General features: G+C 38.7%; 1 protein-coding gene, 1 non-coding gene and 1 pseudogene across 2 annotated transcripts; all 3 read right to left on the reverse strand.

Annotated features, from left to right (window-relative positions):
• Window positions 1–16,203: 16,203 nt before the first annotated feature.
• TRNAG-CCC (transfer RNA glycine (anticodon CCC)) lies at window positions 16,204–16,274 on the reverse strand. The gene has a single exon. It is a non-coding gene; the product is annotated as a tRNA-Gly (tRNA).
• Window positions 16,275–37,699: 21,425 nt separating this feature from the next.
• LOC145068977 (kinetochore protein NUF2 homolog) lies at window positions 37,700–39,634 on the reverse strand. Its single transcript, XM_079015944.1, has 8 exons — window positions 39,498–39,634; window positions 39,195–39,413; window positions 38,834–38,924; window positions 38,579–38,758; window positions 38,422–38,511; window positions 38,237–38,344; window positions 38,061–38,129; window positions 37,700–37,977 (listed from the first exon to the last, which is right to left on the reverse strand). The coding sequence occupies exons 2-8, from the start codon at window positions 39,335–39,337 to the stop codon at window positions 37,903–37,905; spliced, it is 756 nt and encodes a 251-aa protein (XP_078872070.1). The 5' UTR covers window positions 39,338–39,413; window positions 39,498–39,634; the 3' UTR covers window positions 37,700–37,902.
• Window positions 39,635–62,300: 22,666 nt separating this feature from the next.
• LOC145067363 (putative E3 ubiquitin-protein ligase BAH1-like) lies at window positions 62,301–63,849 on the reverse strand (annotated as a pseudogene).
• Window positions 63,850–72,089: the final 8,240 nt, after the last annotated feature.

The raw sequence follows: 72,089 nt of genomic DNA on the forward strand, positions 1-72,089 counted from the left end.
TGAATAACACGTAAAGTTTCCAACTTTACGTGTAGATACTCACTAATGAGGGTTTTAGGGCTCAAAATGCACCAAAAAGGGTAGATCTAGGGTGTACATGCAACATGGGTCCATAAAGGCAATAGATCCAAGCTCCTGGAGCTCGATCTCACCTAGATCTAGGAGTTACCCAACTTATTACGATTCCACAAGCGTACATAAGCTTGGAAATGGATCAAAAAAGGCTTTAATGGAGTTATAAGGAACAATAAGCATGAAAACAGAGGGGGGAATCGAGTTTTACCTCAAGGGAAACTCCGAGATTGCTCAAAGATGTCTGACCTCCTCTTCTTCTTCTTGATCCACTCTTCTCCCTTCTCCAAAACTTCAAAACACACTAGGAATGCTTAAAATCTCAAGGAATAAAGCTTTGAACGAGGGTTAGGACTCTGAGGGTGAATGGGGCGGAGTTGGGGCGCAAAAGGGTCGTTTAAATAGGGTGCAAACCCTTGCAAATTAGGGTTTCATCAGACAGCACGGACTCGCCGAGTCACCAACTTAACCGCGTCCCAAGTCTCGCCTCTACTCGGCGAGTTGGGCCTCCAACTCGCCGTGTCCAAGGCCAAAATACAAAATACTCAGAGATATCTTACATACCAGGAACCAGGTGCTACAAATCTCCCCCACTTATTTTAGACTTCGTCCTCAAAGTCTGCTGCTCGAACCTGAAACAGCTCGGGGTAATGCTCCATCATCTCTTCCACCGGCTCCCAAGTCCACTCCGATCCCTTCCGGTGCTGCCATTGCACCTTCACGAGTTCCACTCGCTTGTTCCTCAAATCCTTCGACTTCCTGTCGAGGATTGCGACTGGGCGCTCAATGTAATTCAGGCTGTCATCAACCTGTATATCCTCTATCGGCACTACTGCTGAATCATCCACTAGGCACTTCCGCAGCTGAGAAACATGGAAAGTGCTGTTGATCTGGATGAGCTCGACTGGAAGATCCAGCCTATACGCCACCTTGCCCACCCGGGCTACAACCCTGAATGGTCCGATAAATCTCGGGCCCAACTTGCCCCGCTTCCTGAATCGAATGATGCCTTTCCAAGGCGACACCTTCAGGAGAACCATATCCCCGACTTGGAACTCCAAGTCGGATCGACGTTTGTCGGCGTAACTTTTCTGTCGACTCTGAGCAGTTTGAAGCCTGCTCCGAACCTGCTGGATCCTCTTGGTCGTCTTGAGCACCACCTCGGTGCTCCCCATGACTCTCTGGCCAACTTCACCCCAGCATATCGGGGTCCTGCACCTCCGACCGTACAACATCTCGAATGGGGGACAGTCAATACTCGCATGGTAGCTGTTGTTGTATGAGAACTCAGCTAAGGGAAGATAAGTATCCCATCTACCACCGAAGTCTAGCACGCACGCCCGCAACATATCCTCCAGAGTCTGGATGGTCCGCTCGCTCTGACCATCTGTCTGCGGGTGAAAGGCGGTGCTAAAATGCAAACGAGTGCCCAACTCGTCATGAAACCTCTTCCAAAACCTGGAAGTAAAACGCACATCCCTGTCCGAGATAACCAATACTGGCACCCCGTGTCGCGCCATAATCTCCCTAACATAGATGTCGGCCAATTTCTCGGCCGATATGCTCTCCTGAATCGGAATAAAATGAGCACTCTTGGTCAATCGATCCACGATGACCCAAATCGAATCTACTCCACGTGCGGTCTTGGGAAGTTTCGTGATAAAATCCATCGTGATATCTTCCCATTTCCACAACGGGATGTCCAATGGCTGCATCTTGCCATGCGGTCTCTGATGTTCGACCTTGACCTTCCTGCAGGTCTAGCACCGCTTGACGTACCAAGCCACATCCCGCTTCATGCAGGGCCACCAATAATCTAGACGAAGATCCCTATACATCTTCGTCGCCCCTGGATGAATAGAGAATCAGGATTTATGCGCCTCCTCCATCAAGATCTGGTGCACGCCTCCGTGATAAGGCACCCACACCCTATGGTGTAGTGTCAATAGTCCTCAGCTATCATAATTGAAAGAGGTGACTTGACCCACTATTCGCTCACTCTTCTGATGCTCCTCCTTTATAACCTCCTGTTGAGCCTCCCGGATCTGCTCCAACAGGGGAGTCACCACAGTCATCCTCATACAAATATCCCTGATCGGTGCCGCCTTGCGGCTAAGCGCACCGGCCACCACATTGGCCTTCTCCGGGTGGTAGAGGATCTCGCAATCATAATCCTTCACCACGTCCAACCACCGACGCTGCCTCATGTTCAGATTCGGCTGATCCATGAGGTACCTCAAACTCTTGTGGTCCGTGTAGATGGTACATCGAACCTCGTAGAGGTAATTTCGCCAAATCTTGAGGGCAAAAACCATCGCCCCCAACTCCAAATCATGCGTCGGGTAGTTCGCCTCGTGAGGCTTGAGCTGCCTCGAAGCGTAGACAATGACATGCCCCCTCTGCATTAGTACTGCGCCCAACCCTAAAATGGACGCGTCACAGTAAACCACAAAATCCTCTACGCCCTCTGCCAGGGCTAAGATTGGCGCCTCGCACAATCTCTGTCTTAGTGTGTCAAACGTAGCCTGCTGCTCGGGTCCCCACCGAAAGACCACGACTTTCTTCGTCAGCCGCGTCAGGGGTACGACTATCTTGGAGAAATCCTGAATGAATCTCTGATAGTAGCCTGCCAATCCTAGGAAACTCCGAATCTCAGATGGAGACTTCGGAACCTCCCACATCATCACGGCCTCGACCTTGGCCGGATCTACCAGAATCCCGTTCTGGTTGACAAGGTGTCTGAGAAATTGCACCTCGCGTAACCAAAACTCACACTTGGAGGACTTGGCATACAAGCTCTCCCTCCTCAGGGTCTCCAATACCTCTCTCAGATGCTCCTCATGCTCCTCCTGTGTCTTGGAATAAACCAAGATGTCGTCAATGAAAACTATCACAGACCGATCCAGCATCGGTCTGCACACGTGGTTCATGAGGTCCATAAACGCGACAGGAGCATTGGTGAGCCCAAACGGCATCACCACGAACTCATAATGGCCATAGCGCGTCCGAAACGCGGTCTTCTGCGTATCCTCCTCCCTGACCCTCATGTGATGATAACCCGAACGCAAGTCAATCTTGGAGAACCAAGATGCTCCCTGAAGCTGGTCAAAGAGATCATCAATCCTCGGGAGTGGGTATCGGTTCTTCACCGTTACCTTGTTCAGCTCCCGGTAATCTATACACATCCTATGCGACCCGTCCTTCTTTTTCACGAACAGAATCGGGGCTCCCCAGGGTGAACTGCTCGGTCGAATGAATCCCTTGTCTAACAGCTCCTGCAGCTGTGTAGACAACTCCTGCATCTCAGGAGGAGCCAACCGATATGGTGTCTTGGCTATCGGAGCCGCACCTGGAACGAGGTCAATCCTGAACTCAACCTGTCGCTCCGGAGGTATTCCAGGAAGCTCCTCTGGAAATACATCTGCGGGATCTCGCACCACCGGAACCTCGCTAACGGTCGCCTTACCCGCCTCCTGGGTATCCATCACATACACAATATACCCTGCGCATCCCTGCTGAAGGTATCGTCTAGCCCTCGCTGCCGAATAGACTGTGGGTCCACACTGTGGCCTCTCTTGATGTATCACTGACTCTCCCCCACCTGGGGTCCTGACCCGTACTAGCTGTTGTGCGCAATCTATCACTGCCCCATTAGGGCTCAACCAATCCATGCCTATAATCACTTTGTTCCCACGTAACGGAATGGGAAACAAATCCACCAAAAAGCGCTCCTCGAATAACCTCAAAACACAATCCCTGAACACTGATGACGCTCGCACCGATCGTTCGTCAGCAATCTCTACCTCCAAAGGGCAATCCAACATGCCCGAAGTCTCAGTGAACTTCTTGCTAAGCGCAAGAGAAACAAACGATCGGGTAGCACCCGAGTCAAACAACACCTGAACTGGGATACCGTTCACATGGAACGATCCTAACACACACACACACACACACACACATATATATATATATATATATATATATATATATATATATATATACTGAGCACATATCAACATCATAACATCATAAAAAGAAAATAGAGGGAAAGAATCATACCCATCACCACATCGGGTGCGGCGCGCGCCTCCTCGGTAGTCAGCTGAAATGCCCAACTCCTCACCACTGGAGCCTCTGCCTTGCCCTGCCGGCCATCAGTAATCCGCAGGGTCACTGGTGCTGGCGCCTTCACTGACGTTGTAGCTGTCAGCTGGGGACAATTGGCCTTCTTGTGGCCTCTCTGGTTGCAGTGGAAACACAGCAACTCCGATGTCTGTAACACAGGTGCAGGGGCAGTACAATCCCTACTAAAATGCCCCGTCTTGCCGTACTTATAGCAGCCTAACGATCCCAGTCTACATGCCCCCTCATGAGGCCTGCCGCATTTCCTGCAGTGGCTCGGTCCTGACTGGCCTTTCGGCCTACTATCTGATCCCTTAGGCTTCTTCCCCGAAGCCCCTCCTGTCTGTCCCTCCTCTGATTTCCGTTTCCGGATATGCTCCAAATCTATCTCCCTCTCCCTCGCCCTGGCAATCATGGAGTCCAAGGTAGGGTAAGCTGAAAAACTAACGTGCTCCCGGATATCAGCCCGGAGCATGTCATGATAGGGGGTCCTCCTCATGTCCTCATCGCCCGTATATTGGGGCACCAATAGTGCCCTCTCCCGGAACTTGGCGGTGATCTCCGCCATAGTCTCCATCGTCTATCTCATGTCCAAAAACTCCCTGGCCAGCTGCTGAAGCTCGACAGCCGGCGCAAACTCTGCCCTGAACCTGGTCATAAAGTCCGACCACGTCATAGCCTCGATAGTTGAGGCTCCTAACGAGTCACCCACTGACTCCCACCAATCTCGGGCTCGGTCTCGTAAACACCCTGCTGCATACCTCACCTTCGACCCCTCGGGGCAGAAGCTAGTCAACTGTGCAGACTCGATGTCCGCAATCCATCGCCTGGCAGCAATGGGGTCTTTCACCCCGTGGAAATCTGGCGCACCACTGCCCCTGAAGTCCTTAAAGGACAGCGTGTGAGATCCCGACTTGCCAGATGCCATGTCACTCCTGAACGCCCTGAGGCGATCCTCCATCAACTCGATGATCCCTTCCTTGATCGACCCGAAGATAATGGGGTCGACTCAAGGATACCCCTGGTGATCTCTGAACCAATGAACTCGCGTAGTCCCTCATCTACCGGCTCGGAACCTGATCCCGAACCTGACCCCTCTCCTGAACCGCCATCTATCGGCCTCGATCGAAGTACCACCATTTTGCAATACATAAATAACAATTATTAGCGATACTAACACTTCTTGAGGGATCACATCTACTACAAGTTCCCTGGTCTCAACTTGGCCTCCCTTGGTTCAGGTACGGATCCTCTGCTTTCAGTAGTACGGGCCCATACTACCTTCCACATCTATCCGTACCTTCTTCAAGGACCGCCTCGACTCCGCCAGATCCCTTTCACTATTGTTGTCCTCCACTATACTCATCCTAGGCTTGCCCTAGGGAAATCTCTGACTCTACTCCATCCAGTCCTCAACTGCTGCAGGCCTCCTTGTAATTCCAATTAGCCATTACCTGAATACCATCATATGTGATGAGGCTCAGATAATCCTTCGAGTAATAGACTCGTCCCTACAACGGTTGGACTCAAACAAGAGCTGCGCAATAGGATCAAATCCAGCACTTTAACATTATTCAACCCTGATCACATGTGACGTGACGTATTCACCTAATGGCTAACTCCTATTATTCAAAGTCCCACAAAGCACGAAGCAAGCAGCATTCAGACAAGCGTAACAATCTCAATCAGCTCTATCTGCTTACAGGAACATTGTACTACCATACAATGCTTAGTTCATACTATCAGGCATAACCTAATCAGGCTATCCTACTTGCTGTCTACTCAACACTAGCATGCAATTTCTCATACAGATGAAACATATAAAGCAGGCACATAAGTCATCACTCCTAGATCCTTAGTCCTATTCTAGCATGTTGTTCTACAAAAGCTAATAAACATAGCATAAACTTGTATAGGTACTTTGCGGAATACTTACTTGAGCTCGGCCGGTTGCGCACATCACACACTTCGTTCTTTCTCAAAACCCTTTTCTCAATCTTTAGAAAACATTTTCTTTTTTGGAAAATCTTTTAATCCCTCGATTTGAGTTCAGACACCCCCGAAGGTGTGTCCGAATCCCTTAAACCCGGGCTCTGATACCAACTTGTAACGACCCAATTTTCACGTCCAAAAATTTCGTTATTAAAACATTACTTTAGAAAACATTAATAATTAAGAACATTGTTTGATCAAACCACATCACAACGTAAGCCATGTCTAAAAGCCAAATCATACAACCAATCGAAATATCAGAGTATAAATCCCAGAGAAATCTCGTAAATGCGGAAACCAGTGTGTGTGCACGATGTGCCGCTACCGCGCCAACTCCTTCCCCTTTGATGAAGAGGTACCTAAAACCAAAACTGTAAACTGTAAACACAAAGCTTAGTGAGTTCCCCCATCGTACCACGTACCATACAAACACATAACATACATACTGCCAGGCTATTCTGGGGTGCCTGACTACCCGGTACGGCCATTTTGGGGTACCGACTACCCTTGCGGCCATTATGGGGTGCCGTCCTACCCGTGTAAAACCATTCTGGGGTGCTGACTACCCGTGTCAAACTATTCTGGGGTGCTGACTACCCATCGGTCCTAACAACCGATCCTCGGGGACTATTTCACCCCTACTGCTACTTACACATATATCATACATAAAGTATTATCAGACATATCTGGGGTGTCTGGGCTACCCTTCAGTCCTAACAATCGAACTCGGGGACTGGTCCCCTCCTACTACCTCTATCGCATATAACATAACAAGCTAGCATGCAAACATATCATCACGTACTGTCAGACATTACTGGGGTGTCTGCACTACCCTTCGGTCCTAACAACCGCTCTCTACTTCTATCACATATAACATATCATGCTAGCATATAACATATCAGGTAGTAGCAAACCTAGATGATATCACAAAGACAATCATCTAACATACGACTCCTACTGGTGAGCCGACATTGTGGCTGTAGACCCACCGCTACTGGAAGGTAACTCACCTCGAAGTAGCTGCTGATCTGATCGGGAACTGGCTGCCTACTGCTGCTGCTGCTGCTCCGGAAATCCTTCGGCTGTAATTCCCACAACATACTCAATCAAACACTGCTAACTGTCCCTTGGGTAAAATGACCATTTTACCCCTGATCATGCCCCAAGTCAAAGTCAGAGTCAACTTTCAGTTGACCCGACTCGCCGAGTTGGCTCGCCAACTCACCGAGTCCCTGTCCAATCGACTGACCTGGATCCCGTCTTTACTCGTCGAGTTAGGCGTTGACTCGACGAGTTCTCCTTCCAAACTGATGTTCAAGTCCTTCATGCTACTCGCCGAGTTGTATGAACAACTCGCCGAGTTCATCTTCATCCGATGAACACTTATGTTGCGACTCGCCGAGTTGTATGAACAACTCGCCGAGTCTGATCTTGATCCAAGGAGATTGACTTGAACTCATCGAATCAGAGCAATGACTCGTCGAGTTCCTTCATGGATGAGTTCGGCTTCCAACTCACTGAGTCACACCCTGTGACTCACTACTCTACTTGACACAACGAAAAGGGGACAAACTCGGAGACTCACAAGCAGACTCGCCGAGTCAGATGAACGACTCGCCGAGTCGCTACCATGCAGTCTCTAAATGGTCGATTTTGGTTGAATCCAGCTTATGCTATCCACAGATCTGGGTTCCTAGAGCATGAATAACACGTAAAGTTTCCAGCTTTACGTGTAGATACTCACTAATGAGGGTTTTAGGGCTCAAAATGCACCAAAAAGGGTAGATCTAGGGTGTCCATGCAACATGGGTCCATAAAGGCAGTAGATCCAAGCTCCTGGAGCTCGATCTCACCTAGATCTAGGAGTTACCCAACTTATTACGAGTCCACAAGCATACATAAGCTTGGAAATGGATCAAAAAGGGCTTTAATGGAGTTATAAGGAACAACAAGCATGAAAACAGAGGGGGAAATCGAGTTTTACCTCAAGGGAAACTTTGAGATTGCTCAAAGATGGCTGGCCTCCTCTTCTTCTTCTTGATCCACTCTTCTCCCTTCTCCAAAACTTCAAAACACATTAGGAATGCTTCAAACTCTCAAGGAATAAAGCTTTGAACGAGGGTTAGGACTCTGAGGGTGAATGGGGCGGCGTTGGGGCGCAAAAGGGTCGTTTAAATAGGGTGCAAACCCTTGGAAATTAAGGTTTCATCAGACAGCGCAGACTCGCCGAGTCCATAATATGGACTCGCCGAGTCGCCAACTTAACCGCATCCCAAGTCTCGCCTCTACTCGGCGAGTTGGGCCTCCAACTTGCCGAGTCCAAGGCCAAAATACAAAATACTCAGAGATATCTTACATACCAGGAACCAGGTGCTACATGTTTATTGCTTAATCGTGTGATTTAAATGAATTAAGGATAAAAATAAGCAATAAAGTAAAATATTAGATAAACCCTATATCTATGAAGGAAGTTGTAGTGGTCGTGACAAGGGTTCTAGATATATAAAGAATGCTGAAATCCGAGTTATAACGAAGACGTTATGACCTGTCGAAGTTTCGCGACAGAACCGGTACGACACTGTGTGGCGTAAATAATGAATTTATGATAGAGCAATATTTAGCCTTATTGATCTAAACGGATTTCGTAGAATACGTTAAACCGAGAATATGCATAAAAAGAACGTCTAAATCTGACTTCATATGAGGAAGTTATGATTTTTTGAAGTTTCAACTTAGCAGTATGCAGCCTAAAGTTCGAATATGAGATCGAGTGATTTCTAGCCGAAACAATCTAAACAAGAATTGAAGATCTCGTCGATAGTAGTCCAACGGTAAAAAGACAGACGAATACGGACATCAGATGAAGAAGTTATGAATTTCTAACGGAGTTTTCCTGTCCTAGCCTACTAAAATAATATAATAAAAGTTAAAGTCAAAATTAGCCAACGGAGTCTAAACAAGAGTTGTAGAGCATAATCTCACCTACCCGTGCATATAAAGAACGTCAAAAATAGAGCTCGTATGAAAAAGATATGAATTTATGAAGTTCGGGGCACGAACTTTAACCCTTGTGTCAGAGCTCACGACGTGACCACTTGTGGCTCACGACGTGAGCAGGTGATGGACGTCTTCCAGGGCAAGTGGCCTGATGACGAACGCCATGACATCGAGCTCACGACATGATCACTTTTGGCTTACGACGTGAGCATAGAATTTCAGCCTCCTATAAATAGAAAGCGAGGCCCGCCAAGTTTTGTTGCTCAATTTCTTTCCTCTCACCCATATTACCTCGTTTTATGTGCAAGTTATACCTTCGAAGCCCCGGTATCATCCTGACCCCGAAGCAAGTCCCGAAGCTCCAAAGATCCCGAGAAGAAAAGAGTTTCCGAGCTGAAGCTCTGCCTACGAGAAGCCCGGTGTGTGAAGAGATCACAGTTTCACCGAAGAATACTGCTTTTAGACCCGTAGTGCTGTCCGATAATCTTCTTATCAAGTGAGGGCATAGTCCCTTTCATATACACGATTTTAATACGAGTATTGTTGTATGTATTAAGTATATGTTTTGAGTGAGGGTATATTCACCTTTCTTATAACACATAAATATGAAGTATCTCATATAGAATATGTGCCATATATATATATATATATATATATATATATATATATATATGTGATCTGTTTATCTGGAATGAGTATTGAATGTATATCTTATCAAGTTTATAAGTTGAATCTGAATGAATATGCATGTTGCTATCTACAGAAATGTTGGGTAGAACTAGGTAGATAGTTGACGTGTGATAAACTGATGAGAGGTCTCGATGTTATTGTGATCCAGTCATCTAGAGGAGTTTAGATGACGACCACAGACTTTTCTAGACAGTCTAGTGGAACGCTGACAGGCTCGTCATTTGTAGGTGTTAATCAACTTCGGTGTTTATTTGTTGTACTCCATCCCCCACATGGTTGCCTTTTTTACATATATTGCTGAGGAAACCCCGAAGCATGTGATGTCACCCCGACGAAAAATCCTTAGACTAGGTCACTTGTGATAGTTGTTTTAGGAACGTAAAGTGAGGATAACGGGAATGAGTAATTGGATTATTGTTGGTTGATGAAATTAATATAAATATTTATTGTGGGTTGAAATCCATATATGCTCACCAAGCTCCCAAGCTGACCCACTCAGTTTTCTTTTTATTAAAAGTAGTGGCGCGAGAGCATAAGTTGGACGACTTATCAAGATATTTTGATTATAGGTCTGTAGTGTATATAACTGTTGTAAGGCTTATAATGTGCCGTTTATGCTTTTGTCTGTATCGGAACATGACATCCCGAGTTTTGTTATATAATGAAAATACATTTCTTTAAGAAATGCTTTGGTAAATCTTATTTTATCATATTTCGTTTTGGGAACAAATTCCGCAACTCTTTTAATCAAATGATTACTCTGAAATTATTTTAAAAGCATAAATTAAACTGGTCTTTTCTGGCCGTGATTTTGGGGATGTCACAGGAGGAAACCCTAATCCTTTTACTTTGTGACCAAGCAGCCCACAAGCTTCCATGCAAGAGCCTTTGGACAAAAAATCTAGGCCCTTACTAGATGATTTCGTCCAAGCTCTCACAAGGAGGTTCTAGAGCATTTTCCTCAACTATCAATAAATTTTCAAACAACCCCTACACTATAGATTAATCCATTTAATTCCAAAATTAATTCCAATTAATTTCTGATTAATTATTAATCAAATATTATAATTTCTAATTAATATATTATTCTCATAATATATTAAAAAAATTATATATTTTAATTTATTAATCAAATAATAAATCATTCTCTCTCTCTCTCTCTCTCTCTTTCTCTCCATAATAATCATGTCTAATTTCTAGCTTTGAGTGCAACCCAAAAAGATTGTGCTACTATCAATTCAAGTTTATATAGATTATAGTTATGAGATTAGACACCTAATCCAACACCTTATTAGGTCAAAATGAGGGTTTTTGACCTAAAGATCCATGCATGGAATCAAGGCTCACTAATACTTCAAATCCAAGGTACCATATGTTGTAAATGGCATGGAGATTCATAAAGTTGCAAATTTTATGAGATCTCAACACCAAATAATCAATATTAAGGTACATCATAGCTAGATCTAATCACATAAAGCATAAAGGTTCACTTTTTGAAATCTTACAAGAGTCCAGGTGGTTGCTACAACAAGAATGATAGCTTACTTGCAGATTCTAAGCTCACTTCTCCTTCTTCCTTTCTTCAATGTCTTTAAAAATCACCAAAACAAGGTTCAAACAAATGATGAAAGGATTAGAGTTTTCAAATCTCAAATGGGGCTGCTGGAGGCAGAGGGTGAGCAAACCCTAACCTCCTCATTCATTTAAATAGAGAGCAAAACCCAAAAATAGAGTTTGTCATTTGCCAGTTGCCACACCGTGGCCATATATTGCCACGGTGAGGCCATATATTGCCACGTCTTGGCGGCCTTAAATGAGTCTGTGATTTTCTTGAAGTGCCACGTCGTGCTGCCTCCCCTAACGTCGTGGCGACCGTAAATTCTTAAATTACTGATTTACCTCGGGATATGGGAGTTACAAGTTATGAAATTTATAAGTTGACCCATATTTGAAATTATATCATTAATCCTAAAAGATTCGCTCCCCCCACTTGGAATCAAATACGCTCAAACAACTTCATTACCATTCGAATTTCCTAGCCAGCCCAAAAACATCCTCTGATTGGTTCTTGCCACCCACACTTGCCCTTTCTTGGTCATAAGAGGATCTGAATTCCTCAAACAAATTCTACTATATGACTATAATCTATAAAGACAAAACCCCAAGGTTTCCAGTTTGTGATCACAACCCATATCAACGAGCAACCCAGCCATAAACCTTCTCAACTTAGAATAATATCTCAATCTTAAATAACCGAACAGATCCTTCATAAGCACAACTTATCTACAAAACTCCCTAAAATGAATAACGTTGTTCCAACACCCTAAGTCTCAGTTCAAATGTCTGATACTCCAAACTTGTCGAAAGATCGATGTACCTACTACATCGTCAACCGATACAACTCGAACGATCTCAACAACTAAACAAATCCATATGAAATGCATCACCTACACCCAAAAGTTGACGTATCACAACAGTTCTTACCCTACTAACGATAGCGATACGTTCAACAAGCTAACAAACCCATCAACTGACATTCAACATGAGTGGAACAAGCACCTCTGAACTTTATATTCACTGATCTAGAAGGGACATCGAGCTACAATGAGATCTTTTCCTAGAAGCTTCCGATACGAGGGCCACCCATACATCCATGAAAGTGTGAATCTGATAGTAACTCGCCCGACACTTGCATTCCGCCTGATCCCTTATACCTCTCAACCATGAAAGATCTCAACCATATTGAATTCCAAAAATCCAATGAATTTACACAACAACTTCCTCCGACCCATGGCGCTAAAACCATCAAAATCAATCTGGCTACCAACCTTCCAAGCAGATATAAGTCAAGCCATGCAAATTCCCGCCAAAACTATTGGTCATATCATGATGATGTCATAAGTTGGTTATGTCTTAATAACCAACAATTTTTGCGCCAAAAAGCATGCAACTTCCGTTTAGCTACTTTCCTCTTGTATAAAAGCGTTTACTGGTTCCATAAAATGAGTTGGAAAACATATACATGAAAATCATACATTTGAATTGATCTATCTCTCAAGAACACAAAAAAACAAGGTATTTTATGTGTTTCTAATTTAGAAGTAGTCTGTCCTCTAAATTGAAATTTTTTGGATTATCCCAAATCTAATTTCGTGACCCCCCAGGCTATAGGGTCGAAATCACAGATTTTGAAAAATGATTGCAATCACGATCTAATAAATATCCAAATAAAGTGATATTCTTAAGACCCCAAATTCTAACATTTAATTGACTCCATAATCCTACTTCTGCTACTTTTTGATGTAATTGTTTTTTTCTAGCTCCTTGATAGTTTTAATAAAATCACCGATGTTTAAAAAAATGATAATAAAATGTAAAAATTAACCTAAGTGGCAAAGTAAAAGTTTTACATGAAATATTGACCAAAACATTATAAAAACTTCGAAAAATAACTAAATCCGCATATTATTATTATTATTATTTTCTTTGACCAAATCCAAAAATGACCTAAACACGAGAAAGAAACATGTAATTTTGTCGATATATATAATTATTGAAAAAAAAACCTTGTAATTATATTCACCATTATATTTTTCTTGGATCAGTATACCTAGTTCTTGAAATCATCAAATAGTTCTTAAAATTACCAACGCTACTATTGTGGTTTTCTTTCAATCATAAGGCTACTTTATTTTTTTATAACACTAGTTTTAAAAGATACAAGCAAAGGAGCTCCTTCTGGTCAACACTTTCAAACCAACAATCATAACTCATAAGAGCTCCTAGCTCGGTTGGTTCCAAATTGGTATTTTAGAGTGGTGGGTGTGGGCAACGCCCCACACGCGTTACTAGGAGAAAAAGAAGGAAAATACGTTAAGAGATGTTATGGTGGTAACGGGAAACAACGGGGATGCCTTTAACATGGAATAACATGGGAGAGGGGCGGTGTTCATTGGTGTTATTATGTGTTATTAGGCATAATAACGGGAGTGGGCGTTGCCCACTCCGAGTAGCCTTAGGGTTTAGATAAAGAATGCATACTCCTGTATGAGTCCAAACAATTGTGGTGCAAACTTTTATATAATACTCCTAAGATGGGCTGTTAATGTAAAAGGTCATCTGCCAAAATAAAAATGGACCTCTAAAATTTCGGATTAGTGACAGATAGTAATAACATTGCGACAACTAGTGATGAAGTAGCGACAAATTAAAGTTTCAGACCCCCAAACAAGATAAGTCATGTGTGGTCGCATATATTACATGTGCTCAAGGCCGGCCTTGCTCCCAGGGAAATTAGGTGATATGGCCTAATTAGGGTCAAGAATCAACCTTTTGATGTTTGGTTGAAAAGCTAATTTTGTAGGATGGATTACAAACTTCAGGCCTGATATTATAGCTAGTGGTGGAGTCAGAAATTTTGATATGACGATATATATTTTATGTAATTATCTTATCTTAGACATTAAAAAACATGATACAATCCTTTTAACATAGAATATATTTACAAATAACTTTTTTTTTATATAAAACAATTTTTTTGGGATGTTGTAGTATCCTCACCGCCCAATGTAGCTCCGCCACTGCTTGTAGAGTTTGTGATCGGGTATGCTTATGAGTTATGACATAATGTAATTGATTACCTAAAAAATAAAGGGAAAAGGATGTTCGTATTTCCAAAGTTTAGTAACAATAGTATCGTTTTGCGATAGTTTAGGTAAAATAGTAACAATATAAGTGTTGTCGAAGGATCATTATTGTAACTATTCCAATTTGGAGCACAAAAGTCCACCCCTACACTGATTGGACGATCTAGATCTATAATCGCGAAAGTGAAACACCGCCCCATGTGAAATTTGAGACACCATCAAATACTCTGTTTTTGGATAAATGATTTAATCGGAATCATGATTCCAAGAGAACATGACACTTTGATTGCACAAATCTTTGTCCAATTATGTGCCAAGATTTTACAATTTCATTTTCTCCCTTTTAGTGACTATAACGTTCAAAAGTAATGTTTCATTATTATGAGTAACTTCTTTTAACAACTTTTTATAGACAAGTAGTAAAAACATTTTGTATTTAGATTTCTACAAGTAACCCAATCATTAGATGTGGAGAATTATATCAAGTATCATTTACTCAAGTGATTAAAGAATAGAAGATTACTTATGGCAATCGGAATTGACGTTATAGTTTGTTGTGTATAATTTGATGATCTAGCAATAAAAAGATAATTGATTTAGCTATATGGTTATTTAAAATAGAATTGCAATTCTCTTTGCTGTTGGTAGTTTAAATAGTTTTGACAAAAATAAAATAAAAATGATCCAACCAGATTAATTTTGAAGGGGTCGATTATCCAAAGAGCATGTTTGCATCGAATATTTGAGAGCTTTTAGTTTTTATTTTTTGCTTTAAACAAAAAACCTCAAATCTAAAAACTATTCCATGTAGCGTTTAAGCGAAAAAAATATTGAGTTTTTTTAATCAATTTATAGAATTGCTTTTAAAATTTTATTTTTATATTTATCTTTATTAAACAATTATTCTTTATGTAGTTTTTCATATTTCAAAAATAATTTCCAACTACCTTCTGAAACACTTGTGACAATAAAACCTATAGTACTAATTATCCGTTTAGAAAAAAATATATATTTTTTGTTTGTTATTATAAAAGAAATGCAATGACGTTACTTGGAAGGGAAGACAAGCGGCAACATGTATAAAGCTTAGTAGAACTCATACTTATCACTTGCCATAAATCTTAAACGACACTCAAAAAAGTATAAAGATTTTTGTAAAGTTAAAGGGGGATAAATATTGAAGTTTTTTATATATAATATTGGGTAACCCGATCCAAGTATATTTATAGTGAACCGTGTTTACTCGTTTTTCATTTGATGAAATGGAAGTTTCTGTAACATATCACATCATCCTTTACACTTTTTTTTCCCTTAAAAGACACAACATTTTGATTTTTTTTAAAAAAATAGAGGGGGGTGGCTTGAGAATGAATTCAGACCCTTGATATTTTTTTCACATGCAACATGTTTTACCACTAAACTAAGGCATTAGGATGATATTCTCTTTGTGACTTTGTTCAACCCGATTTGTGTCAAACCTTTTTTTCCAAGCATTTTTAACATGCTTGCTTTATAAAAACGTTTTTAAAGAAAACGTCTTCAAATAGGATTTAATTTTTTTTTTTTTTTTTTAAGAAAAGAGGTTGTTCCAAATCTTTAGTTGTATCAACCACCATGAGGCATCATCCTTTTGTCCTCTTTTGTCGAGGCTCATTTTGAGCTTTCAAAAAGCTAACATTAAAAATGCGCATCCGGGGAATCGAACCCCGGTCAGTACCGTGGGAGGGTACTATGATACCACTACACTAGATGCGCTTTGTTTCGTTTTCTATTTTGAATATATTTAAAGCGATCATAAGTATCAAGATGATCAGAATCAACCAGTTTTTTTTTTTATTTTTTTTTTCACGAAACGGACATTATAATATGCAACTACAGGAAAAAAAAAACATTTTCTTAATTGGATTCAACTGTAGAAGATAATCCACTAATTTTTCACTAAATTATATATAAAAAACATGTTTTTGTTCGGTTGGAATGAACTTTAACTATTATTATTTAAAGTTAAATGTTTAAACATAAACACCTAAAGAAATGATAATACATCGTTCATTGGTTAATTAAATTTATAATAGCTGACCAAGTTCTTAGGTTTATAGAAGATTCGGGGATCACACGTGTTTCAACTTTCAAACAAAGCCCGTTCTTGTTTGTGGTCATTAGAATTTATTGAACAAACCAATTTCAAACATTTTGGGTGTTCTTGGTGGTGAAGGAAGACTCTTGAAGTTGTGGTGTCTCACTCAAGCCTTTGGATCCAACAAGCACTATCCCTTGTGCACCTCCCCAACCTTGATGTATATTCCTTTAGATCTTGTTCAAGCTTAGATTTATACCTCTTTTGTCCCAATTTTTGATCATTGTGAGTATGGAATACTACAGGGCCTTTAAGTTATCCTTTCAGTCGTTTTGGGGTGTTTAGTGTCATAAAAATGCAAGCTTGGACTTTGTTTTCATCTATGCAAGTGCTAGGTAAGTTTAGTTGATAATTTAAGTTAGGGTTGTGTTTTTAGCTTCATTGTGCCATGCAAATGCATAAAGCTTACAACTTTATAAATTCACACGTTTAATGGATGTTAGATCTGAAGTTTAGACGTAAGGTCTTAAGGCATTGAGACATTAATAGAGTTTTTGGGATTTGTCTAGTACGTTGGGCATAATCCAGGGTATGTTGGGCATACCTGGTTGCGACCTTGTAAGCCTTCCAAGGACGACCTTGATGGGTTTTGGTCCTAAGAACATCCTATGTGCTCATACAAACCCTAATGCTTGGATCTAGGTTTCTCTATTGTATATGCAAGTTATCCAAGACTATAAACCCTAATTCTAGCATTCAAATAATCATATTAACATGAGAATAGGTTTATAATGTTACCTTGATTGTTATGTAGTAATAACAATCCCAATTCCTCCTTGAATTGACTTTGGAAGGCTTAGAGTCACAAGTGTCACTCCTCTAATGGCTTACAAACACCAAGAGCAAATGGAGAAGGTATAAGGAGAGAGGAGAGGTATAAGATTTCGTCCCTAAGAAGCCTTAGGGAAGATCTGGCCGAATTCATGAGTCAAGGGGTGTTTATATAGGTGTAGAGATAGGGTTTCAGTCATTATCCTTATCTAGTTGCTTGTCCACCAAGCAACCCATAAGATAATCCTTGAATCCTTATCATAGTCGAATTCTAAGGCCTTATCACCTTAAATTCGTCCAACCTATTAATAAGATAATCCTTACCTTATTTTGTAACTATCACATAATTACAATTCAGCCCCTCAAGTTTAATTAATTACATTTGATCACAAAATTAATTCTTAACTAATTATTGACCAATATTAATTAAACAAATATGATTTCTCCTTTAATATATTATTCTTATAACATATTAATAAATCATAATAACCTCTCTCTCTAGTTATTTCTCCAATCAAGTTGCTTTGGTGAAGGCAACCCAAAAGGACCATGCACCATCGGGTCAAGTACATACCAAAATAGTTATGGGCTTAGACACTAATCCAACAGTCTCCCACTTGGATAAGTCTAACAACTATTCTGCGTATGACTTCAGATCCTGATCTGTAATCGTAGCTTTCCAAAGCTGCTGTTAACTCTGATCCTATCAGATACGCGTGTCCTTAGATAAGGGATCATATATTCCTCCATTCTAGATATCGTATGAGACATGATTTCTAATCATTCTCTTTGTACTATATCTCGATTCCCGATTTATGACGACTGACTAATTGAACAAATCAAATTAGCCGTAGCCCGGCCGATCATTTACGTTTGTCATCACTAAATCTTTGAAGGGCCCAAAAGATATCGCTTTTATCCTACCTTGGATAAAAGGAACGGATAAACTTTGATACAATGCTTGCTTGCACTCACTAACCAAATCACACACAACAAAATCTTTGAATGTGCAACCGATTCGCAAGATACAACTGACACATCTCGGTTTCAAGAATATAAGATGTTATCATCTCACCAATCACCCGTGATACAATTCATGGAGTGATCCAAGTGAGCATGGATTTGATCCAATGCTCAAATTCATATTCATAAGCACTCATCAACTCTACAGCAAACTTGTGCTATGTCTAAACACTTCGGACAATCTACAGACAGATTCATGACAATCTTCCTTCATACTTACTCCCTACGTATGACCGACTGTGGATGTTTGAATAACCTAGTTATTCTGGAAGTCAAAACATGCAAATTGAAACATAAGAATAATACTTAATTCTATATGGCCTCAAACTTGTGAGAGTAAATAAAACACTTCTATTTAACCACCATATTGATTACTCATTATTATCGTTTACTGTTTCAGAAAATCAACTTATTACTCGAATTACAACAATAGTTATCCCATGCATAAAGCATGCACACTATGTTTCCTATGGTCCTTACTTTGTGAAATAGATCAATTGAAAAACCTTTTTAATGATGCTAATTTCACAATTCCCAATCCTTATCATTAGTGTAAGAACACAAGGTTCTTGCCACTACTAGAATATGCTAGATTCTAACATCTTACGCAACGATCCTTTCGTAAAGTCATAGCACAAAAGTCACCAAGACTTGACCAATGAAATTACAAAGTACTTTATCGGGAATTGTTACAAGACAATTCTATAGACGTGAAGTCTCACATTCAAAGTACAATCCTTTGAACATCCTTCTTGCATAAAAGTTTCTAATCTAGACATAGATTCTTAATGTGCAACTCCCAATATGGAAACATTTCCACATTTGCCATATGACAACTCATTCTTAATAGAATCTTATCTATTCATAATAATGTCGATATGGTCCATTCAATACCATACTTCCAACTACTCACAAGCGACCAATCCTTAGTGAACTTTGGATCGTCCTTTGATAGTTGTTTAATTATTTTAGTCAAAACCCATTCTAGTCCTTTTTCCCTCTTAATGCGCTAGACATTTGAAAATTTTTAGAATGGTAAATTATTATAGCATTTGCAATCGATCCTATACCCGAAGTGTATGGGACACGATGCATAATGTCTCACATAAAGATATGATACTTTACTAATCTTTTGTCATAATATTTTATGTGTCATGTTCTCATAATTCGAACTATGAAGAGGGATGCCGTAATCATAATTGAATTTTAAGAACACACAATGTACCCTTTGACTGAAAATATTAAAATTTCTTAATCTAAGCTTTAGATTTTGAAACGAAGTATAATATTCTCTCCCTTAATTATAGCAAAACAACTTTTCAACCCATGCAACTTTGCAAATTTGAATCTTTGTTTTTCTATAATTAATATTGCTAACTTGCAATACTCGCCATAATAATCATACAATCATAACACTTATGCTCCCACTATCATGATGATTACTATCATATAAGCATAACACTTATGCTCCCACTAGCTTTGACATGTATTCAGAGAACAAATGAAGTTTCAGAAAACAATGCCTATTGAATATCTGAAATTGATATTTCTAATACCAAATGCTTCGATAAGCCTACACCTTTGCCTTAGATAGCTCATATGTGTGTTTAAACAATTTATAATTTATGTTACTAAGTTCCAAATGTTCAAACTAATTGCCAAATCTCACAATTCGAACTATGGAAAGGGATGCCGTAACCATAATCGAATGTGAGAATAGAATTTTCACAATCACTATCTTCTTAAAACCTCTCTTAGTGGAAGTATTTCCTCACAGTCATTTTCATGAAGGAGGGAATCTTATGACACTTAGATTTTATGGTGTATGAGTTCCTATCCACGTGAATTTGCCAAAACCGAAGTTTGTGACAAATCCAAACTCATATGGATTGAACTTTTTTTAATCTTGATTTCTTGCCTTATGGTAACACGAGTGCCCACCATGTCTTCCAAGTAGTTTAGTAATTTGTCCTTACATATCAATGTACTTTCCATCGACTAAGGCTCTAGTATGCATTCAAATGAGAATTCATAGAACTCACATACACAATTAACTCAATTGGAATGGCATAAAAACAAAATAATGTCAGCACGATAGGTTGTAAACCTCAAGTCGTGTGCTAGTGATGATCGATAAGGTTTATTCTTGATTTGTTCTTGAAACCTTTCAAGACCATTAAGACTCCCACTGACTCTTTGACATATAAGATTCTCTTGTCAAGAAACATTTCTTGAAAAAGCAAATATTCAAGAGTTAGTGTAGTTCTTATCAAGACAAAACACTTCACATAATTGGTCATAGTTGGTCTTTGTCTTATCCAACACAACTTACCAGTTTCAAATGTGCAAGAATAAGAAAACTTTTCCAAGTTCCACATTTGATGAGTGTTATAAACCTACTTAAGACTTTTCACTCAATGTCACAATCTTGACTTTAAGACTTGATATTGGAACGAAGTATGATTGACTTATTGATTTAACCATTTCTACAATTCTTGATTCCTCTTCTTAGACATGCAAATGCACTAAGACTCACTTAGAGGATCAATTGAGATATGGTTCTTAATCATTAAGACTTCATCATAAAACACAATAAAAGGTACTCTCCCTTCTTCTTAGAATGGAGAAACTTTTATCTTTCTACCTTCTTGATTCTTCTCATTCGTTCTGCTATTGATTGAAACTATTTCAGTTAACTCAGAATTATACTTAATCTTATAAGTATAACCATATTTACTAAACTTTAGTAAATCATGACGAATATCTTTGTCACTCTTGTGGTAGACTTGATCAACGTACGACCTAGTGTACTCGATCTCCTAGTCCTTCAATTGACACTTTGCCAAAGAATTAGTCTAAGTTTCCCAAATGTGAAAGTTTTTCATTCATCATGCAATACACATTGCATGATTCCAAGTTCCTGTCCACTTGAAACTTGGGTGATGAGAGACACTCCCTATTTGGTAAACTTTTGACATTTCCACAAATAACATAATTAAGAATCAAATCCATTTTGCTAATAATAGAAGTACACAAACATCAATTTTTCATATATTTCATTGCAAGGATAAACAAATAAGATAAAAACCAAAATTTATTTTATTCATAAAACAGCGGAAAACATGTCCTTACAATGCAAAATTCAAATGAAAAAACTATGTAATCATATACTCCTAACAAATCTATCATAACTTCCTAAGCTCAAAATCTGATCTTCGAATTCATGCGATCGAAATCCATTTCTTCGTGATCAGACTCATCTTGCTCTTCCATCAAACTTCCTCTCTTTTCTCTAATCCTGCAAAACATGCAAATGTAATCTTATCACATTATGAATAAAGAATAGGAATTTAAATGGAGTTAGATAGTGGATTTTATACCTGAAGTAGAGCCATACTTATCGACTCTCCCATCTCTTAGATTCTTCAGGTCCTTCGGGCAGCTTCGTATCCATTTCCCCTTTCCTTGGCAGCAGGAACAGGTGGATTCTCCTAGATTGTCCACGGAAGCATGGTTGGTTGACTTATTGGACAAATATGCTCCATTACTTTGCCAAATCATTTCTGATTCAGCAGCAATAAGCATATAAGTCAAGTCAATGAGGGTTGCGTCAAGTTTCATCATATGATACTCTCTAATGAACTTATCATATGATTCAGGGAGTGACTGAAGAACCCAGTCCACAGCCAACTTATTTGAGATAGACGCACCCAACATGATCAACCTATCAATGTGTGATTTCATCCCTAGGATGTGAGCACACATGGGTTTGCCATCTTGATGTTCCATTTCCAATAGGGATTCGGTGATCTTGAACCTTTCAAGTCTTCGATCATTAGGGCTAGGGAGAACAACGGGAGGAAGAGGAGGAAGTGAAATTAAGCGAGTCCACATTGATCTCTCACTTTGAATCAAGCTTTCACTTTCATTAGGAACACTTTTTCCTTGGGATTCGGGAATACAACGGTTAGACATCTACAAAACGGGAGAAATTCAAGTTAAGTTGATTGAGTCCTTAATAAAACACCCAAATGAGTTATTAAGGCTAGGATCCAACACAATATTCTACAACCTAGAAAAGGGATGCCGTAATCTAGTTGCAAAATATTTGAAGGTAGGTAAATGACGATTTACCAATTTCCACCATGAAAAACAAAAAGAAAGTTTAAGTTTTAAATGAATTGAAACTCCTAGATCTTTTGAGATTCATTGAACATTTCAATGGCATGTTTAATCTCGATTATGCCCTACTATTTGTGACTGGGATGCCGAGGATCACAAATAAGGTGTGAATAACCATACGAATCACGTGGTGCACCCAATGCTACAATCACCTAATCAATGTGCCGGTTAGCCACACACGCTCCATTGATCTATGACAAACATCGAGTCACCCTTCGCTACCAATGTCATCCCCAAATTAGTGTGCCGGTTAACCACACACGCTCCACTAACGTTTGACAAGGGTACGAAGTGTAATTCCATGGGTTAGCATACAATTTCACATTTTTCCTAAAGTAACTATGATTTGGGAATTTGAAAAAGCATTTAGTTACTTTGTACTTCATTATACTTATAATGGAAGGTTTCTGTCCTATCCTACCCGTTCGGCTAACGACCCTCCACTAGTCAAGAGTGCGGTGGGTAAGAGTGGATACCCATTCAATCGCCATTTTATAGGCAATTTCCTTAAACACCCCTTATAGACCAGCTTCGTGAATGAGGCCTACTAACGGTAAGACTGACTGTTTACTCATACATATATAATACTAAACTTTTAATGTTATATATAGTATAGGGTGTATTTTACACTTTTAAAATACTAGGTGGTTTAATTTAGTAAAATTATGCTTTTAATTTAATTAAATGTAAACCAAAAACTTTATGGGTTTATTAAATCACTTTTAATTATACACTTTAATTAATTAATAAAACTATAAGGGTGAGATTAGAACCTTTTCAAATTACTAGGGTTTTAGAATTTAACATTTCAAAAATTAACCTTTTAATCAAATTTTAAATTCCAAAACTTAAGGGCAAGTTTTGAAACATTTCAAAACATTAGGGATCAAACAACAAATAATTCAAATTAAACAATTAATTTCATAATTATCTATATTTGACCTAATCTTATTTTAGTCATTAGATAATTACCAAATAATTTGAAATAATCCATATTTATCATATAAACAAACTATTATTTAAAAGATTTGAAATTATCTATTGTTTTGGCAAGGATAATCACTAATTTAAGATAAAAATCGGATTTTAACTTCAAAAAACGAATTAGGTATCAAATCCAAGTCAAAACAGCAGCAGAAACCCGGAATTCCCTCTGTCTGACCCCTGGACTCGCCGAGTCAGGGACTGGACTCGCCGAGTCAGGGACAGACTCGCCGAGTTCTCCACTGACTCGCCGAGTCAGGTCGGGCAGAGGCCAAAAATCAATTTTCCAGAAAATAAAGCAGTTAAGCATCACATACAACTGAAACCAATCAAGTCTCTGATACCACTGATGGGTTTTAGGCATAAGAACAATCCTATGTGCTCATACAAACCCTAATGCTTGGATCTAGGTTTCTCTATTGTACATGCTTTGAATCCAAGACTAACAAACTTAGATCTAACATATTATAAACTGAATTAGGGTATATAGAATTACCTTTAATTGTTATATAGTAATAACAATCAATTCCTTGCTTGGATTGGCCTTAGAAAGCTTAGTGCCTCAAATACTACACCTCTAATGGAGTCACAAACACCTTATGCAACTTGGATGAAGAGGAGAAGAGAGGGGAGGCACCAAAAACGGCTGGAAACCCTAATGGAAGTGTTGTCCACGTTTTTGGAGCCTAAGGGGTCCTTTATATACTTGTGTAGGCTGATAGGGTTTCAGTCAAAACCCTAATGGACAACTTAAACTCTAAGCAGCCCATGGAATCTTCTCGATAAGGCTATGGACGAAAATATGATGGGCTTCCATCATAATTTCGTTCACTCCTTGATCCTTTAGCATTCCTTAGCCCAATAACTCAATTATCCAATAATTGCAGTCCAGTCCCCTAAGTTTAATTAATCTCTTTTAGCCACAAAATTAATTAACAATTAATTCTTGACTAGTATTAATTAAACAATATGATTTCTCCTTTAATATCTTATTCTTATAATATATTAATAAATCATATTTAAACCTCTTTCTCCTTAATTCATCCTACATATTGCAATGGTGAAGGCAACCCAAAAGGACCATGCTCATAATCGGGTCAAGTACATACCAAAATAGTTATGGACTTAGACACTAATCCAACAGTTATATCCCAAAAATCGTCCAAGAAGGCAAGGAGTAAGGAGTTTACGGCCCAGGAACACTCTAGGGCTGTAAACCCCTAAAATGATGCCAAACTTGCCTTTAAACTCACCCTTAAGCTTGGAAACTAATTGGGGATCTAGCCTAGGAGTGTTTAAACATCAAAACACAATAATTTAGGGCATACAAGTGAGTTTACGGCCCAAGCACATGCTTAGGCCGTAAACCCCTCAAGACCTTGTCAAAATGCCTCCAAAACCCTCCCAAACCACACTAGGGCTTAACACATAAATTAGGGGCTTATTCTCTTGGGTTTAGATCACTTAAACATTAAGAATTGGAGGATTAATAGGAGTTTATGGCCCAAACATGTGTCAAGGCCGTAAACTCCCCAAACCAAGCCAAAATGTTGGTTTTTGTCCCCCAAATGGCCTTAGACATTTACCATAAAATACTAGGATTGAAACAAGGACTTAAACACATGAAATGGAGGGGTAAAAAGGAGTTTACGGCCCAAGCAAGTGTCTAGGCCGTAAACTCCCTAAAACACATCCAAATGATAGATTTAATTCCCCAAAATGGCATCACACTTCATTAGAAATTGCTAGAAAGGGAATAGGGGCTTAAAACTTCACTTAACTCAAAGATTGAGAGTTTACGGCCGTAAACTCCCATAGGAGTGTCCCTAGGCCGTAAAATCCTATAAAGTGCCCTTAGAAGCCTCAAACCCACTCATGCCTTTTATGAAAAGTGCTTAGAAAAATTCCATGAACAAGCTAGAAGCCTTAAACACCCTAGAACTCATCACCATGAGTTTACGGCCGTAAAATCATGGTGAGATGTCCCTGGTCCATAAACTCAACATTGGGAGTGTACTCTTGGATAGTAAGCTCCATTCCTTAGCCATTGACACCCTTAAACGCTACCCGGGACACCCAAACACTTAACCAAAGTGTTTTCCGCTCCTGTGAGCGCGTATATTTGATTTATTAGTATTAAATATGCTAATTGTATGTGAACATATGTTATCATATGTTAAATAGGTCATTGTGTGTGTTCGAGTCCTTGCGTGACACCGAACGCCCAAACGGCACCTTCGTCGGACCTACTTACACCAGGTGAGTTCATACCCCTGAATGAACCTTTTAAATGTTTTTACATGTTTTATAGGGGGGAATACAAGTTAAACATGCCAGTTATCAAATCAATCACATGTGATTGATAACCTGCATGCACCAGATTTTACCACACTGTACACTGTTTTACCGAGTAGGACACTATAAATGGCTTTCTAAGAGATTTTCACTTGTTCAAGTTCTTACTTTTACTTCTTTATCAAAGTTCCATTTTCAAACTGATTTATGAAAGGTTCCAAAGATTTCTAAAGGTTTTCACACTTATTTTACCAAAGAATACAAAATGAGATTTTCCTGAGTATAAAGGTTTTTCCAAGGTTTTCATATGTACTTTTACTTATTAGTTACTGCTGCTTCACTTTTACTTATTTTAAACTCCTACTCGATAACGCTTTCACTTCGCGATACGTTTATACCGGATTTTGTCTCTATACCGCTTATACTTGTAGCCTCTTATACTTGATAGACGCTCTTACTTCACTTATTGTCGTCTTTACTTCGTGATACACTTGTACTTGGTACACTTATATTTCACGATTCGATTATCCCACTCTAAACGCTTATACTTCACGACTCAGATATTTCACTGTACGCTTATACTTCACGACTCAGATATTTCACTGTACACTTATACTTCACTGTATGATTCCACTTAATACACACTCAAGCGTAGTTAGATGTATGTCTGTGCTTGTATAGATGCATATAAATAATGATTGAAGGACTTAGGATGGTTTGTCCGCCCTATTTCCTTTTCTTCGTTGAGATGTGGTCTGGTGGGATCGGATGTCCATCCGAAGGTCGTTTGAATCATTAGTTATATACTATGTATACAAGCTTAGACATACGGGTTACTTTAGTCAATTCAGTTAAGAGTCTCGACCTCTAGTCTACACTTACATTAGAAACCCACTATTGGGAAGTATCTACCTCTAGTTCAACACTTTCATTAGAAACCCACTATTTGGAAGTCTCTACCCACTATTTGGGATGCATCTTCAGGACACGGCCATCTCCGTCGTCTAGTTGGTAACCAGAGTCTCCTATAGGGAGAGCGGACATTGTGTGTATAGATCTATACGGGATTGACAACCCCGCACCCAGACTGCTAGCTACAGTCCCGACCTACCAAGCCAACGGGTGACAAATGTCACATTTTAGACGCTTGTAGGGCGTCTGGTACTCTAGTCAGTATGGTTATGAGTATCCCGGATTACCTTATAATTCATGGCTTTAAGGTGACGGTATTTCGCCAGTAATTTACACTGTATGCTGGTAACTCATTTTCAGAGTCACACTGTTTTGACCTTACAAGACATATCTTTCATTTGATACTGTCTGGGGTCTGTCTCCTCTGTTTTGACCTTACAAGACGTATCTTTCATTTGATGCTGTCTGGGGTCTGTATCCACTATATTCACAGAATCCACTGTATTCACTGTGTTCACTGCGTTCACTGTTTTAGACCTCGCTAGACGTATCTTTCATTTGATATTGTTTGCGGTCTGTATTCACTGTTTTAGACCTTACTATTGGTACCTTTCATTTGGTACCTTCTGGGGTCTGTGTCTCCACTTGTTAACTGAACCAGGCATATCGTTCGGTTGATACTTTCCTGGAGTCTATGGTTCCTTGCCTTAGTCAGCAGTCCTCACTACTGAGGCATATGATACTCCCTGATGTCGTTTGCTTTCCTCAATAATCAATTCAGTATTTTGATAATGATAGCAACTTAGGGAAAACTACTTTTTACCACACATCACTGACCAGTCTTGGTAGAAGGCTGCTATTATTAAAGAAAATATAGGATTTTCTGGAAAGGACTCTAATACACTGAAATCTCTTAAACTACTACTTTCATTAAAGTTATTTGAATGAAAATGTCACTAAATGCTTATGAACTCACCAGCATTTGTAAAAATGCTGATACTCACTTTTCAAATAACTTGTATTCTCAGGTTAGCATTAGATAGGTACATCCCAGGAGCAGTTGACGAAGATGGCTTATTACCTTGTTGTACTTATTATATTTGTCTGTATTACTTTGATGTATTGTAATGTAACCATGTAAAAATTATTACTATTAATGCAATGTTTTGTTATACTTCGATTACTATATGCATGTGTTGTGATACTTGACATGACGTCATCCACCCCAGAACGTTTCCGCCGTTCCAGTTTTGGGGTGTGACACACAAAGACTATTGCCAATGATATTACAAAGTCTTTTATCGGAAATTGTTACAAGACAATTCCTTAGATATGATGTTTCTCACTCAAAGTACATTCCTTCGAACATCCTTTTGCATAAAGGTTTCTAATCTAGTCATAGATTTTTCAATATTCAATTCCCAATATGGACACGCTTCCATATTTTCCATATGACAACAGATTCTTAATAGAATCTTATCTATTCGTAATGATGTCGATATGGTCCATCCAATATGGAAACATTTCCATATTTTCCAATACTATACTTCCAACTACTCACAAGCAACCAATACTCGTCGAACTTTGGATTGCCCTTTGATAGTTGTTTAATCATTTTAGTCAAAACCGATTCTAGTCCTTTTTCCCTCTAAATGCGCTAGACATTTGGAAATTTTAGAATGGTCAAACATTAAAGCATTTGCAATCGATCCTATACCCGAAGCGTATGGGACACGACGCATAATGTTTTATTTGCTATGTTCTCAAAATTCGAATTGTGAAGTGGAATGCCGTAATCATAATCGAAATTTTAAGAACACACTATGTACCCTTGACTAAATTTATTAACATTTCTCAACCTAAACCTTTAGATTTGAAATGAAGCATAATGTTCTCTCCCTTAATTATAGCAAAACAACTATTCCATCCTTACAACTTTGCAAAGAATGACTCTTGTTTTCTATAATTAATATTGCCAACTTGCAATACTTTCCTTAATAATCATATAATCATAACAATTATGCTCCCACTATCATGATGATTACTATAAAACATAAGACTTATGCTCCCACTAGCTTCGACATGTATTCATAATCATCTTAACTAAAAAAAATCAATACTTATTGAATTTCTTAAGTTCATGTTTCTAATACTTAATGCTTTGATAATCTTTTATCAAGGCTTCTTGAACTTATACACCTTTGCCTTCGATAGTTCATATGTGTGTCTAAACACTTAAGACTAATTGCCAAACCTCACAATTCAAATTATGGAAAGGGATACCGTAACCATAATCGAATTCAAGAATGCAATTTTACAATCACTATCTTCTTAAAATCTCTCTTAGTGAAAGCATTTCCTCACAATCATTTTCATGAAGGAGGAAATCTTATGACACTTAGATTTAAACGGTGTAGGTGTTCCTATCCATGTGAATTTGTTAAAACCAAAGTTTACGACAAATTCAAACTCATATGGACCGAACTTTCTTAATCTTGATTTCTTGCCTTATGGTAGCACAGCTGCCCACCATGTCTTCCAAGTAGTTAAGCAGCTCACCCTTTCCTATCAATGTACCTTTCATTGATTAAGGTGCTTTGCCTTTTATGCGTTCAAAATGAGAACTCATAGAACTCACATGCATAATTAACTCAATTGGATTGGCACAGAAACAAAATAATGTCATCACGATAGGTTGTAAACCTCAACTCGTGTGCTAGTGATGATCGATAAGGTTTATTTGATTTGTTCTTGAAACCTTTCAAGACCATTAAGACTCCTACTGACTCCTTGACATATAAGATTCTCTTTTCAATAACCATTTCTTGACAAACAAATATTCAAGAGTTAGTGTAGCTTTTATCAAAACACTTCATAAATTGGTCCTAGTTGGTCTTTGTCTTATCCAAGACATCATAACTTTCCACATTTAATGAATGTTATACACCTTCTTTATACTTATCACTCAATGTCACAATCTTAACTCTAAGACTTGTTTTGGAACGAAGTATGATTGACTTTTTTTTATTTAACCATTTCTTCAATTCTTGATTCCTCTTCTTAGACATACAATTGTACTAAGACTCACTTAGAGGATCAATTGAGATATGGTTCTTAATCATTAAGACCTATCATAAAGCATAAAAGCTACTCTCCCTTCTTCTTAGAATGGAGAAACTTTTATCTTTCTGCCTACATGATTCTTCTTATTCGTTTTGCTATTGATTTAAACCTTTTTAATCAATTCCGAATTACACTTAATCTTATAAGTATAATCATATTTATTGAACTTTTAGTAAACCATGACGAATATCTTGTTACTCTTATGGTGGACTTTGACCAACACACGACTTTGTGTACTCGATATCCTAGTCCTTCACATGACACTTTTTCAATGAATTAGTCTAATTATGAAATTTCTCATTCTTCGTGCAACCAAGTTGCATGATTCCAAATTTCTTTCCAATTGAGACTTGGGCGATGAGAAACTCTCCCTATTTGGTAAATTCATGACTTTTCCATAAATAACATAATAAGAACCAAATCCATTATTGCTAATAATAGAAACATTCAAACATCAATTTTTCATATACGCCATTGCAAAGATAAATAAATAATATAAAATCAAAATTTATTTTATTGCGGAAAAAATTTGTCCTTACAATGCAATTCATTGAAAAACTATGCTAATACATCTTTCTTAGCAATCTAATTCTAACTCTAAGTAGTAGCTCAAGAATCTAATCTTCGAGAAATGAGATTGAAATCCATTCCTTCACGGTTAGATTTTGTTCACTTCTTCCCTTAAGCTTCCTTTCTTTTCTTCGATCCTACAAAACATCAATTGTAATCTTATCACATTATGTATTAAGAATCTAGAATAGAAGCTTAAAGGAGTTAGTCAATGGATTTTACCTAAAGCAGAGCCATACGTTTCGACTCTCCCATCTCTTAGATCTCTTAGGTAAATAGGGCAGCTTCGTCTCCAATGCCCCTTCTCTTGGCAATAAAAACAAATCGACTCTTTTGGAACAACACATGGAACTACTTCAGACATTTCCTTTCTCTTATGATCAAAATTTTCGATCATAGCATGTCTTTCGTTGCCATTGTTTATATCCATAGAGGTCTTGAAGGCAGATTCACCAATCAACTTTGCTTTTCTATTGCGCCAAACCATTGCTGATTCAGCAGCAATAAGCATATAGGTGAGATCTATAAGGGTCACGTCGCGGTTCATCATATAGTACTCTCTTATGAACTCACTATATGAGTTAGGAAGTGACTGAAGAACCCAATCAACAGCTATTTCCTCACAGACAACGGATCCCAACATTCTTAACCTATCAATGTGTGACTTCATCCCTAGGACGTGTACACACACCGGCTTTCCTTCTTTATGTTTACTTGCCAAAAGGGCTTGAGTGATCTTGAACTTTTCAAGCCTTTGAACTTGTGGGTTAGGGAGAATAATTGGAGGAGGTGGAGGAAGTGAAGCATGATTTCTTGTTCCTTGATCGAATCATGGAATATCATCTTCATGTGGAAAGCTTGTTCCACGGGATTCGGGAAGACCATAGTTGTTGAACTTTGACATCTACAAAACGAGAGAAAACGAATTCAAGTTAGTTGATTGATTGAGTCCTTAGTAAATCACCCAAATGAGATACTAAGGCTAGGACCCAACACAATATTCTACAACTCGGGAGAGGGATGCCGTAACCCTAATTGCAGAATATTTGAAGGTAAGTGAATGACGATTCACTAATTTCCACCACGAAAAACAAAAAAAAAAAATTAAGTTTTAAATCTATGAAAACTCCTAGATCCTTTGAGATTCATTGAACTTTCAATGGCATGTTTAAATCTCGATATGCCCCTCTTGTTTGTGATTGGGATGTCGAGGATCACAAAGCGGGTGTGAATAACCATGCAAACTTACATGGTGCCCTCACAAGTTACAGTCACCTATTCGATGCGCCAGTAAACCACACACGCTCCACCGAACTATGACAAACATTGAGTCACCCCTTTGCTACCTTTGCTTAGAACCATTTAGTGTGCCGGTAAACCACACACGCTCCACTAACGTCTTCGCAAGGGCACAAAGTGTAATTTCATGGAATTGCATCAATTCACTTTTGCCTAAGTAACTAATATTGGGGATTTTTTAAAACATTTAGTTACTTTTGTACTTTATTATACTTATAATGAAAGGTTTTGTCCTATCCTACCCGTTCGGCTAACGACCCTCCACTAGTCAAGAGTGCGGTGGGTAAGAGTGGATACCCATTCAATCGCCATTTTATAGGCAATTTTCTTAAACACCCCTTATAGACCAACTTCGTGAATGAGGCCTATTAATGGTAAGACTGACTTTTACTCATACATATATAATGTTAGACTTTTAATGTTATATATAGTATATGGTGTATTTTATACTTTCAAAATACTAGGTGGTCTAATTTAACAATTATACTTTTAATTCAATTAAATTGTAAACCTAAACTTTTATGGATTTATTAAACCTCCTTTAATTATACACCTTAATTAATTAATAAAACCATAAGGGTGTGATTTGAACTTTTTCAAAACTATACTAGAGTTTTCAGAATTTAACATTCCTAATTAAACTTTTAATCAACTTTTAAATTCCAAAACTTGAGGGCAAGTTTTGAAACATTTCAACACATTAGGGTTTAGAATTTAAATATACATCAAAATTAAACCATTTAATCAAAATTTAAATTCCAAAACTTGAGGGCATGTTTTGAAACCTTTTTCAAAACATTAGGGTTTTTACTATTTAAATTTCAAAACAACAAAACTTTTGGGTTCAAATTTAAACTATAAAACCTAAAGGGGAAAAATATGAAACATTTCATAACATAAGGATCAAATAACAAATAATCTAAATTAACAATTAATCACATAATTATCCATATTTGATTTATTTAATGATTTCTTGCAAAACAATTTACAAATTAAATCAAAATAAACAATCAATTATCACATAAGGAAACAAATATTTTATTAATTGATAAATATCTTCAATTAGATCAAGAATATAGTCAAATATATCATAAAATCGGATTTATATTGATCTAATATGATAAGGTAACTATCCATAAGCAAAAACAGCAAGAAATCGCGAAGATATCCCCATCTGACGAGTTGACTCGTCGAGTCTGCATGGACTCGGCGAGTCCAGCCTCCAGAACATCAAAAATCGAATTTTTTGAACATGTCAAGCATCAATACAATAGAAACCAGTCTAGGCTCTGATACCACTGATGGGTTTTGGTCCTAAGAACATCCTATGTGCTCATACAAACCCTAATGCTTGGATCTAGGTTTCTCTATTGTATATGCAAGTTATCCAAGACTATAAACCCTAATTCTAGCATTCAAATAATCATATTAACATGAGAATAGGTTTATAATGTTACCTTGATTGTTATGTAGTAATAACAATCCCAATTCCTCCTTGAATTGACTTTGGAAGGCTTAGAGTCACAAGTGTCACTCCTCTAATGGCTTACAAACACCAAGAGCAAATGGAGAAGGTATAAGGAGAGAGGAGAGGTATAAGATTTCGTCCCTAAGAAGCCTTAGGGAAGGTCTGGCCGAATTCATGAGTCAAGGGGTGTTTATATAGGTGTAGAGATAGGGTTTCAGTCATTATCCTTATCTAGTTGCTTGTCCACCAAGCAACCCATAAGATAATCCTTGAATCCTTATCATAGTCGAATTCTAAGGCCTTATCACCTTAAATTCGTCCAACCTATTAATAAGATAATCCTTACCTTATTTTGTAACTATCACATAATTACAATTCAGCCCCTCTAGTTTAATTAATTACATTTGATCACAAAATTAATTCTTAATTAATTATTGACCAATATTAATTAAACAAATATGATTTCTCCTTTAATATATTATTCTTATAACATATTAATAAATCATAATAACCTCTCTCTCTAGTTATTTCTCCAATCAAGTTGCTTTGGTGAAGGCAACCCAAAAGGACCATGCACCATCGGGTCAAGTACATACCAAAATAGTTATGGGCCTAGACACTAATCCAACAGACCTGTACGTTGGGCACAACTCGATGTACGTCAAGCCTTTTGTGTTGTTTTGAGACTTTGGGTTACTAGGGAGTTTTTGGGCTTGGTTGGTTGGGCCATGTGTGGAGGGGGAAAACTGGTCTTTTGACCTTGGTAGGATAAATTATGTTTTGGACCATTATTATGGGTTAAATCCCTATTACTAACTAGGGTTATTATTAGGTTATGATTAGTGTGAGGAACCGTGTTAGTAGCAGCTCGAGTGTGCGATACATCTATCTTCTGTCAGAGGTGAGTCTTCTCACTGTATCCGTGAGTCGAAGGCACCAATGTCGACCCATTATTTTGTTATGTAGAATGCTAGTTGTTATGTGACTTGTATATGTTTGCATGTTTGGGTTGAAATAAGCCTCATGGCTGGGACCATATTTGTTGATCAGGTTGAAATAAACCCTAGGGTTGGGCCTATTATTATATGATCGTGTTGAAATAAACCTCAGGGTTGGGCCCATTTGTATGATCGGGTTGAAATAAACCCCAAGGCTAGGACCATATTTGTTTGATCGGGTTGAAATAAACCCCAGGGTTGGGCCCATATATGTATATCGGGTTGGAATATGCCCAGGGCTAGGCCCGATTGTATGTTTGATATGTGGTACTTTAGGGAACTCACTAAGTCTTGTGCTTACAGTTTATGTTTATGGTTTTAGGTACTTTCGGTGCGAAAGGGAAGGGCCCGGCGTGATGACACAACATCCTCCCCTCCAGTAGCGGACCTTAGTGGGGCATTTGGGATCCCAGGCCACTGCTCAATTTCCGGCACGCAATGTAATTTTTTTTTTTGGTTTTTTCTATTAGGTGCACCCGCTTGAAGAACGAGGGACACCCCTACTAAAAAAGTTTGCGTCCATCACTGCTCCCCTTATGATTTCTGCACTTTTTGGATATTTTTACTCTCATGTTTTGGATATTATATATTGTGATTAACTTGGAACTATTTGATGATTGAAACTATTGATTTTAAAATGAAAAATTTTATCATAGTTTTTGGGGATGTTACAAGTAATGACGTGTTTACTGTTCTTAAGCAATTATGCGGCTCTTGAAATTTGTGTATCTATAAACGAATAAAATACATCATTTTTATAATGATGTGAATAGTTTTTTTGGAAACAACAAATTTATTATAAACATGACCCCCAAAGCAAGAAGCTGTAGGATGCCAAGAACAAGAAACAAGATGAGAAACAAAAACAAGAGATTACATAAAAGAAAATGGGGAAATAGTCCATTCCATCCAATTGCAAATACCACCTTTACCTTTACACTTAATCTATAGATGCACTAAGGACTTGATATTTTCAACCACCTTCGAAGGAGTGCAATGTCTCACCTGGAATATCCTATCGTTCCTTGTTTTCCATAAGGTCCATATTGGTCCATAGCATATGACTATAAATCTCTTCCTTTTTTTAGGACACCTGCCCCACGAATTTGCAAACTTAAGAAGATCACCAACACTTTGTACCTCTATATTATTTACCCCACACCACTTGAAAATTTTATTTCGGATTAGGTTCGCGAACGGACATCCAATTAAAATATGATTAGCACACTCCGGGTCATTAATGCAAGAGCCAAATAATTGAATAAAGATGAGTCTAGCGGAATGCCCCTCTGAGAAAGAGCAATGATAGATAGGATACGCCCTTGAACCGCTCTCCAAATAAAGCTACTTACTTTGATGGGGATTAATTTACTCCAACAGATCAGGGTCTAAGATGAAGAAGACGGAGGACTATGCTCAATTTTATTCCGGAGTAACTCGACCTTGTACTTACCATCCGAAGCCAACTGGCAAGATAAGTGATCTAAACTTGGTTGAAGTCGAGATGGCTCAATTGCCCTAATTATTCTATCCAGATCAGTAGATAAACCTGCATCGACTACACAGGACTTCCAATTCCAGTTGTTTCGACCATCTTGTATTCAAAAAGCCACCAAGCAACTTTTGTGTTCCTCCGGTTCATATAAAGATGGGTATATTACCTTCAATTTTTCTGCTCCAGTCCATACAACATTTCAGAATTGAGTATTATCTCCGGATTTAACAGATTGCTTGAATATGTCATTGAAACGTAGACCCATGGATTCGATAACTTTTTTGGTGCTTGAAATGTTGTTCCACACACCATAAATCTTTTTTTTTTTCCAGGTAGTCAAATGGTTTATTATTAAGGTTGTGAATACCTGTAGTATTGTAGGTTCAAATTTCAGTCTCCAACACCATTTTACTATGAGAGCAATGTTTAATGTTCTATCGACCCAACATCCAGTCCACCGTTTTCTTTGGAGACAACTACCTTCTCCCATGCTTCCCAATGAATCTAATTTTTTGATTCGTTCCCTCCCTATAGGAACTTTCTTTGGATCTTCTCAAGATTTTCAATCACACCAATGTGTGCTTAGCTCAACAACCCAAAGCGCTCGTCTATTCGCTTTTTTTGCTGATGTGAATAGTTAATTTGTGAATTGAATAACGTGTAAGTAGTTATGATTCATTGGTTTAAACCCAAAGGAACTTTGATGTAAAACATATTGAGAACTTAGTGTTCTCAATAAATGGGACATGGATAAAACTAGCCCTGTCAAAAATACCCGTTACCCGAATTACCCACCCGATTTTTTCGGGTAATGGGTAAATCAGGTATCGGGTTAACTTTTTCGGGTAAGTGGGTAACCCGAATTTTTTTCGGGCCGGGTAAATGGTAAGTTGTTTGGGTTTCGGGTATACCCGATTACCCGAAATATATATAAGAAATAATGTCCCTTTATGAGTTTATCTAACCCTCCCAATTCCCAAATCCCAATTTCCCCCGTTGAGGCTTGTTCTATTTTCCCCACGTCAAAAAACCCTCGTATCTTGTCCGCTCTTCATTGGTATTCGTCACCAATGGATGACTATATTGAAGTAGAAGATGAGACGATTGAAGTTGACAACCCAACCAATGATCAAGTTCCACAAGAAAAATAGAAAAAAAAAATAAAGAATTCAACCCATGATCGAAAGTTTGGAAAGAATACTTGATATCTCAAATATTATTGAGTAAAAATCTTAATGTTCAAAGTTTAGCACGACATACTTATTTCATTACATTTATTTTTAGATGCCATTAAAAAATTTAAAAATCGGGTAATACCCGAATTACCCTTACCCGACCCATTACCCGAATTACCCGAATTTAATTTGGGTAGGGTAACGGGTAAATTTTTTTATATGAAAAACACAAATTACCCGAAACCTGAAAATTTTACCCAATCAACACCCCTAGATAAAAGGGTGAAAAGTAAAATCCCTGAAAAGAAAAATCTAAAAATAAAGTATATCCATATCCATGTAAATTCATGTTTCTCATTCTCTACCAAACTAACCATCGACATAGAGTACACGTCCGACATGGAATCCACATGGAATCCATGTAGTGCTAAAGTGTTTGAATATTATTATCAGTATTTATGAATTATGAATTGTCATCCATCTTGCATTTTAATCTACATCGTTATCTTGGCATTTTCACTTAATCCCTCTCTCTTGTTCATCTTCCCCATGCTTCGAAATCAAGCATCTTGACCTTTTTATTTATTTAGAGGTTTTGATCTTTTTGGGTTGCAAAAAGTTGTTAAAATTCTTGATCTCAAATTTTTTTTTTGGTGTGATTTTTTTGACTGTGGATGGTGAAGATAATGTGGAATGTAAATAAATTAATTATAATTACCATGCTGACATAGAAACCGGAATAATGAGATATCATAGGCAATATTGGTTGATATTAAACATTTTCAGCTAGTTTAAAGATCGTAAATAGTTACAAATACTTATCAGCGACCAAATTATAATACCTATAATAGTTTCTAACCCATTAATCCCTTATTAACATTAACCCAAAAATAAATTGAGATATCAGCGTCATATATAATCATCAAACCACAAAATAGAGCATTAAAAAGCTCAATTTGTGATGCCTTGTACTTCTGCCCCAATTTGAGAGACCAAGTGCCAAGTAGAATTCGAATACTCCAAAAACTACACCCAATAAAATGAATTTATTACTTACATACATATAACTTGTATCTAGTTTTAATTATCAATAAATAAAACACTTTCACCTCTTTAGTAATCTCTTGAGATTTACTGAGTAATATTTGCTTTAGATGTTTGGTCATTTTCTTGCTAGCCTGAGAAAGAACATTCAAACAAAGATATAATCTTTATATTTTCATGCAAAATTTATGTAAAACTAAATGTGCCATGTTATGATGTATAGATAATATGAGTGAAATACCTTTGCATAGACTTCAAGGGTGGCAGTTTTTTCAAGAAAAGATTGCATTGCTTCTCTTTCTGCATTCTTAGCCTCAATTTGAACTGCTTTCTTCTCCTCCAGTGCTTTCTATAAACAAAAAGATTAGAAAAAAAAAAATGAATCAAGCCATTGTAAGCTTCAGTTGATTGTTATATAACTTCCACCTGTAGCTTAGCTGGAGATTGAACAATTTTGGAACGCAGACTAGCATTTTCTTGAGCACTTTGAACCAAAGCAAATTCAGCACTTGATATCTGAAAAACAAAATAAACAATTGTAAGGATATATGAGTGAAGTGATATAACCAAACCATATGTTTACCTTTTCATCCATTTCTTTTCCTGCATCTTTCTTTTTTCTGAATGTAGCCTTTAGGGACATTTGGTGATTATTAAGAGCTGAAATGGTTTGGCGAAGCTCTTTAATTTTGATCTCCACTTCATGAATGAGAGGCATCTCACTTTCCCTTGATTCATTAAGCTCTGAAATCTCTGTGTTCAACTATGATGAAGATAGATATAGCTATTTCAATTTGATTGAATGAATAACTAAACCAATTATATTTCTTAAACTTACCTGTAATACAATAGCCTCAACCTCCTGTTGTTGCTCACCAAGATTTGTCAAATCTTCCAACACTGGATTTAATTCATCCATTCTTGAGCCTCTAGGGTGTTTAAAACAACATAACAGGTTATGTGGATGGCAAAATGGTGATACATTTTCATGATTAGAAGTGGATGCTTTTTAGAATTTGGTAAAATTGTGAGTTATTTGTAAGTATAATAATCACAAGATGTAAATGTCAAGCATATGGCTAACTAATTTGAACAATCTGATCAGAACACCAGTAACATGTCTAGGGTTGGGGTCTTACAGCATGAGAAGAAATAAAGAATTCCAAAATGACGTATGAAAATTGAAAAAAAAAAATTACCTGTGAATGAGAAAATTGAGGATAGTACCAAGAAAGAACTCGGTGCGATCAGCTTCAGGCTTAATGAGATCTTTTAGAGTGAATTTCCAAGGGCAGTCGAGAACAGAAACGAGTTCCCTTATCTTGTTGAACAAATTCATCATTCTTACAGAGTCAACATGCAAATCCGGGTTCTCAAGTTGTTGTAAGTCTGCAAATTCGACTAGTCCTTGATCTTCCCTACAAATTCAACAGATACTTGAGAATTTTGATAGAACAGATAGTTTGAAAGGTAATAAAACATTAGGGTTTAGAAAAGTGTACTGGATGATCTCTTTCCGATGCAAACGAGTATTTGAGTGTAGAGATTGTTGATGAAGCCGGGTCTAGGGTTGATGAGTTCGGCTTCGGAGACGGTGGCAATTTTTGATTCGGCGAGTACTCCGATGATCTCTTTCCGGGGGAGTGTCGGATAATCGTACTTCGACATCTCCCCCCCCCCCCCCCCCCCCCCCCCTTGTTTTTGTGTGTGTATAAGAGAGAGAGTGTGTGTGAGTGGAAGAGGTTTATGTGTGAGTTTTCCCGCCAAAGTATGGAAGAGGTTAATAGAAGAGTGGTTGTGTCATAAAATGTAAAATATAAAAATAGGGATAATAATATATATATTTTTATTTTTATATATATTTGGTAACTGAATTTTTTTTATTTATATTTATCCTTTCAACTTCTTTAACTATACATATTTAATCTTTATTACTAGCTAATTCATTAAGCTGAAAAAATGACTTAAAAATGTAATATTTTTCTCATTTTATATACATTTAGTCCTTAATATTTTTTTTTGCAAAATAAATATTTGTTGTTTTTGTATACATTTAATACTTATGACCAGTTTTTTTAGATTTTGCACAACATATTATGTGGGACAATCATTAATAAGATATTTGAGGTTGTTCATTTTATGGTCACAGCGACATCGACTATTTTGTTGCTTAGTTTTTATGGTTTGACTTAGTTCTTGCGTTCTAAACGTTATAACTTCTTCATATAATTACGAATTTTAACAATCTTTATATCCAAACGTTGATATTTGAATCTACTACAATTTTCGTTTAGATTATTCCCATTAAAAAACAATATGTTTTTAATTATGATTTTATAAATAAAAAAAATGTTCATACATACGTTCGTAAATAACGCATGGATATAAATATCGTAAGTAAAAGTGTATTACTTTTTAACGGAAGTAACCTAAATGAAAATTGTAGTAGACTGAAATACGAATGTGTGGATAATAAGATCGTTAAAATTTGTGATCACTTGAAGAAGTTTTGACATTCATAACACAAGACCTAAGCCAAACCACAAGAACTAAGCAACCAAGTAGCCGAGGCAGCAATGGTTGTAAGCATGAACATCCCCGAACACCTTATTAATAGTTATCTCGCGTAGGATGTTGTGAGAAAAACCTAAAAAACCGATCATAAGTACTGAATGTGTACAAAAACAATAAAAATTCATTTTGCAACAAAAAAAATATTAAAGACTAAACGTGCAAAAAAATATTAAAGACTAAATATGTACAAAATAAAAAATATATTGCCCTTTTAAGTCATTTTTTCCAACTTACCTGAAGTAGTCAGCCATAAGGATTAAATGTGTACAATTAAACAAGTTGAAGGGGTAAATATAGACGAAAAAACTCAATGACTAAATGTGTACAAATCGAAAAATATATAACCCTTTTAAATCATTATCCCCATAAAAATAACATCCATCAATATGGAATACGATAACCAATGAAGCAGACAACATACAAGGAAAAAATAAGATTGTGTAAACAAAAATACATATGCATTATGAACCCGATAACCTATAAAAGTGACAATTCAGTGGATGCATGTCGATTAGAGCATCACAACACTACATACATGATCATAATCATAATATTAATATAAACACATGAGCAAGAAACAAGTATCAACAATAAATATCATAAAACAAAAGCATACAAGGGGAGGCTACGCATTATCGTCATGTCCTTGAAAAGATTCAGCTTCTCTATGTCAAGCCTCTCATTATCCTCCCACTTCCTTATAAGACACATCTCTTCCATATGCCTTCCATCGTCTCGTTATTGTTAATGATGGTAGCCTCCTTATGACATGTCCACACCACATAAAACGTCATTCCCTCATATTTTTAGTGATCTATGTAACTCCCATGAGTTTCTTATAGCTGCAATTCAGATCTTATCCAACAAACTTCTACCGTTAGTCAACTTCAGCATCCTCATTTATGCTATTTCAATCTTCCTTTCACGGTGCTCTTTGGACGAGCAACATTTGGATCCATACATCATTGTAGGCATAGTAGTTGCCTTGTAAATTTTCCCATTCATTTTGAACAGGACCTTCCGATCAGACAACACTTCAAATGTCGTCGTCCGCTTTAACCATCATATCTTTATGCGATGTGTGACACATACAATTACACCATCGTTTGTGTGGCAATTGACTCCAAATACTTAAAGCTCTCATTCGGGAAAAGAGGTAGCTCTCATAAACTTACATTTACTCATTTATTCGCCTACCGCTGAAAAATATAAAAAAGATACTTTGTTTTAACATTGTTGATTTGTAGCTCATTTTCCTCTAATATTATTGTATGTGTATTCAACTCAACCTTAGTAATTATACTTATGAGGCGGTGTCTAAAATAGCCACGCTATTCAACTTGATTGTTTGATTTTCAAAAATGTTATATGATGAAAGGCACATGCATCCTAACCGTCTCGGTTGGTCGTTATTCATTTAATAGTAAACATATTATATTAGAGTTAATAAATGATTCAAATACAATTGAATAATTATTGAAAAGGTTTTTAAAGTTTATGGAGTATACCTTAAAGAGAAAATGCGACAAATCGAAGAAAAAATGGATGTTACTTTGAAGAAATGGACGCGTTTTGAATTTTATTTTATTTTTTATTTCTCAAAGTTTTGATTTTGTTCGAGCCCACTAATTTTTTGCATTATTCTCCTACATATGAAGACGTCAAAGCCTCATCTACCATGAAACTATCATGTGAACCTGTCTCTTTCTTTAATTTTTTTTGTTAGTATTTTTTTTATTTATGTCTTATTTAAATAGGAAGACATGCAATCATTATATTAATCATTAATCGAAAATCTTAGAAAGTAATAAAAGTTCTAATAAGATTGAAACTCTCCAAGTTAACCGGTCACCCAGTTAGCCACCATGACATCAAAGATAATATATTAACAATTATTTTCTTTTTTCATTTGGAATGTTCTGGTCCAATCTCGGAACGAGTTTGGAATAAGTTTAGAAGATTTGGTCGGTTGATTTTACAGCGCTCTTACTAGTCTTTAATTAATTTCAAAACAATCAATTTTACTACTTCGATATTATTTTTAATGGAATATACATTTCCCAAAAGTGAAGAAATAACACAAAAAAGGTAATACACGAGCTGACAAGCATGTTGACGAAACATATGAAGTGATGGACGATGAGAATGTTGTTGGAAAAATAGACCACATGTTACTGTTTGATCATGCCCAACGTTCCATTGCTTTGATTGACATGATTCGAGTTGGCATAGAAAGAAGACAAAATATCCTACCAACTTCATGTTTTAAATTTTTTTCCAAGAGAAATCAAATATCCTTCTAGTATTTCTTTCTATCGTAACGTTTCAATTTTTAAAAGAAAATAAACACCCGTTTTGATGAAGTTACTTTCAGGTCAAACCATTTGTTCATAAATCATAATTCAAAATCAGAATTATAAGGAAAACATTATGGAATCTCAAAACATAAAACGGATGATGTGAGTGTGTACAGTATCGTCTTCACTATCCGATAAGTACCTGAAAAATATTTAATCCACAACTGTTAACCAAAGTTTAGTGAGTTCCCAAAAATATTTCATACAATAATACACATACAATGTATGCACACATGAGTCTACAATTTGACTGGACCTCTTCGCAAAGCCTACAGTACACCTGGACCGCTCTACCGAGCCTACAGTTTAACTGGATCCACTTCTAGAAAAACAGCATTTTACGATGCGCAATGTGTGTTGTAAAAGGCGCAGACGACGCGCAAATACGTGTCAGGCCCTATCATAACGAGAGACGACACGCTTTTGCGCATGACGCGTAATTATGACACGCATTTACGACGCGCGTTTACGATATGCATTGCGTATCAAGAAAGGCCCTGTCGTAAATGAAAATGACACGCATTTGCGTGTCGTAACCTTACGGCACGCACTTACGACTCGCGTTGCATATCATTAAAGCCCCTGTTAAGAAAGGGCATGTCATAAATGAAGATGACACACATTTTTGCGTATCATAATTTTATATGTTTAAAAAAAATATTATTTATAGATTTACTAATTTCAAATTAAATTTGTATTTAATGTCTCATAATAGAAAATAAAATATCGTATATAAAAAAATACAATCCATTGCACAAAATTTAATGTCAATAGAAGTTGTAACAAAAATTTACAAACTAATTAGATACAAGAAATATAAAAAAATATACCCTCAAATGCTTTTCAAAGTCTAATCTCCATGTCAGCTCTTCAACTCACTTCTCCAGTTTGTCCTTAGCTTCTTTAAGAGCTCCAACATCTCTTGCAGCCTGTGACAACATATTATAATTTTTTAATTACTATTTATTCTTATAATTCAAAGCATTTAGATAAATTTATAATATATAATACTTAGACTTTTTACAGAAAATCCACTCACCAGCTTCAACATTCTTAATTCTTTCCTTGCTACCTTTGAGGAAACTCTCTTTACTTGATAACTTTCAGCTGCATTAAGACAAAATACAAATCATTATATTTCTACCTTGTTCTTATTTTTAACCTTTAATTGAATTTCAAAAAGAAAATGACAAGATTTTCTTACATTGTCCATTTAACAAGTCTAGGCCTCTCTCATGTAAAATCTTCAAGTAAAAAACATATCCAAACAAGAAAACATCAACACTTGCTTCATATGGACAATATTTAATTCCATAATCCTTCTCAAGACTAAACACAACATAATAAAAAACATTTGAATTTATGAAAACAAGTAAAGATAATATGCAATCTAGGGAAAACATGAGAATAATGAAAAGGAAAGAGCTAAACTTGGACTTTGACTTCAAACCGACTCCTTTTCAACTTCAGTATTCAAGCTTTTCTAGGTGAACTCACTAACTCCTTTTTTGACCTGTACTAAAAATCATGTCTAGTAGTCTTACCAGGCATGTTAACTAATTATAAAACAAAATCATATCAATATCTCAACTTTTTAACTAATGACAAAAATAACCTTGTCAATGCAGCGATCCGCATCCAGAAGATAATAGAAGTAAGAGAGTTGCTTGTACACATCAGCCTCCGAATACTAGTCAACAATTCAAGTTTCAGTTTTTGATGAAGGGTAATGACAAAAATAGTGTTTTTGACTTTGAGATAACAGAAGCACGTTGGTTACTAATTTTTTGATCATAGACTGATACAACCCATAATTGATTATTAGAGGCTGGACGATAAAAGTTTGGCTTGGGCCTGTGACTGGTTAAAATATAATTAACTGCCAACATTTCATTGTTTCTAATCATATACAATTTTCAAAACCTTGAGTTATTATTTATCAAATATATATAAATCTTACGAAGGTGTGTAAATAGGTCTTCTAGCCTCAAGATGCAATCCATAGATGATAAGAGTGACACGTGCTTGATTTCAGTATACCCATGTAAAAAATAAACCACAATACAATAAGGAAAAAATATAAATTCAAATTTTAAAATACAAAAAATATAAAGACTCACAATGCTCTTGGCAAGTGCCTTTACAAGAAGCTCTACTGGTGTTAGGCCGTAATTGTTTAACAACTCTTCAGCAGCCCACTTGAAAACAGGGATCACACTGCAAAAAGAAATTTAACAACCATGTTATTTAACAAGTCAAGGTTATAGTCGTAAAATCACTACCAGTGTATTTTACCTATCAACAACTTGAATTATAGCTTCTGCAACATCACCACCAACAACTTTAGCAATATCAGCAGGTTGAGGGGCGGATATGTGTTCAAATTTCACACCACCCTCCCTCTCTAATTTTGAAATATTTGACTTTTTGGGATTAAATTAAACAAGAAATAATATTTTTGTATACCCCTCAGGTGATAGCCCTCTGGCTGTAATGTAAGCCCTAATGGCCCTTATGGACCAAGCATTTTGAATGAGTACATGGACTAATATGAAAAGGAGTTTTTCAAACCATCTATTGCATTGACATAATTACCCTCGGCCATTAGAAGGAGAAAGAAATTAATTAAGAGAAAACAAGAGGGAAAGTTCAATTTTTTTTTTACATTTTCATGGAAATCAGGTATAGAATATTGAAAGCATAATATACCTTCACAGAAATCTTGTAACACCCATAAAATTCAAGCCAAATTTAAACATTTTAATATATTTTTAAACCATTAAGTTAGTACAGTTTGTTTTCAAAATAGTTTAGACATCAGAGTATTCCTAGAATCAATCATGAAAATATGAGGAGGTGCACGATCACGCCTTCGCCCTTCCGCAATCATCAGAAGTGCCTGAAACAAAACCAACAATTGTAAGCCCGAAGCTTAGTGAGTTTCCCCAAAATACCAACTGTAACAGCCCGGAATTCCAGGTATCGTTATATTTATGATTTTGGGTGTTTTAAGAGGGGACTCGGCGAGTTGGAGCTTAGAATCGCCGAGTAGGATCGCGGATCTGGTCGCGGGTTCGCGACTGGACTCGGCGAGTCCGGATATGGACTCGGCGAGTCCGCGCTGTTTAGCGAAACCCTAACTTTCCAGGTTTGGGACATATATAAAGGGGCCTTATGGCCGTCATTGTTCACCCCAGTCCTTTAAGCAAAACCCTAATTCGAGTGTGAGCATCTGGAGCAAGGTAGAAGACCATTATTGATCTTGGAAGTGTTATTTTGCAAGGAGGAGGAGACTTGGTTAAGGGAACAACAGGAGAAGCTATATTCTGAGAGTTGGGGACACAGATCAACGTTATTCAGGTAATATTTTCGAGTTGTTCCCTTCTATGTTGATGTGTATATGGATTTAGGGTTTATTGAACCCTTTTGTGGCTAAATCGAGTGCTTCCTTAGTCCCCCAAGCGATTGGAACCCTATATCGGGACCCTTGGAAGTCCAGAGTGTCCCATGCCTGAGCTTTTCGGGAATCAATGGAGGTTTTGGATTGGAATCCTTATGCCTTAGGTCAAAACGTCAATTATGAGTCATGGGGTGTATTATGAGCACCGAAATAAGTACCTTACGTGATGAACCGGTCTAGGAAGGCCAGACCTATGAATTGTCGGAGCAGATCTGACCTTAGAAAACAGTTTGAGCGGTTGCATGGCATGGACTCGCCGAGTCCGATGAACAGACTCGGCGAGTAGCTTGAAGATTTCCTTAGAATGGTCCTGTCCGGGTTATGGGTTGGATCGGTGGGTCAGGGCGAGTTAGAGAGGGTTAACAGGTGGTCTGAGTCGAACTGGGACTCGCCGAGTTGTTCCTTAGACTCGGCGAGTTGAGTCGGGGTGGCCCCGCGATTCTTCCAGGAGGAACTCGTCGAGTCAAGGGGGATACTCGACGTGTAGAAAGGGAATCTTAGAGAGTTGGTGAGAACGTCTAGACTCGCCGAGTCGCCCTAGCGCTCGCCGAGTCCGGTCAAAGTTGACCATTGACCGTTGACCAGAGTGGACCTGTGTTGACTTCTTAGGGATAGTCAACATTAGAGATATAAAGTGTTAACTAGGGACATATGATGTTATAGGAGGATTAGAGCTCGGAGAATCGGGCACGAGGGATTCCCAGGGTTGTGAGATATCGAGACACGCGAGGTGAGTCTTCTCACTATACTTTACCTTGAGTATGTAACCAGAGTTATGTGACAGAGTAATTGTATGCTATGTATGATATGTGTTGTACTGCATTATTTCTATGTGATTTATGTTGTGCCTGTTTGCAGAGTTGGAACCGAAGGGTTCCTAGAGTTAGAACCTGAGGGTTCACAGAGTTGGGTGCACGGACCCATAGAGTTATAGCCTCGAGTGGCTTATATGTGTTACATGTGTGGTATTTTGGGGAACTCACTAAGCTTCGTGCTTACAGTGTTTGTGTTATGTTGTTTCAGGTTTCTTTCAGTATCACGGGACGGCACCGGCTTGATTGTACACACCCGAGAAGGAGTTATGATTTGGAGGATCCTGGTTTTCTATATAAGTGAAAATGGAATTCCGTTTTGTAATTCGATTATGAATGAGATTTTTAAACAAGTATATTTAAGAATAAAATGATTATCTTAAACGAAAATTTGTTTTGAAATTTACGGTGTTACACCAACACCAAACAAACATAACCATATCATATAACCAAAACATAACAGCATGAATAATGAGTCGTCAGCCTGACTGGACCGCCTCACACGCCTTCAGTCTATATGGATTGTTCTCCGCGCCTTCGGCACATCTAGACCGCCTCGCAGGTCCTACAGCCTATCCGGACCGCTGCCGGGCCTTCGGTCTTACTGAATCCCTTTGTAGGGCCTTTATTTTATCCGGACCTCCCTGGGTATGTTAGCCTCCAGCACAAAGCAGGACCGCCTCAACCCAACCCCAAATCAAGCAAACATGTGTACATAAAATCATACACTTGCATATATATATATATATATATATATATATATATATATATATATATATATATAACAGTCATACCAATCTAACAGATCACCAATCATAGCAACATCCTATAACCAGGATACCGACCTAACCAGGTCATTAACATAGCATCATCCTATATACCAGGATACCGATATAACAATCATAATAGCATAACAACATCCTATCTACCAGGATACCGATCTACCAGATCATAACAGCATACATGCATACTATAACCAGGGTACCGTTCTCTCCAAAATCTAACATAGCAACCATCCTAAACCAAGATGAAATCTAGCATATCAATAACATAGCAACCAGCCTAAACCAGGATGTAATCTAGCATGTCAATAACGTAGCAACCATCCTAAAACAGGATGTAATCTAGCATATCAATAACATAGCAACCATCCTAAACCAGGATGTAATCTAGCATATCAATAACATAGTAACCATCCTAGACCAGGATGAAATCTAGCATATCAATAACATAGCAACCATCCTAAACCAGGATGTAAATCAGCATATCAATAACATAGCAACCATCCTAAACCAGGATGTAAATCATAAAGGGTCGGCCTTGGTTTCGTAGACCTTGTTGATATAGTGAGGATAACTCACCTGGCACTGCTGAAGTCCTGCGGATAAAACTCCAACTGTTGGTTGACAGCTTCCTGAACTGTCAACATCAAACAACACCCAATTAATAATTAGGTTCCAAGCCCAAGGTCCAACTCACACACCAAAAGCCCAAAAGTCAAGTAATGGGCCAAAGCCCAACATGTGGCCCAATTTTTCCACATTGGGCCTAGACCTCTAAATGATCTTTCCTTAAGGCCTAGTATCACATAATCACAAAGGCCCAATTATGGCCCATCTATGGCCCAATTTTCCAAATTGGGCCCAAGTCCCTCACATGGGCCTTATCCTAAAACCCATTAATTATTCTAGTCCATTTGCTTGATCATGGATGGCCCATTAATAATCTAATCATCAAGGCCCAAGAGAAGGCCCTACAATAAACCCAAGTAAAATTAGGGTTTCTCATAAAATGACGATTAGGGTTAAGTGTTTCTCACTTAAGCCATTAAGGACTTAATCCATTAAGTCCATTATTGCCTTAGGTTACTTTACCAATGATTATTATTTAATATTTCAAGTTATTAAATAGTCTCGTGTGTGTGTGTCCCGATCAATTTCCACAAATTAGGGTTTTATGCCATTAGGGTCTACCAAACCCTAATTAGGGTTTCCTACCCAATACTAGCCCATTAGTCAACCGGTTGGGCTTTTAGGTCACTTTGGGCCTCATTGGGCCCATTAAGATTTTATTAGGTCAATTAGGGCTTTATTGGGCCCCATTAAGCCCACCATAGTTTCATTAGGCCCATTAGGATTCCAAGCATCCCGACAAATCAATACAACAATGCAAAGCACACCGCCACTGGACACGGTGGCCAGTGGCGGCAGCCACCACCACACGGTGGTGGTTAGGGTTTTCTTTTCCATTATTTCACTTTCTAGTTACATGTTACAATGCTTATACCCAAGATATTCACACACACACACACACACTAAATAAACAAACATACACACAGCCACCCTATGGTTGCCGGCGGTGGTGCATGGCGGCAGCTACCACCTCACGGTGGTGGCGGTGGCCTTCTTGAGATTCCAGCTAAGATAACCACCCACACACGATACACACACACGAAAGCTAACACCATACAACAGCAGTATACGCACATTCTTGCCCGGAAATAAACCCAAAACCCACCTGAGATGGGCCGCGGCGGAAGCAGCAACATGGAAAGCGGGCAGCGACGGTCTTAACTGCAAAACTCTCCCACGTCAATGGCTGCTTCGAACGACAGCAACAACGGTAGAGGAACGGACCCATCGGTGATCCTCGTTTCCAACAGCAACACCTACGGTGGCCACAGCTCCACTGATCTTTATCAGTTCCTTCTCGGCCATTCACGATGTCCGACAGCGAAGTTGGACACGAGATGGCCGTCTGTGGCTCATGGCTAGGGGTGTTCACGGGGCAGTTCGGTTCGAATAGTAATGAAATTGTGAACCGTGACCACGGGGCGGGTACCTCATACGCACTAACCGAAACTGAACCGTATTGACAAAAAAAACCGAACCGAACCGAACCGTATAAAAGCGGGTAACCACGGTTCGGTTCACGGGTACCCGGTAAAATATAAAAACTCCATTTTATTTATCTCTTTCTTAAAATTAGTAAGTGAGTTAAAAAAAACATAATGAAGTTCAAATATCATATATTATAATTTGTATAATAAATACAATAATAAAAACAAAAAAATCAAATGAATTTAGAATTACAAAATTGGATTTGTCGATATGGATTTATATATATATATATATATATATATATATATATATATATATATATATATATATATATATATATAATCAAACGGTTCGGTTCGGGTATCCGCGGATACCTAAATATAAAAACCAAAAACCGACCCGTTGATATCCAGTTTTTTCGGTTTTGGTTTTTTTCGGTTACGGTTTTTTTCGGTTTCGGTTTTTTCGGTTTCGGATTAGCCGGTTCGGCTCGGTTTTTCGGTTTTACGGTTTTTTTGCACACCCCTACTCATGGCGGTGAAGAAGGGGTTGGCGGCGGCTGGAAGAGCAATCAACGAGTGAACAATAGCAATACACATGCACTCATTACCAGATTCCGTCGTTGCTCTTTACTGCCGGCGACAAGGGCGTTTGACGATGCTAGGTGGTCGGGGTGGCAGTGGCACCAAAGATGGGTGAGGCGAGTGTGGCGGCTGGAGGATGAAGATCATTTAGGGTTTGGTTGTGTTCAAAGTGAAGGGGACGAGGGTAAACAGCAGCTTAAGTCCCGTTCTCATATGAAAGTTGACACATTTTACAAGTTTGGCCCTTGACTTCACAATTTAATTCAGATAGAGTCCAATATTTACACTACAACCCTGCTCTACAAAATTCCTTTCAACACAAGTCCAAAAATTACTAATCAGCCCCTAGCATCCAGGATTCAAAACAACTTAAGTCCCAAAAGTTACCATATCGCCCCTCCATGACAAATTCTTAGCAAATAAATCCCAAAATTATACTTTAACCCTCGGAAATCAAAATTATATCATTTGGTTCCCCGAAACCAACACCCCACTAATTATTATTCGATTTTGGACTGTAACAATATAATACAAATCACTTCTGGGGGTTCTGGGTCTATTATTTGATTATTCTATTTTAAACGGGATGTTACAACTCTCCCTCACTTAAATTTGATTTCGTCCTCGAAATCGTTTCATATCATTCCTTACACACCCGTCTACTTGAACTTCATGGCCACTACTACAAGCATACCCAACCTTTCCAAGGAAACCGTAACCACCCCCCCCCCCCAGGGTTCTATAGTCTGAAGGTAATTGTATTCCTTGCAACATAAACACATTACTCAATCTGAATCCTAAAATCTTGAGATGATCTGACTCCTTGACAGACCGCACATACTGAACCATTGCTATTACTCTTCCAAGTATCCCTTAAACCGACTATCCAACTTCTGATAATTGAAGGTTCCAACATCTAGATACTTCTCATACACCTAAAGACCCAATTTGTCAATACCGCCCTAAATGCGGAAACTATCTGAGCACTGATCTGCCTGAAACAGTATGCCGCCACATGGATGCTTTCCAAAATCTACCGAGACCTCCCTAGTCTCAATTCATTCACCAATCATCTGACATATCGGGTTCCGGCCCGGTCGCGGAGCTAAAGGGCTCCTACATAGTTGCCTCACACGACTTCCGAACGAAATCCTTCCCTGGAACTAGTTGCCACTAGTTATCATGCCACTGCTCTAACAACCTCCTGATCTAACTGATTGGACCCATGCATCAAATCCTGGCGTCACCAAATCCAAGGCTAAAAGTGATTGCTACCTGACCAACGATAGACTTGTATCTCAAATGACCTCAAGCAATTCTTTGCTTCCTTGACCTCTTAACTGTAGTGGTGTTCCCTCGGTCTTATCGCTGGCTTAACCAGGTCTAATCCCTCTGGGAAAACCCATAAACCCATTCGTGGATTTCCATATCCTCACTGATACACCCGAACTGGTGGTTACTCCTGCCCTTTCCGCGTCCTATCAACGCGCTCATGCTATCTACCAACCAAGTGAAGGTTGTGGCTACACCCACAGACTTGATGGGTTTTGAGCATTCTAACACTTCCTAAGTGTACATGCAACCCTAATAACCTTGGATCTATGTTTGTCTAATTATCATGTAAAGTTGAATTCCAAGGTTATATTCCTATCTAGCATACATGGGGAACAATTTTAACTTGAATCATAGATAGAATAACTTACCTTGTTGTTGCTTGTGTTCCTTGAAACCTTGTGAGCCTAGCACCCCAAGTGTGATGCCTCAAATGCTTCACACAACACCAAATGCTCTTGGAAAGACTCTTGAGATAACACACACTTCTCAAAATCGGCCAAGCCCTCTAGTTTCTTATGTCTAGCCAATTTTGTGGAGAATGGGACTCTTATATAGTGTTGACACATCTAGGGTTACACCATGTAAACCCTAATGTGTCATGACTCTTCATTTCCATGACCCATGGGTTTGTAACTCCCATGGAGCATCCATGGAGCATCCTATGGGTAGAACCCAACCTGATAATCCATGGAGCCTCTTAGCCCACTATACAAGATATGGATGATTTACATAACCAACCCATATATTTAATTAGTTATCCTTTGATCACTTAATTAATTCCAAATTAATTCTTTGATCAACTAATTAAATAATATTATTAATATATTAGAACTTATAATATATTAATAATCTCCAAGTGTTATTTCTCTCATTTAGTCTATCCAATTGCATGGTGCCATGCAACCCAAATGGACCATGCCGGGTCGGGTCAAGTACAAGCCCGAAATAGTTATGGACTTAGACACCTTATCCAACAGTCTCCCACTTGGATAAGTCTAATAACTATATCTCTAGTACTTCAGGAATCGACCGGCAATCGTAGCTCTTTCAAGGTCTCTCGGAACTGAGAAGATGATGATACGCCATTTAAGATAAGTGATCATATAATCCTCTGTTCTAGATATCAGCCGGACAAATACATGGAACATGTCTTGCTTATTGTCCAGCATTTGTTTCCCGATTTCCGATTTGTTTGACATAGAACTTAATTGAACACATCAACTTAGTTCTGACTGGGCCCGGTACATGGGTCAAAACAAAATCATCGAGGGGCCCAGATACCAGCTTATAATCCAAGAAGGAACAGATAAACTTCGACTCATATGTTTGTTCTACCACTTATTGAATTACACACAAAAGTACGTTTTATAACATCGAGTTACCAATACGGTTTCGTACAGTCAATGCATAACCAACTTGTAAGTAACAAATCATATCTCTAGGTTTGAAGACTTATATGATATTACCGTCTCACGATCACTCGAGATAAAATTCCATGAAGTGATTCCAGTGAGCGTGGGTTGAGTCCAATGCTCAGAACTTATGAGCACTCATGATTGTTGTAGCCTTGTCCAAGACCTCTACAACCAAACATGACAGTCTTGATTCATATCTACTTCCAACATATGACCGACTGTGGAGATTTGAATAATATGTTATACCAAACAAAATTATTCTGGAAGTCAAAACATGCAAAAGAAATATAGTAAACGATTGACAAGAGATAGCAACACTTTACTCATAAATAAAACACCTTTTATTCATCATCAAATGTCAATTACACTTTACAAATTTCCGGGTTATCTAACTACTAAAACTTATATCATCCTTCAGCCCTATGCTCCGAGCATGCTGAAGATGCTTAACCCTACTCAGTCCCTTCGTGAGGGGATCTGCTGGGTTCTCATCCGATGATACCCTCTTTGCCACGAGGAGTCCTTCTTCGATCCGATGTCTGATGAAATGGTATTTTCTGTCGATGTGTCTGGATCTCCCGTGATCCCTTGGTTCCTTGGCTAAGGCAACAGCACTTTCACTATCACAGAAAATCTCCATTGGCTCTTTAATAGCTGGTACAACTCCAAGGTCTCCAATGAAGTTCTTCAGCCATATCGCCTCCTTTGCTGCTTCACTAGCTGCAATATACTCTGATTCACAAGTAGAATCTGCCACTGTCTCTTGCTTGGAACTCTTCCAAGAAATTGCTCCTCCGTTTAGGGTAAAGACCCAGCCCGACTGAGAGCGTAAATTATCCCTATCAGTCTGGAAGCTAGCATCACTATACCCAACAACTCTCAAGTCATCACTCCCACCGAGGGTAAGGACCTAGTCCTTAGTCCTTCGTAGGTACTTCAGGATATTCTTTACCGCAGTCCAGTGTGCCTTGCCAGGGTTCGCCTGATACCTGCTAACCATGCTCAAGGAAAAAGCTACATCGGGTCGAGTACACGTCATAGCATACATGATCGATCCTACAGCCGAAGCGTAAGGGGTTCGACTCATTTCTGCTATCTCAGCCTCAGTGCTAGGGCTTTGTGTCTTACTCAATCTGGTGTTACTCTGGATGGGTAACTCTCCTTTCTTGGAATCCTGCATGCTGAATCTCTTCAGCACCTTATCCAAGTAGGTACTTTGACTAAGTCCAATTAGTCTTCTACTCCGATCTCTCAAGATTCTTATCCCTAGAATATAAGCAGCTTCACCAAGGTCCTTCATAGCGAAACACTTCCCAAGCCAGGACTTTACTTCCTGCAGGGTTGGAATGTCGTTTCCTATGAGTAGTATGTCATCCACATACAATACCAAAAAGCTAACTATACTCCCACTAGCCTTGACATACACACAAGATTCATCTTCACTCCTAGAAAAGCCAAATTCCTTGACCTTTTCATCAAAGCAAAGATTCCATCTGCGAGGTGCTTGCTTCAATCCATAAATGGATTTCTCAAGCTTACACACTCTATTAGGGTACTCGTTGCTGACAAAACCCTCTGGTTGACTCATGTAAACATCTTCAGCCAACTTTCCATTAAGGAAAGCGGTTTTGACATCCATCTGCCATATTTCATAGTCATGAAATGCAGCTATGGCTAACAGAACCCGAATAGACTTAATCTTGGCTACCGGAGAAAAGGTCTCATCATAATCCACTCCAGGAATTTGAGAGAAGCCCTTTGCAACCAGTCTAGCCTTATAAGTGTGTACTTTACCATCCATGTCGGTCTTCTTCTTGAAGACCCATTTGCACCCTACTGTCTTACGACCTGGTACATTTTCAACCAAGTTCCAAACTTGATTGTCATACATGGATTGTATCTCGCTATCCATAGCCTCTTTCCATTTAGCAGACTCGGGGCCTGCCATGGCTTCCTCGTAGCTGTTAGGGTCATCTTGACTTACTAGTGTCCCATCACTAATAAGTGTCTCACCTTCTGCAGTAATATGGAACCCATAGTAATGCTCAGGTGCACTCCTAACTCTCGTGGAACGTCTCAGAGGTACAGATTTGTCAATTGGCTCAACAGGAGTTTCCTCCTCAAGTTGAGGGCTAGAGTTTGAAGTTCCTTCACCGCTTGATTCTTGAATTTCTTCAAGATCAATTTGCCTCCCACTGTCTCCTTGGCTTATAAATTCTCTCTCTCGAAAGACTCCTCTTCTTGCTACAAAGACCACATTGTCACTAGGTCTGTAGAAGAGGTAACCAAAGGATCGCTGTGGGTAACCGATGAAAATACACCTCTCGCTTTGAGGTTCGAGCTTATCATGAGTCTCGCGTCTCACGAAAGCCTCACAACCCCAAATCTTGATGTGGTCTAGTTTAGGTACTTTACCAGTCCACATCTCGTGAGGAGTTTTGGCAACTTTCTTTGTAGGGACTAGATTAAGAATATGGGCGGCAGTCTCCAAGGCATACCCCCAGAATGAGATTGGTAGCGTAGCTCGACTCATCATGGAACGAACCATATCTAACAAGGTTCGATTACGCCTCTCAGCCACACCATTCAACTGTGGTGTCCTGGGAGGTGTCAATTGTGAGACTATCCCACATTCCCTTAGATAGTCGAGGAACTCTGAACTAAGATACTCACCACCACGATCGGATCGAAGCATCTTAATGTTCCTGCCCAATTGATTCTCGACTTCCTGTTTAAATTCCTTAAACTTCTCGAAAGTCTCTGACTTATGCTTGATCAAGTAGACATATCCATATCTACTATAATCATCAGTAAAAGTCAAATAATAACGATTAGCATCCCTTGTGGCATGTTTGAATGGTCCACACACATCCATGTGTATAAGGTCCAACAAACCTTCACCCCTCTCACACGAACCTGTGAAGGGTGACTTTGTCATTTTTCCAAGTAAGCATGATTCGCAACTATCATCTGACTTTAGGTCAAACGACTCCAAGACTCCATCCTTTTGGAGTTGGCCTATGCGCTTCTTGCTTATATGTCCAAGACGACAATGCCATAATGATGCTTTATCCAAGTTATTATTAGTAGAATCAATACACAAAACATTATTTCCTAAGTTATCAACAACAGATACAGCTTCATACACACCATCACAAGGTAATGCTTTAAAATAAAGAACATTATTAAAGAAAGCATCAATAGAACCAACTTCATTATTAAATGAAAAGGTAAACCCTTGTTTGTACAAAGCATGAAAGGAAATAATATTTCTTGCCATTCCTGGCGAATAACAACACTTATTCAAATCTAAACTAAACCCACTACTTAGCGATAAAGTAGAAACTCCAATCTTGGTAACATGTATAGCTTTCCTATTCCCCATGATCAAGTTTATCCTTCCTTGCTCCACATCCTCACTTCTTCTTAGTCCCTGCAAGTCACAACAAATGTGAATACCACACCCGGTATCAAGGACCCAAGAATTAGAATGGGGTGAGTTATTAGAAATGATAGTGTAAATACCTGCATGGTTGGGTTTAACTTTCCCATCCTTCACATCTTGCTGGTATTTTGGGCAGTTCCGCTTCCAATGAGCTTTTTCATGGAAATAGAAGCACTCAGCCTCTTTTGGGTCAGAAGAAGGAGTAATGAAACCTTTCTTGGTTCCACTTGAAGAAGAGCCATCAAGGGTCCGAGCCTTGGTACCCTTCGAGGATCTCTTTCTCTTCCTCCATCGATTCTTCCCAATTGCCAAAACCGGAGTAGAGTTTTGAGTAGGAGTGATAGCAACCGACTTCCCCTTAAGACCTGATTCTGCGGTCTTGAGAAGTCCCTGAAGTTTGCTGAGGGTGACTTCTTCCTTGTTCATGTGATATGTCATGCGGAATTGATCATAGCACGATGGTAAGGAATGCAAAATAATATCTATTGCAAGATCCTCCGGGAAGTTCACATTAAGCTTCAGCAAACGATCCACATACCTTTGCATTTTCTGCATGTGGCTCGTGACGGATTCCCCGTCCTTCATCATGGTTGTTATCATGGAGCAGATGATTTCATACCTCTCTTGTCTTGCACTTTGATGGTATCTTTCCATCAAATCTAGGTGCATGTCATAAAGGTAGAAATCCTCATAAGACTTTTGGAGTTCCGCTGTCATCGTGGCCGTCATGATGCAAGCCACTTTCGTAGCATCCCTTTCATGTGCCCGAAATTCAGCGATCTCCTGAGGAGTTGCAGTGGACTCATCAATCTCCTTAAGCTCCTTGTCAAGGACATATTCTTTGTCCTCGTAGCGGGTAATCATCCTGATGTTTCTGATCCACTCATTGAAGTTGGATCCATCAAAGGTGACTTTCCCACACAAGTTCATAAGGGTAAAGGAGCCATTAGGATTAGAGCCAGAAGCATTGTTGAAAGACATCTGAAGGAAAGAGGACAAGATTAGTTTAGATATAAGAGAGTCCTTAATAAAACACCCAAATGTAATATTAAGGCTAGGATCCAATCACAATATAATATAACTTAGAAGAGGTATGCCGTAATCTAAGCTATATCATATTTGAAAGGTAGGTGAATGACGATTCACCAATTTCCACCACGAAAACCGCAATATTTTAGTATTAGGTTTTTGAATGGTTCTTAGAAATTCCTAGATTCTTTGAGATTCAATGAACTTTTCAAAGGCATGTTTCAATCTCGAGTGTGCCCTCCAAGTTTTGTGACTGGGATACCGAGGATCACAAAACGAGGTGTGAAGTAACCATGCAAATCACTTGGTACCCTTAAAGTTTATCACTCAATCGATGTGCCGGTTAACCACACACGCTCCATCGATACTATAATAAACCCTAAGTCACCCTTTACCTACCTTGTTAAGTCCAAGTTAGTGTGCCGGTTAACCACACACGCTCCACCAACGACTTAATCAAAGTGTAAAGTGTAATTTCATGGAATAGCACCTTATTCACATTTTTCCTAAAGTAACTAAGATTGGGAATTTAATAAAACATTTAGTTACTTTATAATATTCATCATACTTTGAATGAGAATTAATAAGTCCTTGTCTTATCCGTTCGGCTAACGACCCTCCACCGATCAAGCAAGCGGTGGGTGAGAGTGGACACCCATTAAGTCACCATTTTATAGGCAACAACCTTATACCCACCTTATAGACCGGCTTCGTGAATGAGGCGTACTAGCGATAAGACGACTTTGTTCTTATACATATATATATATATATATATATATATATATATATATATATATAATTATTAAATCATAATATAAGTATAAGGGTTGAATTTTAACTTTTAAAATTCTAGGGGTTGGAACTAAAGTTTTAACTTAACTTTACTTGTTCCAAAACTTGAGGGCAAGTTTTGTAAACTTTCAAAACTTTTCATATCTTGTAACTTATGAGTTTAATAGAGTAATGAAATGAGGACTTTTCATTTTTCTAACTCTTGTGTTCTTTTAATGGTTTTTTTTTAATCCAAGAGACTTTTGGTTTTCCATAACTTGAGGACAAGTTATGGACTCCATTAAAACACATTATGATCATGAATTAATCTACCACATAGGTTACAAATAATTCCTATGATCATCTAAACATCATAAGAACAAGAATATGAATATGAACACTTTCAAGAATCAAAATCACATTTAATCTTTGTAATTTAGATAACTAGTTGTTGTAAATGAGTTAGAAAAGACATTACACCTTCTAAAACAAGTTTTCAAGTACCAAAACATTTTAGGGTAATGATTCTAATTCATTTCCAGCAACTTAAGTCGAAATTCTGCACTCTGTCGACCCTACTCGCCGAGTGCATAAACCTACTCGCCGAGTAGGTTGAAGATACACATGAACTCGACGAGTCCTCCCCATGGACTCGCCGAGTCCATCAGTCAGACAGCAAGATTTTCGACTTTCTTCAACTTTTAAGCACAAATAACAAACAAACAAGCCTAGGCTCTGATACCACTGATGGGTTTTGAGCATTCTAACACTTCCTAAGTGTACATGCAACCCTAATAACCTTGGATCTATGTTTGTCTAATTATCATGCAAAGTTGAATTCCAAGGTTATATTCCTATCTAGCATACATGGGGAACAATTTTAACTTGAATCATAGATAGAATAACTTACCTTGTTGTTGCTTGTGTTCCTTGAAACCTTGTGAGCCTAGCACCCCAAGTGTGATGCCTCAAATGCTTCACACAACACCAAATGCTCTTGGAAAGACTCTTGAGATAACACACACTTCTCAAAATCGGCCAAGCCCTCTAGTTTCTTATGTCTAGCCAATTTTGTGGAGAATGGGACTCTTATATAGTGTTGACACATCTAGGGTTACACCATGTAAACCCTAATGTGTCATGACTCTTCATTTCCATGACCCATGGGTTTGTAACTCCCATGGAGCATCCATGGAGCATCCTATGGGTAGAACCCAACCTGATAATCCATGGAGCCTCTTAGCCCACTATACAAGATATGGATGATTTACATAACCAACCCATATATTTAATTAGTTATCCTTTGATCACTTAATTAATTCCAAATTAATTCTTTGATCAACTAATTAAATAATATTATTAATATATTAGAACTTATAATATATTAATAATCTCCAAGTGTTATTTCTCTCATTTAGTCTATCCAATTGCATGGTGCCATGCAACCCAAATGGACCATGCCGGGTCGGGTCAAGTACAAGCCCGAAATAGTTATGGACTTAGACACCTTATCCAACAGTCTCCCACTTGGATAAGTCTAATAACTATATCTCTAGTACCCAACCCCAAATCAAGCAAACATGTGTACATAAAATCATACACTTGCATATATATATATATATATATATATATATATATATATATTTAATATTTCAAGTGATTAAATAGGCTTGTGTGTGTGTCACGATCAATTTCCACAAATTAAGTGTTTCTCACTTAACCCATTAAGGACTTAATCCATTAAGTCCATTATTGCATTAGGTTAATTTACCAATGATTATTATTTAATATTTCAAGTGATTAAATAGGCTTGTGTGTGTGTCATGATCAAGTTCCACAAATTAGGGTTTTATGCCATTAGGGTCTACGAAACCCTAATTAGGGTTTCCTACCCAATACTAGCCTATTAGTCAACCGGTTGGGCTTCTAGGTCACTTTGTGCCTCATTGGGCCTATTAAGATTTTGTTAGGTCAATTAGGGATTTATTAGGCCCCATTAAGCCCACCAGAGTTTCATTAGGCTCATTAGGGTTCCAAGCATCCCGACGAATCAATACCACAATGCAAAGCACACCGTCACCCGACACGGCGGTCGGTGGCGGCAGCCACCACCTCACGGTGGTGGTTAGGGTTTTTTTCCCATTATTTCACTTTCTAGTTACATGTTACAATGCTTATACCCAAGATATTCACACACACACTAAATAGATAAACATACACACATCCACCCTATGGTGGCCAATAGTGGTGCATGGCGGCAGCCACCACCTCACGGTGGTGGTGGTGGCCTTCTTGAGATTTCAGCTAAGATAACCACCCACACACGATACACACACGAAAGTTAACACCATACAACAGTACGATACGCACATTCTTGCCCGGAAATAAACCCAACACCCACCTGATATGGGCTGCGGCGGCAGCAACAATATGGAAAGCGGGCAACGACGGTCTTGACTGCATAACTCTCCCACGTCGATGGCTGCTTCGAACGACAGCAACAACGGTAGAGGAACGGACCCATCGGTGGTCCTCGTTTCCAACAGCAGCACCTACGGTGGCCACAACTCCACTGATCTTTATCAGTTCCTTCTCGGCCATTCACGATGTCCGACAGCGAAGTGGACACGAGATGGCCGTCCGTGGCTCATGGCGGTGAACAAGGGGTTGGCGGCGGCTGGAAGAGCAATCAACGAGTGAACAATAGCAATACACATGCACTCATTACCAGATTCCGTCGTTGCTCTTTACTGCCGGCGACAAGGGCGTTTGACGATGCTAGGTGGTCGGGGTGGCAGTAGTGCCAAAGATGGGTGAGGCGAGTGTGGCGGCTGGAGGATGAAGAGCATTTAGGGTTTGGTTGCGTTCAAAGTGAATGGGACGAGGGTAAGCAGCGACTTAAGTCTCGTTCTCATATGAAGGTCGACACATTTTACAAGTTTGGCCCTTGACTTCACAATTTAATTCAGATAGAGTCCAATATTTAGACTACATCCCCTGCTCTGCAAAATTCCTTTCAACACAAGTCCAAAAATTACCAATCAGCCCCTAGCATCCAGGATTCATAACAACTTAAGTCCCAAAAGTTACCATATCGCCCCTCCATGACAAATTCTTAGCAAAGAAATCCCAAATTTATACTTTAACCCTCGGAAATCAAAATTATATCATTTGGCTCCCCGAAACCAACACCCCACCAATTATTATTCAATTTTGGACTGTAACAATATAATAAAAATCACTTCTGGGGGTTCCGGGTCTATTATTTGATTATTCTATTTCAAACGAGATGTTACAAATCTCTTAAGAGTTTCTTAGTTCGAGTGAAAGACGTTGAAAATTTCCAGTATAAACTGTACTTGGGAGGTTATTAATAATACCCTCAAGTCTGGGTAGACTCTGGAAAGAGAAAAAATAATTTATATTAAAAATTAAAAATAGCAACGTGGTTTCAATTTACATAATTTAAAAAGAGAGAGAGAGAGAGAGAGAGAGAGAGAGAGTATGAACCTTGATAACCAAAAATTCAAGTTTATTTGTATTATGTTTAGCTTTCCTTCTTCCTTTAGAAATTCTTTTTTTTGTTAAATCCGGTTCAATAGCGTAAAATCCAACCATTGTATCAGATAACTTCCAACTCACACCAGTTAATTTTAGCCGGCCTTCTTTTCTAGGTGTAACACTTAGTTGAGCCTGAAAAAAGTTAAAAATAAATAAATAAATAAATAAATAAAATGGTCAACTGTAAAGTCAAACTCACCAGTGTGGTTTCGCCACCTGTCAATGTTATATCGACCTTGGATAATGTAAAAAGAGATGCGTCTAAGGTTGTTTTTTCGTCTTCAATACTTTGATCTACAGATGAGTTGTTTGCATCTGAGAAGTGAAATATTATTATTATTATTATTATTATTATTATTATTATTATTATTATTATTATTATTAAGAATTAATCTTTACACATTATAAATTCAAATTTTTAAAAATAGTGAAGTTACCAGGTATTGTCTCGTATGGTGAATATTCACACATTAGGGTAACACTGTAAATGTAATCATAAGCTATGAACTTTTCGTAATTTCGATATATAGTCACTCATACCAAGCAAACAGCACAAGTTAGACTGTATTCCAGAACTACATAATTTGGAAGTAGCAATTTCAATACAAGTTTTGAAATTATAACACCGAGATCACAAGAGAAATAACTACAAAGCTCATAGCAGATCATTTCATTTGATTCATTGAAATTCATATAAAAAGCCACCAGTTTAATCAACCATGGTGATTTTAAGATCTCCAAGTGTTCAGCCTGCAACTTAGACCTGAAGTTCACGCCACATACAGAGTTGTGCACCTGAAAAACAAACATAAATCATAATCGCAACACATCAATCCAAAAATAAAAGAAAAAACAACAATCTAAAGAAAGAATAGGATATTCGCTTACTTTGTCGTATTTCTTAAGAATTTTCCTAAGAGCTATTGCATTCATGATAACATATTTTATTAGCATCTGCCCTTCCAGTACAAGTGCTTGTTGATCATTTTTGAAACATTGAAACAAGTGTAGTAACTATCTCGGCATACCAATTTTGCAATGAAGCTGGACAAGATGTCTGACTCTAGAGCTAATACACCCCATTATATCAAAATCTTCTTTCATTATCTCGCTGAAGAACATCCGATCACACCCTACATTCATAAACAAATCATGAATAAAAACATCACAATCGTATACAATACATGCTACGTGAAACTCCACCACTCTCAATCATGACAGATACTTCAACTTGTAAATAGTTTTTCACTATTAAAGGATTACTTAATGTAATCAGGTGAATACACCTCTTATTTGACTGATCCTGGTTCTCTATCTTGTCAGCAATGGCATCATGAATATATAAATTTGATCCCTTGTTTACCCTCCCAGTCCTAGCAGAAGGCAAACACACATCATGCACATACACACAACAACGAAAAGGATGACTACTTAGAAGAGAAGGGTAGTAGATAAATGACCTCAAATTTCCAGTCTTACTTTAATTAGAAAGAATAATGGAAATGCTATAAGCTTAAATCCATAGGGAAGTGCTCCCTAATGGATGCCATCTTATCCGAGACCTGATTCTGCTAAATGTAGAGGAAGAGGAAAGTCGTGTCCTGGATATACAGGGTCCAGAATCTTGGGAGATACACTAAACTGGATATCGAATCTGACTTCAAATGGCATTGTTGTTGCATTTTTTAGTATGAACTGACATTTTATGAATCTTTTTAGAGAAAATAGCTAGAAACCCATTACAGGTGGAGCTAAATTAACATGGGTAAATAGTAAAGTAAACTTACTGTTGAGTACAATCAAACGGAATTTGTGTATCGTTAAACTGAAACATCAGTTACTACAAGAACAAAATAGCCACTACTAACACCTTTAGAAATACCCCTGGAATTATCAACTGAATTGGAAAAATCCACCTCAAAGAAGCTAATGTTGGATTAGTGTCTAAGTCCATAACTATTTTGGTATCTACTTGACCCGATGGTGCATGGTCCTTTTTGGTTGCCTTCACCAAAGCAACTTGATAGGATGAATTATGGAGAGAAAGGATTAAATATGATTTATTAATATATGATAAGTTAAAAACAAACTTGAAGATCGATTAGATCTTTATAACAGGTAAAATAATAAACGAGAAAACTGTAAGAACACAAGAATGGATCAAAGTGTGTCGAATGATTAGATCAACAATCCTCAGCAGAGCTCGATAAAGAACTTCCGCTGTAGAGGATTTAGGGTTTACAAGAACGATAAAGAGATAATGCACTGATCTATCGTAATAATCTTTTCTATTGTTTTTCTAATATGCATGCAAGCATATATATTTATACTAAACCCTATCAGCTCTCGGTTGGACAGGCCCAAACCGGAGTTACAAAACTTGGACTAATAAGCGAGCCCAATAGACGCAATACATAACAAAATGCTACCCAACAATCTCCCCCTTTGCGTCAAATTGGGGCGAGACTACTTCTTCTTCTTGCTTGGGCCAGCGGCGGGAACCTTCTTCTTTACAGTTTTGAAACAGATGTGAGATAAGTGCCAGGATCGTCTGTCTGAACCAAATGTACCATTGTATCATGTCGTCAAAATACTTGATATCATCCGTTGTATTTTCCTTGCATCTGTGGATGATCCCTAACACATGCTCTAGGCAAGCAGTGGTGTACAGATGTTTATCCGCTAAGGCAAAAAGACATTTCTGTCCTTCATTCCTAGTGAACATGACTGAGTTTCGCCTCGCATCAATTTTGCCCATCTGCATTTGGTTCAGATCACTGGCCGAGCTAACAGGAGAGATCGTTGGTTTCTTCTTAAAGATGCTTGCTATCTCCTGATCCATCAGCGCAACTTCCATGATGCAGCACACCAGCATCCTCTTGAGATGGTCGATGATCGGACCATATTCAGCTTCGTTCGTCAGAAGGATGTTGTGCAGGATAATCCAATCATGGGGATTGAGGTTCGGAAGATCTGCTAAAGAAATGGCATGTTCGGTTTTGGCAGATCCCCTGAGCACCTTGAACCGAACGTTGATAAACTTCCCTTCAGTGTATGGTTTCAAGACCCGAACGTTGATGATCTTCTGAGCGCTCCAAGTTTGGTATTGAGGATGAGGAGCCTTCAGATAGAAATCAATCAAGTCCCGATCAACCTGCTAATGAGGATGAGGGAACTCGGCAACGTTGGAAAATGCGTGAAAGATGAACGCCTTTCGGGTCAGTGGCATGTCGAACTGAGAGTCGACAGTATTGGAACAGTCAAAAGAAATAACTGGTTCCAGCCACAAGATGCTAGGAGTGTCTATTGCTTCCTTTATCATCCTCTCGAGAGTCCAAGCAGGAAAAAGAGTTTTCCTACTCTCGAGAAGGTCGTGGGCTTCCTTCTGTTTTCGTTCAACTTCTTCAGCTTCTTTCGCCACACGAACACTATCATCATCATCATTGCGTCGACTTTTACGTTTCAACAAGTCGGCAATGGTTTCGTTGTCTTCTTCCTCTTCTTCTTCAACAAGCTTCTTGCCTTTATCCTTCACACCCGAACCGGAGGCTTGGACTACATGAGGAGGTTCAGTTGTGTGAGTTGCATTTGAGGAATGAGGTGGTTGAGATCCAGACTCCTTTTCTCCCCCTTGTTTCGGAATGGACACGGAATCGGGTAGCCCTTCAGTTTTGCTTAACAGATCCAGGGCAGGAGCGAGCTTCTCTGCAAGGGTACGCCTCACAGAATGGTTAAGGATCGGATCATGTGCTTCGAGGATGTTGGAGATGTCTGAGTGGACATCCGAAACACACGATTTAATGACCTCCCGTTCGGACCGAAGAGTGTCAATCTGCTGTTGAGAATGGGAAAGTTGAGCACTCTTGACCTTCAGGGCAGTGGTCTTCTTTGCCAGAACATACATCAACGAGTTCTCAGCAGCCAAATCTTCTTGGAGCTTTGAGAGATGCTCGTCAATAGAAGCACGGAAGGCTGAGTTGTCGTCGGTGAGCGATTGACGATGTGAAGCAAAAGACTTCAACTCAGTAGAGACAAACGTGGCCAACTGTTGAACAATTGGTTCCAACGTAGTCTTGGTGGCAGTAGCACTCTCCTGTAAAGACTTTAATAGGGCAGAGGCATCAGAAAATAGTTTATCGACTTTTTCGGTCGCAGCCTGGCAGGCTTTCGTTGAGGCATCGATGGCGGTGGTTGCAGAAGCGATAGAATCTTGCTGAGCCCTTGAGAAAGCATCAACAATCTTCTGAATAGCAGCTTCAGAGAGTGATGATTGAGACGTAGAAGAAGATGCAATGAGCAAGTCGACCTTGTCATGGAGGTCCTTAAGATGTTTCTTTGTGACCGGAGCGTCATCATCATCATCGCTCTGCACTTGAAACGGACTGTAGTAGACCGAATCAAACGTCATGTTTTCCCCGCCAAGGAAAGTGTCGTCTCCGTCAGAGGCATGACCGGGAGATGGTGGTGGTGGTGAAGCTGGTGGTTCAGTGGTATGGGTAGGTTCGGGTTGGGTTGTTTCGGGTGTAGGTGTAGGGGTAGGTTCGGGTGCTTTTTGGGTAGGGGTAGGTTCGGGTGCTTTTTGGGTTTCGGTTGTGTTTATGGTTTCGGGTGCTGGTGGAGGTTCGGTTGCATTAGTATGAACCCCCGTATCAGATACGTTGGTTGTAACCTTTGCAGTGGGTGTTGTTGTTGCATCGGTGAAGATTGGTGGTGGCATTGGGATGGAAGTGTTTGGAATGTGGGTAAAGGGGTTTATGATGGGAATGGAAGTAGGAATAGTTTTAGGAGGAGAGGGAATTGGAGAAGGAGGGATTTGAATCTTAGGAGTAGGAGATCTGGGTGGTGTGTTGCATCTTGGAGAGTCGTCAGAATCCGAACTCTCACCCTCTGACTCACTGGAGGAGGAAGCGATAATCAACTTTCTCCTGGGTTGTGTTTTTCACCTCTTCTGCTGCGGAGACTGAGCAACTTTTGTGGGTTTCCTCTTTTTAGGAGAAGGGCCTTTAGCCCCTTTCGTCACCTGTTTCCCTTTGTTAGCCTTCTTGCCTTTTGGAGCAGGCTTGTCGGCTTCGTGAATCGACCTCAACATCTCCAGTGTGAGATCCCTCAGACCAGAACGCTTGAATTCTTTGTAGGTTATGATAATCCGGCTGTCAGCTGGAACGTCAGCATACATGGTTTCCGGAATGGAACCATTGAAGGGAAATTTGGAAGCATCTGAGACGATGATCTTCGTGGTATGAAAGGTACCAATCGAAGACATCGGTGCACCGGCGACAGTGGGGACATTGTACTTGTCCATCACCCACTTCGTAATCAAGGTCCAAAACCTTGCATAAGACACCTCTGAATGCCGTGAAGATGAGGATAGACTCTGGATGAGTTGTTGCCAAAGAACAAACCCATAATCGACATTGATGCCATTGTAGACACCATACAAGATGGATAGAAACAGTCGACTGGAACCATCAGAGCCAGAACTCCTTTCAGAAAGGCCTTTGAATAACACAGTGAACATCCCGTTCCACTGTGGCGGCAAGCACGACTTCTTGAATTTGGCGACGGAAGTAAGCACCTCCGTATAACCCATGTTGTAAAACATATTGAACAGGTGCCCCATTGGAATCGTCTCTGGATTAACCCTCGTAGGGTCAGCTTCAAACCCTAACATGGAGCAAAATCGTTGCTTGGAGATGGATGCTTTGTGATGAGAAACCTCAAAGAAGATCCTATCAACCACTTAGTCGTAATGAGCAGTCACATAGATTTGCAACAGGAACTCCATTGGAACTGATTCCGCCCTTGAAAGCGTAGGAGCAATCGGCGAAAACTTCAAACACTCGATAATGGGGAACATGTAGGAATCATAGGCATGAGGGGTTAAATCGATGATGAGGCATTGTTGAGTGCGAATGGGAAGAATGTGGGATGTTGCGTGAACAGAAGACGAATCTGCCATTGTTGAAGAGAGTGAAGAAGATGATGAACAATTAGGGTTCAGGGATTTCTTGCACTGTAGGAATTTTACTTGCAGTAAAGAGGTAAATGGTAGAGGATGTCGCCTTTTATACTGGGGTTTAAGGAGAGAGAAAGATCTTCCCAAATCTTCTATTGAAATACGAAGAGTTTTCCGGAGTTTGACTGATGCGTGACAGTTAGGGTAACCGATGATCACGCATGAGAGAGAGTGTCAGATCCTTAAGAGCACGCCTCCCATCAAGCGCCGTTTGGAGATAAACCGTTTCAGATTCACACGCGCCCTGTCTGTGCCATTTAGAGAAGAACCGTTTCAAATTCACACGCGCGTCTGCGACGTCATTTAGAGATTAGACGTTTCAAATTCGCACGCGTTCTCTTTTACCGTCGTTTGAAATCAAATCGATTAGACTCCCGCCTGAGTCAGCAACTTTTCATCTTATCCCTTTAAGGTGTAACGATATCTTTTGAACAATGCTCCCACGTGGATGAAAATTGACCACAGCTTATAATTAACCACCAATTCAATGAAAAAGCCTGTAATTATTCGAACAAGAATTTTGGAAAATCAAAGATTTTCGTGCTAAGGGTGTAAAAGAAAAGAAATAAAGCAATCCTTTTTAGGAAAAATTGTGATGTCAATAAAGACACGAAACAAATGATCCCGGGCACGAATCTCTTCCTTCAAGGTCAAGAGAGACCTTAAAGTGTTAGTGTGGTTTCCCGTTGAATAACGATCAAACACTTATTAAGAAGTGTTGAAAGGCTTCTTTTAATTAAGCCTTTTAGGGTGGCTTTAGCTTTGATTCAACAGTCCTAATCTTGAAATAAGATAGAAAGTGAACAAAGTACTTGTGAGACCGGTGTAGTCTGTTGAACAAGTAGGTTGGTAATAATTTTAAAGTGGCTGGGAAATATAAAATCTCAACAAAAATTAAAAACTGGATCCCAAGGGAAGAAATGTTATGGTTTTTAACAATTTCATAGGAATCACACAAAATAAAAATTTGAGATTTCATGAAGATACGTCCGTCAATCCATTAGTGAAAACTAGAGCAAATTAATTGTTTACCGTCAATTCAGATTGGGTATTGAATTTTGGGTTTCACTCAGATCGTAGTGGCACGGAACTAAGATCATGAACGCAGTTTTTGAGTAACCATAAACCTCAGTGGTAATATCTGAGAGTCTCAAGGGTTACGTTTGTGAAACGAATTTAATGGAGAAATGCAATAGAGATGGTGTAAGAAATCAAAGTACCTCTGCTGTAAAAACAGGATCAAACAGAAAACTCTTATCTCATGTGAGAAGAGAGTTAGGTAGCTCACGATTAGAATAAATGTGATAGCCTAATTGGGAAGACAATGTTTGTGTATACCAAGTCATTAAGGCTATTATTCAGAATCTGATGAGGCTTTGGGCACATACAGCAGCATGCTTCTAGGGACACTTAACTATTTCAACAATTTCCCCATAAACGAACACACAAATAAAAGTAAATAAAGAACAAAATATTTTTGGAGTTTTTGATATTAGAAGAAAAGAAATATTTTTGGAATTTTGGATATTTAAAAAAATAAATGCTAAAAAAAATAAAAAAATAAGACTGAGAAAGAAAATAAAAAGATAAAAAAAACTTTGGAACCGAACCCGAGCGTTCGGTTGTGAAAAATTTTGAAAAACCGAACCCGAGCGTTCGGTTGATTTCGGTTTTGAAAAATTTTGGAAAACCGAACCCGAGCGTTCGATCTATTTCGGTTACCGAAGAAATTAGATTTTCAAAAAGGAAATACTTTTGACAATAAAAGAAATGTAATAGGAACAATTATACATGAAATTTACAACCAAGAAAACCACCTTTGATTGATGAGCGAAGTGCAGATTATCCAACCGAACCTGAGCGTTCGGTTCATTTCAGTACATGAGTACAAAAACCGAACCCGAACGTTCGGTCTATTTTGCTTCTTACATTTGAGTTTGAGAGGTAGTTTGTGGTACTGACTCTGATTCCATCATACCTATCCCTTGTAGAATTTTGTTGAACGACGCTTCAGGAAGGGCTTTGGTGAAGACATCAGCCAGTTGATCAGTGGTTCTAACAAAGTGATTTTCAACATTTCCATCTTCCACATGATCTTTAATGAAGTGATACCTCAGTGCTATGTGCTTAGTCTTTGAGTGTTGCACTGGGTTATGACAGATCCTAATTGCACTTTCAGAGCCACAATATAGTGGGATCTTTTTCATATTGAGTCCATAGTCTCGGAGTTGACTTTGGATCCAAATCACTTGAGAAGTACAGGATGCAGCTGCAATGTATTCTGCTTCAGCTGTAGACAAAGACACACACGTTTGTTTCTTTGATTGCCAGCTAACCAACTTCCCGTCAAGGAATTGGCAGCCTCCAGTGGTGCTTTTTCTATCTAGTCCACAACCTCCAAGGTCTGCATCTGAGTAGGCTTGAACGAAGAAGCCTGAGTTGGAAGGATACCATAGACCTAAAGAGGTAGTTCGCTTGAGATATCGTAGAATGTTCTTCACTGCAAGCATGTGAGGTTCGCGTGGGTTCGCCTGAAATCTAGCACAGTAACAAACAGAGAACATTATGTCAGGCCTGCTAGCAGTAAGATACATCAAAGAACCGATCATCTGGAGATAAAGCGTAATATCAACTGCCGGTTTATCCAAGGATGGAGTGAGCTTGGTGCCGAACGCCATTGGAACTTTGACCTTTGAATCTCCCATCATACCAAATTTTGCAAGGAGAGTCTTCGTGTACGCTTCCTGATTAATAAAGATGCCTTCGGGTCCCTGTCTAATATTTAAACCAAGGAAAAAGTTAATTGGACCCATTGAGCTCATTTCAAATTTAGTCTCCATCAGCTTTCTGAATTCAGCCGTTAAGCTGGGATTCGTTGAGCCAAAGATGATATCATCGACGTAAATTTGAACAATCATAAGGTGGTTACCTTCCTTCTTACGAAAGAAGGTTGGGTCAACCGAACCTTGTTTGAATTTGGACATCTTTAAAAACTTTGTCAGCGTTTCATACCAGGCTCTCGGAGCTTGTTTCAGTCCATACACGGCTTTGTCCAAAATATAACAATGATTAGGATACCTTTCATTTACGAATCCAGGAGGTTGCTCCACGTACACTGTTTCTTCAAGTTCCCCATTGAGAAATGCACACTTGACGTCCATTTGGTAGACTTCAAAGTTTTTGTGTGCAGCATAGGCGAGAAATATTCTAACGGATTCAAACCTAGCTACAGGAGCAAAAGTCTCTTCATAGTCAATTCCTTCCTCCTGACAGTATCCTTTCACTACCAGACGTGCTTTGTTTCGTATCACGTTCCCTTCCTTGTCCATTTTGTTCCTGAACACCCATTTGAGACCAACAACTGAGGCATCTGGAGGAGTTGGAATGAGTCGCCAAACTTTGTTCCTTTCGAATTCATTCAGTTCGTCTTGCATAGCTTGAACCCAATCGGAGTGATCAAGAGCAGTGTTAACTGTCTTTGGTTCAACTTTTGAGACGAAGGAGTTAAACATATAGAATTCTACTTTTGAAAACAAGGAAGTCTGTTTAGCCTTGAGCTGTGATCGGGTCAGAACTTTTTCAGATACATCACCAACAACCTGGGAGACTGGATGATCTCTGGTCCATTTGACGAGAGGAGGGTAGTTTGGATCAAAGGTTGGATCCAATTCAGCGTTTATCATCTCTTCTGGTTCGGATTGACTTTCATCGTCATAAAGCATATCAGCATGCTCCCCCTCGACAGATAAGCTTTCAGGAATGTCTTGAGTTTCTTGTGCGACAGAGGTTTCTGCTAGTGCTAAGCTTTCGGGTGTTGATGCACCTTCGGGTGGTGAGGCACTTTCGGTTGGTAAAGTGCGTTCGGGAGCAGCTTGAGAACTGTTCTCCCCCTCAA

This window comes from Lactuca serriola, chromosome 8, assembly GCF_051521515.1.
Source record: "Lactuca serriola cultivar US96UC23 chromosome 8, Lser_US96UC23_V15, whole genome shotgun sequence".
Taxonomy (NCBI): Eukaryota; Viridiplantae; Streptophyta; class Magnoliopsida; order Asterales; family Asteraceae; genus Lactuca; species Lactuca serriola.

Bases quoted from the DNA above. Each gene is read 5' to 3' on its own strand.
- LOC145068977 (XM_079015944.1), bottom strand. From the start codon at position 39,337: ATGATGAATTTGTTCAACAAGATAAGGGAACTCGTTTCTGTTCTCGAC. The intron at 38,925-39,194 runs GTAATTTTTTTT...TAAACACCCTAG, and splicing joins CTCAATTTTCTCATTCACAG to AGGCTCAAGAATGGATGAAT. The intron at 38,759-38,833 runs GTAAGTTTAAGA...TCTTCATCATAG, and splicing joins TTGAGGCTATTGTATTACAG to TTGAACACAGAGATTTCAGA.